At 45.8% G+C, this 69,794-nt stretch overlaps 2 protein-coding genes and 2 non-coding genes across 5 annotated transcripts; 3 read left to right on the top strand and 1 right to left on the bottom strand.

Moving 5' to 3' along the window:
* The first annotated feature begins 1,822 nt into the window (after nucleotides 1-1,822).
* On the top strand, nucleotides 1,823-6,122 carry RPSA (ribosomal protein SA). Of its 2 annotated transcripts, XM_059818505.1 has the most exons (7): nucleotides 1,823-1,861; nucleotides 2,142-2,309; nucleotides 2,836-2,954; nucleotides 4,223-4,468; nucleotides 5,348-5,476; nucleotides 5,715-5,883; nucleotides 5,979-6,122. In XM_059818505.1, the coding sequence occupies exons 2-7, from the start codon at nucleotides 2,177-2,179 to the stop codon at nucleotides 6,071-6,073; spliced, it is 891 nt and encodes a 296-aa protein (XP_059674488.1). In that variant the 5' UTR covers nucleotides 1,823-1,861; nucleotides 2,142-2,176; the 3' UTR covers nucleotides 6,074-6,122. The 2 variants fall into 2 exon arrangements, with proteins under 2 accessions (XP_059674488.1, XP_059674487.1); XM_059818504.1 differs by lacking the exon at nucleotides 1,823-1,861 and having other exon boundaries at nucleotides 2,148-2,309; nucleotides 2,836-2,966.
* On the top strand, nucleotides 3,567-3,726 carry LOC132317261 (small nucleolar RNA SNORA62/SNORA6 family). The gene has a single exon (XR_009484043.1). It is a non-coding gene; the product is annotated as a small nucleolar RNA SNORA62/SNORA6 family (small nucleolar RNA).
* Nucleotides 4,638-4,796, top strand: LOC132317267 (small nucleolar RNA SNORA62/SNORA6 family). The gene has a single exon (XR_009484049.1). It is a non-coding gene; the product is annotated as a small nucleolar RNA SNORA62/SNORA6 family (small nucleolar RNA).
* Nucleotides 6,123-20,392: 14,270 nt separating the features above from the next.
* TMC2 (transmembrane channel like 2) lies at nucleotides 20,393-54,597 on the bottom strand. Its single transcript, XM_059818965.1, has 20 exons — nucleotides 54,552-54,597; nucleotides 54,191-54,238; nucleotides 51,832-52,165; nucleotides 50,923-51,075; nucleotides 48,645-48,735; nucleotides 47,646-47,727; nucleotides 47,246-47,352; nucleotides 45,389-45,487; nucleotides 41,440-41,582; nucleotides 39,784-39,931; nucleotides 39,152-39,340; nucleotides 37,470-37,649; nucleotides 36,512-36,664; nucleotides 35,032-35,160; nucleotides 32,008-32,075; nucleotides 30,993-31,232; nucleotides 29,078-29,203; nucleotides 24,115-24,193; nucleotides 21,790-21,910; nucleotides 20,393-20,646 (listed from the first exon to the last, which is right to left on the bottom strand). The coding sequence occupies exons 1-20, from the start codon at nucleotides 54,595-54,597 to the stop codon at nucleotides 20,393-20,395; spliced, it is 2,790 nt and encodes a 929-aa protein (XP_059674948.1).
* Between the last annotated feature and the right edge of the window lie 15,197 nt (nucleotides 54,598-69,794).

The following is a 69,794-nucleotide window of genomic DNA, read 5'->3' as shown; positions in this document are numbered from 1 at the left end:
TGTGGAGCTCATGGTCTATCAGAAACGGCCCAAACTGTAACAAGAAATAAGTTAAGTATGAGAGATTCCAGAGGAGTCTGGAATGCTTACCAGCGGCACTCCTTTGATAACATCGTATTTACTGCAGTATTCATTACTGAACTTCCAATTGTTATGTTCAAATACACATTTAATACAGTTGTTTTTTGATGGTGCAGAAGAGCTCTCCAGACTGTCTTGCACACACTACGATAACACCACCACTTCCCTTCTTCCCCACCAAGCTAATACTCACATCGTACTCCTGTTAGGAGATATATGTTGAACATAGTCCCAACAGGTCAGTTTTTGCTATCCACAGTGCACTTAATCAAAGTGCAACAAAAGTCTATAATCTGTTAGGTACCTGTGTAATAGTTTATGTTCCTGCTGAGAGCTCACTATTTGCTGAGTTTCGTTTTACCTACTTTGTCACCACCACGTGGCAAATGTGTGAATTATTCTCTTAAAGAATATTCTAAAACTGATCTGGGAATCTTGCTAATTAAGATTGTCTAGCAAGCAGACAGAGAAGAACACCAGTGTGAGAGCCAGCTCCTGACTTGCAGGTTGAAGTTTTGTGGGAATGATGGAAAGCAGCTGACAGTAAATGCACAAACTGCTGCTCACCAAAACAGGACAAGGTAGGAAGCAAAGAATATACATGAAATGACATTGTAACCTAATCTGCTACTTAAATAACATTCTCCAGAGCAACCCAGTGCGCAGTCATTGCAAAGGGGCTATCAGGTGGTTCGATGCCCAACCACACTGCTATAGTTATAGTAGGTTAAAACAGATGAGAGAAAACTAAAGGAGCACTGTTATTAGGAAGATATGAACATGAATTATTACTTGCAGAAGGCACAATAGTGCCCGCACTGTCCAGAAATTTTTCCAGATCTGGATGATAGCAAGCATAACAAAGTAAGCATCACTACTTTTCTTTTTTCTAAGAAACTCTGCTCTCAGGCCTGTGTCTGCTCCCTGAATGTGACAGAGAATAGGAGAAAGATGATGGAGCATGTGAAGCCTGATCACTGCTGCTTCTTAAAAGCAAACAAACAAAAAAATCCCCCAAAGAGGAAATTATCACATTAATGTCCACTATAGAACAGAATGTGTAAGTTCAGTGCCTGTTCAACCTATTTCTACTGTAATTTGTAGTACCTCTAAGAGAGAGGGACAGCCTTGGCTGCACAAGCTCTCCCAGACCATGCCAGGCACTGCCAGCGAGCGGAGGAGGGACGGGACAGCGGGAGAGGTGTTGCGGCCTCCTGGAGGCCTCCTCCCGCTGCCAGCGGTTTGGAGGCTCTGTATACACCTCATCAAATAACCATCAACCCCGGAAAACGAGGGAGTAGGTTTCACTTTCAACAGGAAAACGGGATTCTAAGGTGTTACAATGAATCTTTGACTTTTCTTCACCTCAAGGGCTCAAAAGAAGCCTTCAGGTTGCCCAGAGCACAAGCCGCCGCACGCTGAAGAGGACGCTCCCATCTTACACGTTTCCTTCAGAACCGCTGCCGGAAGAGGGGCGGGAAAGAGCTCGGGAAGGGCGGAAACGCCCGGGCTTAAACCCTGCGTGGGGACCCCGAGCAGACACCGCTTTAACGCGGCCCCGGCGCAGCCCGTGGCCGGCGGTACGGCCAAGGCCCGGCCCCGGTAACGGCCGGTCCCGACCCCGCCCCCGGTCGCTAGGTGCCGCCTGCCTAAGCGACCGGCGAAGCCCCGCCCTCCCCGCGGCTCCCCATTGGCCCGGGAGACTATATATAGACGTCACGCGGGGGCGGCCCCCCTTTTCGTTCCGCGCCCGCTCAGGCCTCCACACGGCGTTGTCAGCGTGAGTGCGGGCCGCCCGCTCGGGGGCAGCGGTGGTGCGTGCGCCCCGCGGGCGCTGGCGGCGGGCCTCTGCGCGCACCTCCGCGGTGCCGGCTGCCGGACCTGGCCGAGCCGCGGGGAAGGCCAAGGCCTGCCGGATGCGGGGGGAGCGGAGGGGGGGAGGCGGCCGGCGCAGCCAAGATGGCGGCTGGGGCTCCAGGCGCGCGCGTTGGCCTGGGCCCTCGTGGGGCGGGGGGAGGTGGGAGTCCCCGCGTGGCTGAGCCGGGTGCTTGTGCCCGCAGGTTCCCTGTCGTCGCTTCCAAAGGGAAACCCCACAATGTCCGGAGGTCTCGATGTCCTGCAGATGAAGGAGGAGGATGTCCTCAAATTCCTCGCTGCCGGGACCCACCTGGGAGGCACCAACCTTGACTTCCAGATGGAGCAGTATATTTACAAAAGGAAAAGCGATGGTAAACCCGTAGGATGGGTGGCGCTGGGTGGGCAGCAGGGATTTTGTGGGCACAGCTGAGGAAAGCAGGGAAGTGCTAATGCTTGAGCTCTGTAGCAGTTTCTCCGTGGCCTGAAAGGCGCAGACGTCTGTAGTGATTGAATCGTGTTACTCGGAGAAGTAGGGGGAAATACGGATTTCAGAACTTGGTAAATCAATCACAGCTGCATTTCAGCACTTCTGCTAGTTCTTGACTATAGTAACAAAATGGTTTTAATGTCATTTCTGCTGCTTGTTTGCATTGTTCTTCAATCTGAGCTGCACCCTGTTAAAAGTTTGAAGCTTATACCAGGCCCTGGTTCATGTTGGTTGGTGCTGGAAGTGTGCTATATTAAAACCATATGGGAGGATTTTCCTTGGAATAGCTTTCTGCTAACTAGAATTCAGGAGTAACCACAGCCATATGACAAGTTTAATGGTAGAAGAGTGCTATCCTGTTTTGGGATCTTACATTTGCTGGTTGCTGTAAAGCCTTTTGTAACCAATAGGTATTTACATCATCAATCTGAAGAGGACCTGGGAAAAGCTCCTCCTGGCAGCCCGTGCCATTGTTGCCATTGAGAACCCAGCTGATGTGAGCGTCATTTCTTCTAGAAATACTGGACAGGTATGGATATTTGTTGGTCATGAGGCCTGCAGTCTTGGGAGCAGGACTCTCTTGCCATGCATCGTTGCCTGCTGGTGGCAGCTTGATGATAAAATGGAGTAACACGAATTTTGACTCTAGGAACGCTTTTTTGGAAGCATGTTTCTTGTGTTGCACTTGCAGGTTAGAAGAGGTCAGTTGAAACCCACCCCCCATTTCTGTAGTTTCAGGGCGTTTTGATAACTTGTTTTTCTTTCATATCCTCCTTTGGGTACTTCCTGTTGGATTTCTGGCCCCCCCCACCCCCCCAGTAATTCTGTGAGTCATTGGCACTGCTTTTTTCGGGACAATAAGCGCCTGATACAAAAGTTTTCAAAGAAGTAATTTGTCCAGTTATTGAGCAAGGTATAGTAACTAGTATATTTTTAATTTCGTCTCTAGATTTTTAGCAAAAACAATTTGTCATAAAAGGGGACACAACCTTTAAATAAAATTTAAGTAGCCACTGAAGTTTATCTGTGAGCTTCGTTTCTTTGGAGTAATGCAGGTGGTGCCACAAATATATATATAGGAAGATTATGAATGACATGGGGTGGATTTATGAAGGAAAAGCGTGGGTTCCTATGGACTTGACCTGCACACTGTTAAAGCTTGATGCTGAGGTCAGTTTCTGGCCGATGAGCTCTCAAGTGTCGGAAGTGTGCTACAGAAAACTGGATGGCAGGGTTTTTGCTAACGCCAGGAGAGGAGCTCCCTCTATGAATGGAGTTTGATAGTAGGCCCTGCCACATGCCCAAGAAGTTGAAAGCTGTTGCAAGTGAGTAAGAATTGCCAACTGTGATTTTAATGGACACAGCTACAGTTTGTGTATATTTACTACTGAGCTTTTCCTGTAGTTTCTGAAGTCATGCTACTGGATAATGAAAGGATGTACAAAAAACGAAAGGAAATTGGCTTTGCTATTTTCATAAGCTGCTTGTTTTATCGCCCCTTTCATGATTTGATTATAAGACTTTGGAGTAGAGCTTGCAACTGAGTTCAGGAAAAAAATCTTTTTCTCTGTATCCTGACTTCTTGTTTTGCTGGTTGTATATGATCTTTTTAACTCCTGGTGTTGATATAGCTATTTTAAAAAGCATTTTATTTAGAGCTGTTGGTGAACCCCGATTTCACAGGAATTGAAACAAATAGTTCCATTAAATTTCATGCGTCTTCACTGACAGCATACCTGGCTGACTTGATTGAAGTGCAGTTTTCCTGCTTCACCTTTGCTGTGGTCCGTTTTGCAGCGTGCTGTTCTGAAGTTTGCTGCTGCCACTGGGGCTACTCCTATTGCTGGACGTTTCACTCCTGGTACCTTCACAAATCAGATCCAAGCAGCTTTCCGTGAGCCACGGCTCCTGGTTGTTACGGACCCCCGGGCTGATCATCAGCCACTGACAGAGGCATCTTATGTCAACATCCCCACCATTGCGCTGTGCAACACCGACTCCCCGCTGCGTTATGTGGATATTGCTATTCCCTGCAACAATAAGGTAACGGCTTTGCTGTAGCATTTAAAGCTGCTTCCTCCAGAGCGTGCCTTAGCTTGCAAGATGGATACTTTCTGCAGCGGTGGGTTGGTTTGTATCTCACATGTCTCCCGGGGTGACAAGCAAATTAAGGCCTCTTGCAAGCTAGCAGGCAGGTGGGGAGGAGGAGATGAGTGCACACAGTTGGAGCTTGGAGCTGAGGCCAGTTTCTGGCCAAGGAACTCTCAAGTGTAGGACGTGTGCTATAGTAACCCGGCAGGACTTTTCACTGATGCCATGAGGGTCTTTGTGACCCAATGAGTGGAGTTTGATAGTCATTCTTGCCACAATTAAGAATATGAATGAAAGATAAAGTGAACTGATGAAGAAACTCCTCTGAAATGTTACATTGCCAGAAACCACCTGAAAGACAAAGTCTAGGGTCATGGGAAACTATCTTTGATCTCTATCTAGGTGTTGTCATTCACCAAAACTAATGTAAGCCAAATCTGAGCATGTGTGTAAGGTTTGCACATTTGGTCAAGTTTTCTATTTCTTCATTCTAGCATGTGTGATGAGCATAATCCCTGTCTTTTGGACAAGATTCATGTGGGGCAGTGAGCAGGAGAATTGCTTCAGGCTATGCTGTATACAGCAAATTCAGGTGCTGGTGGTTGAAGTGCGCTGCACTTTCTGCAGAGACCTGAAAATGTCACTGGGAACTTGAATAGTTGCCCTTTCCTGAGTCTAAGTACATAAGTCTGGGCGTTAGCAAGTAATGCCTTTCTCTTGCCAAGCAAGAGTCTTGGATTGAGTGCAAATAAGTCCTCTGCTTTTTTAAAGAAAAAAGGTTTTCAAAGGTTTAGCTTTAGAGGAAATCTTACATACTGTCTTCTGTTCCAGGGAGCCCATTCAGTGGGTCTGATGTGGTGGATGCTGGCTCGGGAGGTCCTGCGCATGCGTGGCACCATCTCCCGTGAGCACCCATGGGAAGTCATGCCTGACTTGTACTTCTACAGGGATCCCGAGGAGGTAGGAGACCTGTGGAAGGGAGTGTGGCTGTGTGAGATGTCCTGCTTGTGCTCCTGCCCCATGGTCCTCTGTGCCTGCTGTTGAGGACAGGTTTTGCCAATACAATAACTGCACTTTGCACTTAAGGTGGTGGTTAATGAGTCTTTGTCTGTTGTTGGTTGGTGCTTATTGTCTGGTATGTGATGGTGAGGGTGGTGAGGTGTTTCTGGGAGACTTAGGCTGCGCTCTTCCACTGCAGATTGAGAAGGAGGAGCAGGCTGCTGCCGAGAAAGCAGTTACGAAGGAGGAGTTCCAGACCGAGTGGACGGCCCCAGCTCCTGAATTCACTGCTCCTCCTCAGCCCGAGGTTGCAGATTGGTCTGAGGGAGTGCAGGTCCCGTCTGTGCCCATCCAGCAGTTCCCCACAGGTCAGTTTGGGGGATGGCTGTGGGAAGTGGGGTATGTATTGTGGTGGGTGGGAAGAGCTGGGGTGCACTAAGCGTTGTTGTCTTTGTAATTGCAGAGGACTGGAGCGCCCAGCCTGCCACCGAGGACTGGTCAGCAGCTCCCACAGCCCAGGCTACTGAGTGGGTTGGCACTGCCACGGAGTGGTCTTAACTTCAGTCCCGCTATACTGTGAGAGAAATAAAGACTGGTTTAATACACAGCGTGCCTCCTACTGCTTTTTTAAACTTGTTGGCAGGTGAAATACATGGGTAGCATGGGGCACAGTCCTTGGCCAAGGGTGGGGGGGTCTGTGAACTGCTCTTTCACCCTGCTCCCTGGAGGTGGGGGTTGTGGGTTCCGGCCCTGCCTGCGGCAGAGTGCCGGGCCGCCCGCCCTCCCTCCCCGGCGGGTTACAGCACCGGTGCCCGGGGCGCGGTTCCCATCTCCCGCCCTCCCTGGCTCCACGCCCCCTGGTGACGCGGCGGCTCGCTGTTGGCCAGCGGGAGGCCAATTGTAGGGCGGCTGTGCGTGTGCCGTCCGGAGGCGAGGGCGGACGTCACTGGGTGACGGCCGGGGCGGGGCTGGCTCTCCCGCCACGCCCTCCGCGGTGGGCGGGGGAATCTCGGCTCGCCCCAGACCGGGGCCCCGCCCCCCCGCCCGGGCTTTCACTGGTTTGCGGGGCGAGGCGGTCCCGGGTGTGGTGCTCCTGTGGCGAAACGCCAGTTCTAGTGGCCCCGTTACTGATCTCTTCCTCAAAAATACTGCAGTAATCCGCAAAAAAAAGTTAATTAATCTGCTTTAACTATTTTGAGGATTATATAATTTCTGTGATTAATAGTGACAATGGGAGGCAGACCCTTCACCATGAGAAATGGGGGTCTTGTTGGAGATGGAGAAGTGTTCAGACTGGATCCCTTTTTGCATGTTGCTGTGGTCTCACTATTCTTTTTCTAACTTCAGCCATGGCAATCAACCTGTAAAGAATGTATTAAATTGTTTTCCCTTAGCACATGTGCTTGTTTGCCTTTACTGTAAGATGCATTATCAGTAAAAAAACCTAAAATAAGCTATGTATATTATTGCACAATATCTATCCAAAGGAAGCTGATCTTTTTTCCTTTTGTCTTTATCTATTAGGTGCAAGGTAACTAAAGATATTGTTAATAATTAACAGCTTTTAGACGAGAGGCATGTGAGCACTTTACTCTTTTGCCCTGAAAGGGCCCTTCCCATTCTGTTTGTGTGCTATGTTTTTTGGATGTGTGTTTCTGGCACATGCCTCGAGTCCTCTACTTTCCAGCACCCAGCAGTGGGAGGCTCCTTCCTGCCGCCTGAGGTCTGTCACCGTGTGTCAGGGTGGGGTGAGAGCCTGTTTGCTTCGGCACTCTGGGTGAGTGCCGTAGCTGGACAAGGGACAGCCTGTACAGCAGCTGCTGATGCGCTTCCCAGCTCTGAGGGAATAACTTGTTGCCCTGGTCTTTCTTTTCACCCTACCACATTAAAAGTTTCCAAACTCAGAGCACAGGCTTACCCCTCTGTACTCCAAGGATTTCCTAAAGTATCACTTTGACTTTTATGATAAGTGTCTTTTTCAGGACCAAGGACTGCCAGTGAGAGGTGGATCCATGCAGCCTGGGAAGAGAGGGTCAGGAGCTGGATCTCTGCATGTGAATTCCGAGTTACCTTTTGGGATAACTGGGGCGGGGCGGGAGACCCCATTTGACGGGAGCTCTGCAGAGGGAATGAATAAGCAGCCCTTTAGAAAGGAGGCAGCCTTGGCTGCAGCAGCAGAGGGCACGTTGCAGGAAGGCTATGTTCCTCAGCATTGCTGAGGGCACAGGGGAGGCGAGGTCTCAGCACGGGAGGTGGAGGCAGCAGCAGAGATGCGGCAGGAAATCTTATATCTGCCAGAGCTTCCCCTGTGGCAAATCTTGTGTATATGATCTATTGAGGCAGTGCAGAGGGATAGGAAGAGGAGCTAGGGGATCCTAGAGACAGTAGCTTGTTTATTATTGCATTTTTTTCTGGCAAATGCAGTGTTGATGTTGAAAAAGGACAGCAGAGGACTTGTAACCATGTTCTTCTGGATTGATCTGATTTGACCCAAGATGGCTTAGGCCGAGGTCTCCATGTAGTGAAAACAATTTCTTTCCCTTGAGGGTCTGGCAGTGTTCCCTTTCTCCATGACCCTTCTCTTTGCCTTTGGTTTGGGTTGGTTGGACTGGGCTAGATATGCTTCTTAGGATAGCCTTTGTCTTCCACATTTGGCTGCTGAGCATCACAGAATCCCTCTGGAGAAATGACCTGTTGAGTCCTCTTTGTCAATATGCTACTGTCTGATCCATGAATCTCATGCATGAGAGACATGCTCTCTAATTTCCTCCCTAATTTATGTACCCCCGTTCACAGATGTTCCTTTTCCTCTCCAGTAATTTCTTTGCCCAAATAATCACATGATATTTTTAGTATCAGAGTATGTTGTAGGATTACATCAAGGCTTTTCTTTTACAGGAAGCAAAGGGCTTTATGCGCAGTTGAAGGAACTCAGCTCTGTTTGCTTAAATCCCGGCTGCAAAAGTGTTCTACTCTTTCCATCTGTAAGCTGTTTTGCTTTATGAAACAGTGAAAATCGTTGTAGGATGATTGATGCTGTATTTTAGGAGTATGGTGTACTTACTGGAAACCCATTTACTAAAATCAGTGTGCAACTTGTATGTAACTGTGTAAAGGATAGTGAATTGTGTGTGTGGCTGATGAGCTCACCTCACTGCTCTTCTTAGGAGGTTTCCTCCCCATCCAGGAGTTGCCAGCATGCAGCTGGAGTGAATCTTGTAATGTTAAATTATTTTTCTTTCTAAGGTTAATAGCATCCTGGTACAGAGAGACTTTACAAGAAGTAAAGCACATGGTAAATCCTCAATTGTCACAAACTTGTCACTTTCCAAAGCTGTGAATCCTGAACCTTCTCAGGACAGATGAACCCTGTTGTCTTGAATACGCGCATCCTAGCAGAGGAAGAACAGCTTTTCAGATTTGCCTTGTTATTACTGTGGGTCCAAGGAGTTGCTAGGTCATCTCCTCACTGCTCTGCAGCTTCCAAAGAGACATTGGCCAGCACTTCAGGCAAAATTTCTTTCCTCTAGCCAATGCTTGGCACTAGCAGCTCCCAGCCCTCACAGCCTGGAGTTTGTGAAAACCACAAAGCCTCTGAGTTTGTGAAAACATCATCTGCATTCAGTCTGTATGATAGGTAAAGGTAGAACAATGTGTTACAGCTGTATGTAGCAATGGAAATGAAGAACTTCCTTGATTATCAGCCCTGCAAAGAGGCAGGCTGTGATAAATGCCTTGGGCATGGTCTTGCTATGTACAATCTCACCCACAACTGTGATTTTCTGAATTTCTTGCTTCCTGGGATGCTGATTTCTGAAGCTGGTTTTATTTGCTCTTTTGATATTTGTATTTTTAAGTATACTCACTGCCATTTTTCTACTGTCCAAATTTGAAAGTGTGTCATTTTTATTTATACCTATTCCTGTATACATTCAGTAGTCACTGATGAATAAAACTACATAATGAAGATACTTTTTTGTTTTAGTTACCTCTGTAGTTGAAAGAACATATATTTTCTAGGCTTCTGCTTAAAACCTCAGTTTATAAAGTTCATAAAACCTGAGTTTAAATAGTGTGTGTCTCTTCTCATGTGAGAGAGTCCTAAATATTTCTGTCAGTGTTTGTTTCACTGGCTACAAGATTACTGTTTTTTCTAGTACTGCTCAAGCATGAATAAAATAAATCCTCTAAAGGACATTGGATGTGTCCTTTGAAATGATGGCTCTCTAGCCCTGCTTTGAAGGCCAGAGAAACCTGCTTTGGTACAAAGTCTGTGTGCTCATTTTAAATGCCATTGCACTACACCCAGAAGGGTTTCTTGGGTTGAGTCACGCAGCTTAACTCTCTTCATTTGGGTTATCGAGTCTTGCTGGAGACTCTTGGGCAGAACAAGGGGTACCACAGCACACCTGTGCATCTAGCACAGACCACCTTTACTGTGGGGGCTTGGGTTTTTAACCGCAGGCAGCTCAAAAGAGGGAACGGGGCATATTGTATGGGCCAGCATTAGATGCTGAGGGCTGAAAAACTTAACCTTTCAGTTGTTCAAAGGGACTATATATACACCTACCCACCCTAGACATAGCTTAGGGTTTGATTTAGGGTTATGCAAAGCAGGGAGCTCAGCATGGGAAGGAGTGTGGTGTGTTGCACAATTTAGAGCTGGTCTGCCATGAGGATAGTTGCGTAAAAGACTGGTACAAACTTTTGCCATAACCATGCACCCTGGTACTGCTCATTCCTGCGCTGTGGCTGGAAACCCAGCGGTGTGGCCATAAAACCTAGAAAGCTGCTGTGAAGCTCACATCTCTTAATTATCACTTGTAATGCTGAATTTGTTAGCATTGCCCAAGAAGCTGGTTGTGGTCCCAGAGGCTGTTTGCTACCTCACTTCTAGATAGCTGAGGGGGTGCCGAGAATGAAGGAGATCATCTGGATACTTGCTTTTTGGGTCTGTACTAGGTCAGGACAATCACAGCAGTCTTTCGCCGCTCTCAGACGCAGGCATGTTAACAAAAATGGCTTTTTGGGGGCAGGCAAACACCCGAGCATCGCTCCTGCCTGGCAGGTTTCAGGAGGATGATGGTGGTAGACTGCACAGCTGCAAAATGCGAGGGAGCGGATCATTTCCAAGACCCCGGTAGATGGGGCTGTTATTCCTGGTTTGGCCGCGTTTCAGCGGCTGCTGGCAGCCCGGCGGGAGAGCTGGACGGGGCGGGCACCGGGCGAGGGAGGGATGGTCAAAAGCTGCTTTGTAAGCACACCTGGGCCTTTTGGGATGACTCCCTGTGGTGAAAGAGATCGCCTGCCCCTCCTAAATAGCCCAGCTGCTATCCAGTGCTGTAGGAGAGACTTAACAGCATTGCAAATCCCCTGGCTGCGGGGACTAGCCGAGAAGTGTCTTTGGTGTCAGCCTTCGTCTCTTGCAGTTGGAGCAGAGCTGGTCCAGCCAGCGCTTACCCTGCCTCTTGCCTGGCTTTCTGACTTCGCTGTGGCAGGATGGTGCCCTCTCACAGGGATCATAATACACTTTTTGGGAAAATGCCCCAAACCCTACTGTTTTTCTGTACGTGTCTGAGTGTTAAACTTGTCTCCGTGCTCAGCTGGAAACCTTGATCTTGCTTTTAAATTTCCCTAAGGGACCAAGAGTGGGATGCTGCTGGCTTCCAGTGCACAGAAACACAGTGCTCCTAGTTGAAGATGCCTTGGAAACTTTCTAGCTTGTCCATCCTGCTTGGCTTATAGCTTCCAGCACTTCTGGAGTGACTTGTCTTCTCCCTAGTTCTCCCAAAGCTCACAGGTATACAATGCACTGCACCTGTTGGCTTTGCTGAAATAGGGAAAAATTAAGCAGCACATGTAGAGAGGGAATCAGAGTGTGTACCATTTTCCTTCACTTCTTATTTTGCTGTTAGAGGCTCTAACTTGAGAGGCAAAATAAAAAACCGAAACACCACCACTTCCCTCTCCACAGCATCTTTTCTGGAGGCTCCTTTAAGCCACATGGCTGCTCCCAGCTGGGTAAGGTTTTATGAGCCCCAGGTGCCAGGGGATGGAGCGTTTCCTCCCCTTTGCTCACAAGGACTGGTGTGGGGTAGGACTGAGCATGCTGTTGGCTATTCTTCTTGGTTTTGTGAGGCAAACCTACTTTGTCTGAATGCTGCAAGCAGCCGGTGGTTCTCCATCAGGTCCTTCAAAAGGGCTGGGAAGTCTAACAAGTAGTTTTTCTGATTTCAAGGGTTCAACCCTTTGAAAAGTTTTGAGATTAATTTTAAGTCTTAATTTTGTTTGCCTAAGCATGGCTTGGATTCCTCCTTGACTTCTAGGCTGCTCCTGCACTGTGTTATGTGTTTGCATTTTTGTTTCAAAATGAGGACTGGGATTTCTTGAACCATACCTTGAATATAGAAGCTGGAACTTCATTACAATGTCAAATCTGAGACTTGCAATATAAAATGCTGCACGTTATCAACATCACAAGTTATCAATGTTGTGTGGTGCCCAGGTGGGATGAGTGCTCTGTGGAGCCATCTTTTTGCAGTGGCAGGTTGGTCTGTGCTGGCTCTGCTCCCCGAGGACCTGGGAGATGGAGGTTGCTCTGTTCAGGTAAGTGTCAAGCCTTTGCATTTATTTAATTTTTATTTTAAATCTTGGGAGTCTGTTCTTCTACCGTTACAAGAATAGTGGATTGACCTTCCCTTCTAGTGTCCGTTTGGTAGGCACCCATGTCAGAGCAGCGCATCTGCCAGCTGGCTGCACCCTGGGAAAGGCTCAGTGTGCATGTGTGACCCCATGTGTGTCCTGGGATGTGAGCGCTGCTGTAAGACTGCTGTCTTCTGGGACTGTGGCTTTGTGATTAGCTGCTCTTGGGGCTCTTCTGCTAATAAGATAATTGCAACATAAAATATAGAAGAGGACAATGTAAGACAGAGGGGAATAGCCCAGGGACCAGGCAGAGAGCAGCCGTCTCTTTCCTTACTGAGGCTGGGGTGAGCTTAGGAGTCACAGTAGCTGCTCAAGCAAAGCGTTGCTGGTACCACAGGGACCCCTGCAGCAAGTGTGCGCTTGGTACATCTTTCTGGGTTAGGTGAGGTTTAATGGAGACTGCCTAGGATACCTCTTGGTGCTGCAGAGCCTCTGTGTCCCACCTCTCCGGTGCTGGCAGGGTGCATTTCTCACGGGGTAGGTTTGGGGTAAGTGGTTACTGCAAGGTGAGGAGAGCTGTCCCACCATCTTGGTGTCTGCGGACCCATTTTGGGACTCCCTGGCAATAGGGGCTCTGAGCTTCAGGCCGGTGCCTTGACTGACCAGAGAACAGAGCTGTCCCCCAAAACACTCTGAGGCTCCCTTCCCACCCACGGCCAGGTGGAGCAATAGCCTTGCAAGTACTTTTAAACAGATGTTACTTTCAGAGGCTCTGCCTTGCATCCCTTATTCTTCCCTCTGAACACAAGGCCGGACCGGACGTACCAGGAAAGGGGCACCGCGCCGTCTGCGGGCGGCTTGTGGCTGCCAATGCATCAGCGCCGGCTCCCCTTCGCCCAGGGAGGATAACAACCTGAAATGCAATTAGTAAATGAACCATGACTAAGAGGGATTGAATCAGCATGGGGTTGGGTTGTGCTCTTGGCTGGGAGGCGCATGATTTGGCGGTGGATGGGAGCGAGCTGGCGCCCATCCCTGGGCAGGCGGCGCTGGAGAGGTTGGTAGCTGTGGGGTAGGGTGGAAGGAGGAGGATCAGGTTGTGCCCGTGAGGTCTTGCTGTGTTTCTTGTTGGAGTGGCAATGAAGAGATGTGAGCTTTGCATGCTGCCCAGGCCAAAGTCCAACCCAAAAAATCCTATTCCAGCTACGTGCAGCCCTCCTATATTTTTAGATGGATTTTTGTTTTTTCTTCTGGACTTTGGGTTGGAGAAGGGCTGTGAGCAATGTATGTCTGGTTCGTCCCCAATGAAGTGATGGTTTTGGCTGTTTGGTGGATAACTGGTTCAAATACGCTACTTGTCTTTGGCTTCAGTGGCACCGTGGTAGCGTTGCGTACCCAGGTGGTGACTTGTCCTGTTTTAGGACAAGTAGATTAGCTCTTCAGAGCCAGCAAAAGGTCTTTAAAGCTACTTACCCTCCATGTTACTGGCATTGGGGGCGATGTAAGTGGCTGAAAGGGCATGTGCCTGACATTTGGCTTTCCCTGGAGATGGCTTACAGCAGATTCCCACTGCTTCTGTGTGAGGGGACCGGCTCTGTCCATGGGTCAATGCTCAGGGCAGGGCAAACACGGAGGTTTCCTCACTGCTGGCTCTCTGCTGCAGTGGCACAACCCTGTCCCATGCAGGGATGATGGCAGACGTGTAGAAAGTTGAGCAGGAGCTGCAAAGAGTTTTCCAGGCTGAACTGAGCTGCAGCCGCTTGTAAGGGAAATCTTGCCAGTGGCTCATTTGTGTATGCAGTGTCGAAACGCTTCTGCAGCCTTCTCCTCCAAAAAGTGCTGGGCTTCCTGGAGAGCAGAAGCTCGGTTTGTCGGGGCTTTCTGCAAAACTCCTGCAGCCCTGGCTTTGGGGCCGTTTCCCTGCCGCAGCAGCTGCTGAAGGAGCTGGAAGACCCACAAGCTGCAGCGGAGCTGCTGTGATAGCAGTGAAGCTCTGCCTCGTGTTCAGGCGGTGGTTGTACCGCAGTGCCCAAGCTGCTGTAGCAAAGTGCTCCGGCTGATGAAGAAGGCATGTTTTTATTATGGAGTTGGGTTTTTTTTTTTTTCCCCCCTCTCTACCTGTCCCTGAGTCCTCCTGGTACCTGATTAAGTAAATCTGATAATAACCTTCATATTTTGAAGATCCTAAACATCTGCATAGGCGCTGAATTATTTACTGCTGCTGCTATGCAAAAAAAAAGTTCCATATGTGTGAAATGTTTCTTAATTAGAAGAAGGTTTGGATCTGCAGGCTTTTGCAGAAGAAGCCTTGGTTCCCCTAAACAGCTTTGCTTTGAGGGAGGGAGAATGGAGAAAGGGGGAGGACACAGCTGCTTGGGATGTTTCTGCAGCTGCTGTTCCCCAGCAAAATGGGGTTACTAACTCATTTTTAATAATGTCGCACCTATTACTAACCTGATCTGCACACTCGATCACTGTGATGGTTTGCCCATCCTTGAGCAGTCCAGGTACCAGTGCTATGCTGCTGTGGTGGTTTTTATTTTATCTTCAACTGAGCTGAAGTTATTTTTTTCTCCCTCCCACATTGCCTGGAGAGAGATGGCTTTGGCAGCCTCCACAAGCACCGCTCGGTTCCCACCAGAGAAGCTGCCCTCGCCTCTGTTCCTGCTTTAATATCCCCCAGCTGTTTCCTTGCAAAAATTTTTCATTGCTTGTATGCAGCAGCAGTGGGTGCAGTGCGTACCCCTGTGCTGGCCCCGAGGGGCATGTGGGGCTGCTGAATTTCTAACCCATGTGCTTGCTACGCCCAGGGCCAAACCCTCCTGATTTCCCAGCTCTGAGCTGGGTTAAATGATGCTAAATCCTGCTCCAGTTCCCTTGGGCATGAGCCTCCGGAGAGCCCAGCTGGGCTCAGCCGTGGGGGCTCTCATGTCCAGCTGGCACTCTCCTGCCTGGGTCTGGTCCCTGGGAGGTGGGTGAGACCCTCTCCTCCCCTTGGCTGCTTTTGCCTGTCTGGCCTTTTCGTGGAGGTTTGATGTTGATACACACAAAGATTTTGCCTGCTGGGAAATGGCATCTGTCTGTCCATCCCTGGGTGGCTGTGGACTCTCGTCCCTCTGCCTGCATGCCACCATGGGAGGGTGCTTGGCGCACCAGCTGCAAAAGCATCCCCTCGCCTCAGTGCTTTCCAGTTTTGCCGTGCATTATGAAGGAGTGGTGCAGAAAATAATATAGATCCTGAAATATTTAAAAATCTGCTCATCTTTATCTCAGTGCCTGTGTGGATACACGCATATGCAGGCTGTCTTCTGGCATGTGGGAACTTAGTGGCCTCTGTTTGCTGAGTGCATGGAGGAGGCAGGTATGCCTGGGTAGCACCACGTGGTACCAATTTAAGATTTAGAGACAATATTCGCCACTGGTTTTGCCTGTCTATAGATGGCTGAATTGAAGGGCACCCAGGGATTTGGGTCCTGTGATTGGAAATGAATGATTGCAGCAAAGCCAAGCCTCCCTGCGTTAGCTTGCCGCAGCATAGCGTTGCGTTGGTGTAGTCCATTTAAAACATGATGCTGAATTCGGATTCAGCAATGATGACTGTGTTGTTGTGAGAAATGGTCTGGGACCTAGAAATCCTCAGTTTCCAGAGTTGCCTTTTTCCCTAGGGAAAAACTGGCTCAGCATATCTGAGCGATAAAGCCTTGGCTGCAGGTGAAACCAGCCTGCCACCTGCCAAAGGACAATCTACTGCCTCGGGGCTTAGGCAAGTGGCAAGAAAAGCGTGATGGAGAGAAAAAAATCCCCACGGCTGTCAGGCTGGAGAGCTGATAATGTTGCATGCAGCATGAATCAAAATGGGGGGGATCACTCTTTAAAGCCTTTCGGTGAGCACATAATTTCTTTTGTCAGGACTTCACTGCTTTGAAGAGATGTGGTTTAGAGATGCTGTGGGATTAGACTTCAAAGGTCCCTGTCTGACCCACTTCGGTGGCAGCAAAAGCACCTGATATATGGTCACGGAGAGGGGTCCGAGCATGCTGGGGTGCAGAGACGTGGGCAACCTGCTGCACCCACAGCCTGCCGGGGTCAAGTCCGGGTCTTGCAGGACATTAGATCGAGTCTTAGTCCATCTTCACCAGCGTTGAAGCCACTGTGGTGCTCCCGGCACTGGCAGAGCCTCTGCCTGGCCGGGTGTGCTGAGCACCATGGGATAAGCTGCAAAAATACTGGTCTCCATCACCGGGAATTTTCTCTGGGCATAAGGAACGGCTGCCAGTTGTCTTCCTCACCTGGATTTGTCAGTGAAGGTTTCTCAGGGTAGGTCTCAGCGGGTGCCTGCACCAGTGCGTCCCATGGTTCCTGTTCCTATGGTGGCTATCGCGGTGTGTGGAGCCTTTTTGTAGTCGAGTGATCTCTTTAGCTTAGATGTGCAGAGGACACCTCTCCTCAGCACCTTGAAAGAAACCAAAAATCCCTCCCCAAAACACTGGTTCATTAGCTGGTATGAGGAAACTCTTCTCCGCCTGCCATGAGCAGTGCTGTGCAATGTTTCTCTCCTTGGAAAGCTTCATATAGGCAACCTGAAGTATAAGCTCAAATGTTGCAAAGTTCTCTTTTCTAAGGAACTTATTCTCCTTGTGTAGTGAAAAGCTGATTCTTCTGTTTTGGAGAAGCCAAGGCCCCAGTACTACAGTACTGAATGCAAAATCGGTGTGTTCTTTCACGTACATGAGATATTTGGACCACTTTGCTGTCTTTATGAGCAAACCAGTTTAGCGGTGTCTACTATTTTCTGTTCGTTGTGAGTACAGAAAGCAGTTTGTCTCACACCACGGCTGAGCACAGTATGAAAGAAATGACTGAATGGCATTTTTGACCCTAAGAGAAGTGTGCAAGCTGGCATCCCTTTCACAGCTCGTGTTTAGCCACATGTGTCTTGCCAAATTGCCCTTTTTAATTTTATTTTTTATTTTCCTGATATTCCTGTTCATCAGTAATGCTGAGCAGATGCTTAATCTTTCCATGCTTTGTCTGGCCATGGAAACTAAAAACTGATGCCCGTGAGAGTTGCATGTTTAAAAACAAGCCTTCGGTGAGAAGAATAGTAAAAGAATTAAGCTTAGATATTTCCTTATTTTTTACCAAAACCTTTTGGATGCAGCTTTTGAGCTACTGGCAATAGAAGATGTGAAAAATTTACAATGCAGAAGGCTGTTCTGGTCATATATGAATGCAAACTGTGAGCTGTGTGAGATGTTACTGCGAGACTCCCACTACACACCACTGAGCTTTTTTCTTTTTATTTCCTTTCCCCTTGAAGTTAGCCTGAGCCCCAGAGGAAGCTTTGGATAGATATAGTCTTTCAACAAATGTCAGGGGAAGAGGAGGGGAAAAAAGAAATCAATGCTGAATTCTCAGACAAGTACTTATCGCTGTTCCCAACAATAGAAAAATGGGGATGAAACCAAACACTACTGAATACTCGAATGAGTTTGTGGAGTTTAACCTTCAGCTGCACGTGAGTAACTGGTAAATGAGCTCAAAACTCAGAAAGCCAAATAACCATTTTGGTCAATATGAGGACTGAGGGTTGGCATTTTTACACCCTTCACAACTGTTGTGCTCTAACAGAGGACCCCATTGTGAATTGGAGTTGGGGAAGAGAGTTGCCACTGGTCTGCAGAAGTTGTTGCCTAGCTGATACATCGCCCTCGTATCCTGAAGCCTCTGAGCTTGCAAAAGACATTGATCAATGGGTGAACCTAATGTATTATAATTAGAGATGAGCAAACTTTGAAAGATTAATTAGCTAATGGGCAGTTGTGTGCTCCAGAGACAAGAAACTGCTTTGTAATGCTCAGTATTATTGCAGGTCTCGGGGGGCCTGACTCAGAGAGCATTCAAATCTTGGAATAGTTACTCATCTGGTCTAAATCTGCCTTCGTTTCTCAGGTTTTCAAAACCTGTCTGGAGTTCTCTATGGCTTGTTCATAATGTTTCTTATTGCCCTTATATTCCTTGGGCAAACAAATAAATATTCTCTACTTTTCTTCCACGTGTGCGCACATATATGCATGTGAACGTTTCCAGCCCCTTTCTGTTTTCTAGCAGAGGTGAGTGAGATCTGAAGCCACATCTCACCTTTCTAAATTGTGTTTTAATGTGAGATGAGGAGCTAAGAGGAGGGAAATCCTATTCCTCGTTACGCAACCATTCCCTGAGATACCAGAGTCTGCAGGGCAGATGGGCTGAAATCAGGACACTGTGTCATTTCTGTGACGTCCTTCTGGATTAGCAGGCTGGCAGCACCTTCCCCCATCACTTTCTGACCAATATTTTCTACAGACACCTGCAGAGAAGGATGTGGGACAACAGCTTCTGTCTCCTGAAAAAGGCCTTCTCTTGTCTGACCTTTCTCCAGTTCAATGACCGGGCATCTCCACAGAGAGAGGTGGCAGGAGAGGCAACTGCAGCCGTGTTGCGCCAGCAACTCCTGCAGTAAAGAGGCAAGACAAGACCTTATTTGTGAGACCCAGCTCAGAGAAATGCCCTTCCAAGGCCAGGAAATAAATCTGATGAGCAGCTTCCCACATGGAGGCTCCCCGGGAGAATGAGCAACCCTGACCATCGCAGCGTGCCTGGGAACAGCCAAACCGACTTTGAGCTGCACACTGGGGACAGCTATTTCTTTCTACAAATAACCCATTGATTTATCTGTATTTAAAAGCAAAATGCAATTATTTCATTTTTGAAGAAATTCTGAATTCTCCTTTTGTTTGACTCTCACTTGTATCTCCTGGAAGTACTTCTCTAGGGCTCTGGTCTCTTTTATAAAGCACCGACATGAAAAAATGAGCTAGGTCTCTATCTACAAATAAGCACAGCACAATTGTTAAGCTCTTAATTCCTATGAGGAATCAGATTCCTAAATAATTCTGTTAGTTTGGACCTGAAAAACAGAATCCTTTTCCCAATCTGCCTCATGTCTGACCTAACTGGACTCCTTGCCCAGCTCCTCAAAGGTGGACCTTTCCCAGACTGAAGGCCAAATGCTCTGTCCTCTGTCAAGCCATAGAGGGGAAAGAAGTTGCTGAGTTTCCTGTCCTGAACATATCATATGACAAGATTTGTGGCATTTAGTGGAAAAATTCAAGGTGAGAACCTTTAGTCCCAAATATCCCAGCTGTAGTGGAATTGTTACTAGTTATATTTATGGATTTGTTTTTACTGAAGAACGTGAGTTTATTTTTTACAGAAATTTTTATGAAGACCAACACATATGTGAACACTAGATTTAAGCTGGCCGTGATGGGTTTGTGTCAACAACAGGAAGAAACTGTAGATGTAAAAGAGCAGGTCAACCCAGAGAAGTCCTGCCACAGAGTTCTGGGAAGTCCTGTAGATCTGGAAGATATGATCCTTAAATTGCACCAGAAATTTCTAACTGGTTATAATCAGAAATTAGGCCAAAGCACTTTTAGTCTCTCAGTTGTTACTAAATGGTGGTGTTACTAAATTAGGAGTCGTATCTGAGGATTGAAATAATGGTGCGAGCTACTGTCAACAGACTATGAAAAGAGGAGCAGAGCAGGAACCCAGAGAAAGCAGTGGTGAGATACACAGTGGGGTTGCAACAAAAAGGTGAAAGTTTGGAGGACGTAGACTGAAGGAAAGCTATCATGAAGGATGAAATGCAGCTGACAAAACCTGCTCCTGCGCTGGTCTAGTAGGAGTCTTCTACTCCTAGAGCGGCTGCCATGCAGCTGGACAGGGACACTCACTTTTTTAAAAGAATACATAATTCCTCAGGTAGAGGGACAGCAAAAAACTCCAACCCTTTGTTGAAATGACAGGTAAACCCACATTGCTTTTATTAACTGAAGAAGCCTTTGAAGGGACTGACAAGCACTCACACCGCAGAGCGAGCTTGCCTTGCTGCTGTTAGTGGCCAGAGGGCTGTGTCCAGTATGTAGTAGTTTATCAATGCCACGGCTGGTTTTCATCCTGACCGCTTCTCGTTTCCTTCATGATCAAAGTCAGCACAGCCATTGGGGATTACAACTCCAAAGTACTACTGAGCTTCTAAGCAAAGCTGTTTTAGATAGTCAGTGTTGGATAGACACAGAACATCACGAGTGGATGACCAACATAGAGTAATGATTTCCAACTAAAACTATGATAGTTCACGCAGCACCTCTATTTTAACATCAAACAGAAGAAATGTTGCGGAGCTTATTGAGCAGCACGTGAGTAGTGTGGCTGCACTCTCCCCCTCCCAGGGACTGGTCCAGGTGGGTGCCCCCTTGGCCTGGGCTGGCCAGAGTAAGGTGCCCAGACACCCAGTGTTGGTGGCTGTGTCACGAACACGTGCGGTGGCGGGGTGAATGCTGGTCCTCTCCCACCAGTCATGGTGCTGCCATCCAGGGCTGCTGCTCTGCCTTGTTTTCTGACAGGGCTGGTTCTATTAGGAGACTCTATTTTCTTGTCTAGAGAAAGATTATGAATGTTATTTTCTTGAGAGCGAACACTGCCTTTCTTCCTTTCCCCGATGGCTGCTGTTTCTTCTATGTGCAATAACCCAAGTGTTTGGGGATTTGTGTTTGAGCATCTGAGTGAAGAAACCATAAATAAGATCGTTAGCCCCTGGCCAACAGCCAGCATCTGTCTCTGCTGCCTGAGCCCTCTTTGCAGGTTCTTATTGATGTGTTTATAAGATATGATAGTGCTAACAGCCATACTGGTACACCTCTAGCCACGTGGTGGTCATGGGTAATTGCTGATTTTAATCTTTATTTTCAATGCACCCACACTGCTGCCAGCACTATTTGCATTTAAATGAGCGCCCTGGGTCTGTTCTGGGGGGAATCTGTATCAGGTTGGTCTGAACTTTCCAGCTTGTCTCAGCCTCTTCAAGAAACAGCCCATCTAAATGCTAGAGGGTTATGGTGGGACAAGTCTACTTTTCTCATCTGCATCAAGATAAAATCAAGATCTTTCACATGTGTTGCATTGTTTCTCACAAATGAGAGCAGGAGGCTCTGGCAGTCAGGAAATGGCTGGTTGAGACCGAGCCTGGAGAGTCTGTCTTCCTTGAGAGTGCCTGGATGCTGGTGCCAATGCCTCCTCCTGTATCTTTCCACCCAGCCATGGACCCCCTCAGCAGAGCTTACAGCATGCATTTATTTGCCCTAAGACCGACACAGTCCTGTAAAAAGCTTCTGTCTCATTCACAGTGATTTTTTCCAATGAAAACCTCAATTTGGAGAAAAGTCTATGCCTGGCTCAACTCATCAGCGCAGAAACAATGCTGGAGTTTCAGCATTGTGCCCAGAATAAATTGCTGGTTTCATGACCAGCGTGGTTAATAGCTGGGATATGAATCATAACTTTAGATTACAATTCCCATGCTGCGATAAGCCTGTGTGAGACATAATCCAGTCTAAAAGCTTCCCCTTCCTGGGTGTCCGTTGGCAAGTGGACTTCTGTTAGCAGACAAAATCTGTTCTAGTTATACTCATCCGATCCCTTGCAAATGTGTATTGCTCCTGTTTCTCAATCCTTCCCAGTCATCGTTTGGTGGCAAAAGGACCCTTTTGAGGAGGGTTGAGGGGAGGTTGCTTATTTTTTACCTTCTGCTTGTTTGGGGTGACTTTCACTCTTAGTGCTTGGTGTAAGTAAATCCTCCAGATCTTGCAGAATGGGGTTAGAACTGGCTTTGTTGTTTCTCTTGTTTTTCTCCTCTTCACGTTGCTGCATCAAAAAAAAACCATTGAGTTTAGTTTGAAACTGCAGATGTAATCCATGAAATGGTGGCCTGGTGTCATGGTTGGCCTGGCTAAGTGTTTGTTGGTCTGAATGTAACCTCTTTGACAAGTTCAAGGTGCTGAATCTTGGTCCAGTGACTGAGGGTTTTAGGAAAAGAAAGTGCATCCCAAGCAGGACCAAGATACTGGGAAGCGACAGCTCTGCTCCTGTTAGGGCAAAGCGCTTGCTGATAATGTGGTTTAGGTCTACCAGGCTGTCTGTGTGTTTCTGCAGCTGCCAACTTGCCCTCCCTGGGGTTTTTGTTTGTATTAAATGTGGACCTCTTGTGAGGGAGGGTGTCAGTGATAAATGTCGGAGGAAGAGGAGGAAGGCATGGCAGCATGGGGATAGGCGGTAGGGCTGGTTTTGGTTTTACTTGCATACATTTAGGTCTTCAAAAGATTTCCTTCTGGATGGCAGAGGGAGAAAAATACTTGGGGTCTGTTTCTGCTCAGGACAAACATGCTGGATGGGGAAGGGAGAGGCTGCCCTCTCTTACGCAGTGAGAAAGCTTGGATGGACTCCACTCCAGCTGGATCCTTCCTCCCAAAAGGGTGCTCTGCCAATGGAGGGCATTATGTGCTGGAGCCACAGAACGCAAGGTGGCTCGTGGCCTTGCTACAGCTGAGAGGTCCCAACCCACAGAGCGGCCTCCATCCATTTGGCAAACTGGGCAGACTTTGGGGGCAGCCATGGCAGATCTCTCTGAGCTCAGCAGGTCATTGCGCGGTGGTTTCTGGTGGGCTCCAACCGCTGACCACCCCTGCCATGACGAGGCAGCTCCCATCCCTCGCTCACTAAGCAGTGGGGCTGTGCTGATGCCCTCCTTTTCCCCCTGCCCTGCTCCGTACCCCTCCTCTTTGCCAGGCTTGGCTGCCTCAGCAAGCCTACAGGTGCCTGCGGGACAAAGATACATAAGGTGTGTGCAAAAGCAGGTGCTTGTCTGGAGATATTTCTGTTCCTTTGGGTAGAGCTGGGCCCTCCTTTGTGGCCCCTCCATAGGGGTTTGTGCTCCCTTAAACCCTGATCGCAACCAGTTTGTGCATTGTGAAACAGATTATAAGCCCATCAGTCCAAGTGTGCTATAGCACGTGTTCAACTCTTGTGATACTTGAGGATGCCCTACGCAACAAGACCCTTATTTTAAGCCATGAGCATGAGTGATCAGTTCTGAATTTGAGCATTCAGATGTGATTTATGGAGTCTCATTTCTCAGTGCTCACATCCTCACTTTTAATGTTGCACCAGTCTCTGCTTTATGCAATGTGCTGCTTGATGTGGCATTGCTTCATTGGCTTGGATCCTGCCCTGTACTAGGTAAAATGGCTGATACCAATCCTTCGATGGCATCATATCCTCTCCTGATGCAAGGCTCGATATTTTGGACACATCTATGTAGTACAAAACAGCATAGGGTTAGAGACCCACCAGGAAAGCTCTGGTGGAAACTGGTGCTGCCAGAGCAGCACAGGCCCTGGCAGCAGGACACCTTTGCTGTTTCTCGTTGAGGCTCGTTATCTGAGCAGAGCTGCGCTTTTGCAGGTATTCTGCAAAATTCATATTAGTTCAGGGGTCCCTGCATTATGGTCCTCTGTATGTTTCAACCTCTCCCAGTTCTGGATATCATGAGGTCCAAATCCTACCCTGCTAATTCGAGTCATTGCATCTGTCTGTATCTTGTTTTCCCATCTGCATGGCAGAGACAGTCATGAGCCTCCTTTGTAAAGTCCTTCAAGAATTAGTGGTAAAAAAATGTTATTACCATGTTATTATTTATAGCTCTTTGCTCTTCAGCTTGTACAAAATCTGGCTGTGGTTTTGATAGGCTTATCATTGTCCCTGGGAAATCTCAGGCTCCAAAACATTCCTTGAACTTTGAGGTAACTTATTTTTGTAGGTGGAAAGCGCAGTTTATTGGAAAACTCACTATAGTTTTAATGTATGAAATAGCAGCCTATTATGGGATGTGACCACTACTCTTTGCAGTTAGCCATTCAATGCTATCAGAGAGGGCTGAACAAGCATAAAATGTGTCTTCCTCTTGTGTAACTAAGGTGTTCAGAAGTGAAGAGCGATTTAAAAGCGTATGTTGCACATCAAACTTGAAGTGCATGGTATTTCAAAGATGGCTTTGCCAGATCAATACTTACCATTTGCATTTTCTTCTTCAGCTCTGCATTGGCGCGCTGGTACGCTTCAGCCACAGCGTTTAGGTAATAGATGGCAAGGCTACAAAAACAAATGTGTTGCTGTAGTCATAGGATCAGGAGAGAGAGAAAGTTTCACAAGGAGAGAACATTTAATTTTTGCCTACCTTCTAATACCTAGTTTTCCTACCAGCTGTCTCCAAACTGCCTTTAGAGGCTCAAGGCTTAGGAAAAATTCAGGCTGCCTTGTGGCATGGTCAGCTGAGATGGGCTGAGGCAGTCCAGTAGCTCAGTTGGGCCCAAACAGAAGAAAAATGACCAACCTGCCCTCCTTGGCTGGCCAGGGGCTTTCTCTGCTTCCTTGGCATCAGCCTTGGTGAAACCAGGTACCAGCCTTGAAAACCGACTTATAAACCAACTGATAAAACACATGGCTTTCTGCCATGGCTCAAAGGAAAACCCTGGCCTGGGAGACAAAAGAGGCACCAGGTTACACAGGGACCTTAGAAAAACCTAGGTAACCAGGAAAATGGTGGCAGAGCAGGGCCCTGAACCCTGTCCTGAAAAGCACATTGCTCAAGGCACAGTTCTGCTTCCCACTTGGCTGGGACCAGCTGCCTCCTGCATCCCAGGAAGGGGCCGTCAGGAGTGAGCAATTGAGGGAAAGCAGAAGCCAGGTCAGAGCAGAGCCACTGGCTTCTGGTTCGACCCCTTCTTCTGCAAAAAGGGCATGCCAAAGCCAGGGGAAAACCAAGCCAGGTTGGAGGGAACTGAAAGGCAAGTGGGATGGGAGAGGGCGTGTTGGCAACCAGCCTTTGGCATACGGGGAGGCGCGTGTTTTAAAACATGCCCAAGCGTCTGGTGCTGTCTCGCCACCATTGCCACTTGCCAGGCAGTAATATTTTGGTTGTCAAAAATGTCTCCTCCTGCTTTTGTAGAGTGCTTTTATTCTTCTAAATGATAAACATCATCTGCTCAGTGACTCCGAGCCGTTCCCAGGAAAAGCACCAGCCGTTCAGTTCACCACTATAGTTTTTTTTAAAGTAAAGCAGAAAATTCTCTTGAGGAAAAAAAAAGGAAAAAGGCAGTCTAAAAAAGTTTGCTGACAGGTCATAACCTGTTTGTGTTGCTGCGGCCCAAGTTCAGCATCCTCAAACCAGGTTCAAGGATTTTATCAGCGGAGTGCCTGACTCCAAGCCCAGCAAGGCACTGTGTACCGGCATATTCTTTTCCAGGTGGGAGAGCAGGAAGGGGGACTTACGATGGCCTTTCTTGAAGCTTTTTGCGGGGGTCTGTCTAGAGGAAACACATTTGCTTCCTTTTGCCTAATATTAACACAAAACTCAGTCTTGGTGATCTGGGCTCTCTGCCCCCCAAAAACCTCTTGGAAATCGTTATTTTTCTTGTTCTGTAAGGATGTGATAGTTTTATTTCCTCTATGTTATCAAACTCATTGCTTAGGAAATATTACATTGTAATCAGGGCTTTGGGGCTGCCCTGCCATTTTTGTTGTCACCAGCCAGCATGTAAGTTCCTGGAGCACCCCTGTTTTCATAAAGATAACTAGATCTGCCTATTAAAATCCATCTGAGATGCCATGCACCCTGTTTCTGAGCTGCCTTCTCAAGTTCATTGAGTAACTGAGCAAATCCATTTCCATTCCTTTTTCAGTCCTTTCTCACCCTCTGCGTTAGCGGCCAGCATCATCTCCAGCTACCACAGCTTCCTCCCCTGCTGACTCCTGTGTTTAACAGGGCGTTGATGGGAAGGGTGTGAACTCACCAGGTCCCTCTCCCAAACACTGTGGGATATAAACCCACTCTGCCTGCAGGCTAAGTCTGAGTTTCCTCTGTCCTTGGTTTATTGCAGGTTTGTTGCTCAAGGGAGGTTGAGTTTGTCCAGGATTGAACTGCCCTGAAGTGTCTTGGGAGGGAGAGGGGAAAGGGACAGTGCCACAGAAAGGGATTTGGGGGGATGTCTTTGCTGCAGTCCAAATCTGCAAGTAGTCGGGCAGATTTGGACTGGGCTGTTCAGGCCAAGCCTCAGCAATGCTGACGCAGCCTGGGTGATCCTCCAAGGTGCATGCCAGTGTCCTGGGCAGCTCCTACAGGTGTGCTGGATTTGCTATTGAATTCCTGATTCACACTGCTAGTGCCAGTTCCCAGAAAAGGCAGAGCAAAGCTGGTCCTGGCCTGACTGTGAGCAGCAGCATGAGGCGCTGTAAACTTTGCTGAAAAATCAAGTAAGCATTAGCAAATGGAGTTTATCCACTTTCGACAGGGTGCTTTAGATCTGGTTGCCTCTGAAATGAGCCTGGGGATGCACCCTGGTGCTTGAGCTGCTTAGCATGGATACGGTGTGGCCCTGGCACCCCTCTTCACTGATTTACTGCTCCCCCAGAGCTGGGGATAGAGTGTGGGTCACTGTCCTTCTCTAGCCTGCACAGTAGTTTTCAATCTTTTTCTCCTTGTTGATGTAGTAAGGTGCTTCTAGCTTCTGCCAGGAAGCTCTGCAAGCCATGGCTTGAAATCCTGCTTCCGACCCAAGTCGGACTAGGTTATGTGCCTGTGTGCACAATATTTCTGCTGCTTCTTGCTCTTTGTTTCCTTTTTCCCTTGTCCTCAGGCAGCTAGAAACAGGACAGTAAGTTTTGACACACATGTCACCCGCTGGACCCCATTATTGTTTGGGACCAGAAGCCAAGAACAGAAAAAAATAGAAGAGGCATTTTGGTTTGCACCTGGAGAAAGATAAGGGATTATCATGGCTAGAGAAAATGACTTAATTCAGTCCACAGAAGTGGAAAACACATTTTTTTGAGTGTCTGCCATCAAAGTCAACAGACTGTCTGTTTACAGTCCACCTGTCGCTCTTTGTAGAGGCTATTTTTTATTTAGGCGGCATTATAGGTTGCCTTGCCTGCTACTTTGAGACCTGCTGTCTCGCTGCTCGTCAGGACCAAATGAAGCTCCCTGGTTTTAATCTCTTGGCAAGCTGGATGTGGATCCGTGTAAGGACTAGCTCCAGCTTGACCCTGTCTACCTGTGCACCACAGCAGATGCAGCAGCAGAAGCTGAAGACTTTCAGGGAGAAGGCAGGAAACGGGGAACTTGCTAAATGTGATTCCCTTGACTGGAAAGTTTCTGAGAGGAGAAAAGGACCCAAGCCTTAGGAGACATCCTTGTACAGTAGCTATGGTTTTTGTCTGGGATTATCCCAGGAAAAGTTCGCGTGCACATAGCAAGCAGTGCCTCCGCAAGACACCTGATGCTCTCGGGGCATGCAAGAGCTACTGCCAAGGGGCTGTAGGTCTGACTTGTCCAGGCACTGTGGGGGCAACCACTTTTTTTAGGGCTGTGACTCTCTTGGGAGCTGAATGACTGGAAATCACAAGTATCTTGATACCCTCAAAGGCTGCACAGGCAGTGTATCTGGGAGGGAAACAAGGACGTTTTAGGTAAAGTGGACATAGGGTATCTCTCAGTTTGCGGAAGGGATTGAGGCAGAGACAAAACAGTCTTTCAAGGAGAGACGGACCAATGGAAGGCTGTGGTGTGGGAATAGCCCAGACTTGGAAGGGGTGATAAAAGGTGTCTCTTCAGCAGATAAACTGGATTTGTGCTGTTGCCTGTCCTGGCTGCCAGTGGAGGAAAGGGCAGGAGATTGTCACTGAACAAAACATTGTTTTCAAAGGTCTACTGCTCTCCCACCACCTTTTTGAGGGGTTGCATCAAAGCCTCAGAAACCTGACCTGCAACCCTTCTGTAAAGGTCATCCATTTAGTTCTGCAGTCTTCATCTCGTGCTTGCAGTAGCATCTGCTAGTGCCACTGTGAAGCCCGCAGGAATAGAGCTAGTAACTCAATAATATGCTTGGGCATACTAGGGATGTAGCGTGAGACTTTGTCTTCTGCGTGTATCTGATCTGATTCTAAGTGCAGGATCTGTCTGCACAAGTTACAGTACCTGATCACCTGTATTTACGTTAAAATGAGTAAGCAGTTTGAGGCGGGTAGAGGGATGACAGGCCATTTTCAGTTTAATTGGGATTTTTCTCAGGCTGTTTCTGTAGGAAAGTTTGTAATGTGGGAACTTGTGTTTGATTTTATTTTAATGGCATTATCTTCAGTGTAACCTATTCAGAATGAAGGATCACAGTGCCCAAGAGCGGCTGTACTGGATCGGCCCAGAGGCCCATCTCCAATGTGCGTGGATGCCCAAGGAAGAGTCAGAGCAGGCAAGCATATGTAATATGCTCCCCATCCCTCTCCCTGCCTCTCACTGCTTAGTCTGGAGTGTTCAGAGCTGTCTATAAAATTTGGCCACAGCTCTCCCACTCATTTTTATAGCTATGGAAACCTCGAGAACAATGCCAAAAATATCCAGGAAAAAAGAGAACTGCCCTGGTCCTAGTGCTGCTGAAGGTGCTAGGGATTTAAGTGTAGTTTCGAAGCTGAAATGATCAGACAGCAGTGAAACAAATTCCGGATGTATTATTTGGAAAAAGAAATAACTAAAAAACCCACAAAAACCCCAAACAACCCAAACAAAAACCACACCTCATCATATCTTTGGAATGTGTAATTTTTGAATGCCCTGGCTTGGCAGTGCTGTAAATACCACCAGCTGTGACAGAAATTGCTTCTCCAAAAGGCACCAAGCTCAGACTGTCCATTTATTTCCTACTGGCTACTGAAAATTTTTCATATGGAAGCTCTGACAGCTTTGATATCCACAAAGCCTCTGTCAGCAACACGTTTCATCTACAAAGTTGCGTTTAATTGGGTCAGGTAATTAAATTTGGGGAAATTGTGTGGGATGAAGGTGAGGGACGTAGGGAGCATGTCTCTGCCCTAATCTGGGCTGTTATCTCAGCAGAGGCTGTATTTAGACCTCACTAACATCCCAGCATTTTTTTTCAACCTCATCTCCCCAGCCAGGCATGTAATCTTGCAAGTAAAACTTACACCATGAGCAGAATTGCAGGTATGATCAGTCCTGGATTTGCCACATAGCTGAAGATCTTGGCAACAAAAAGTGGGAAATCGAGCTCGATGGTCTCTTGAATGACTTCATACATCCTTTTCTTTCCACTGGAAAGACAAACAGCGAGTTAAGTGTAGGTATTCGCTGGAGGGACAAAATAACTCCTAATCTCGCAATGCTAAGTAGCACGTTTCCTCTCTCTTTCAGTGAGCATCAGCTTGCTGTTGGCCACGAAGGATTTTTAAATGCCTTCATTTTAAATTATCTATTGGTCCACCCATTCCTCCCCATGCCTCATTGATTTTAAGAATAATCTTTGCTAGGCCAACTTGCTCCTGGAGTTAATACATTTATTTCCAAATGTGGCTCCTTTATGAGTTCTTTATGAGTATTTACCTCTCTGAAATGTGTAAAACCTACAGATTGCAGTAAACATAAATTTCTGATCAATATCTTGTTAAATAAGGCCTTTTAATGGTAGAGATGACTTTCCATATGCAAATTCTGGCTTTCTGAAATAATCAGCCAACTTGAAGAGCTGCTAAGTAATGACAAAAATAGCAAGCTGTGATTATTGCTCAAAAGGAAACTCAGTGAAAGAGTAATTTCAAACCGGATTGATAAAGCAGATGAGAGTATTCTGTATGAAAGGAGAACAAATCTGTAAAAGGCTGGATTGCGTAATTGACCTTCTTCTGTCCCCACCATCTCTGGGTCTGCGAATTCAACCCAACGAGTGCTATTCCTCATCTTTAGGCTTGTTGCCTCCTGGGATCTTGCAGGATTCTGCTCAGGAAGGTGTTGGACTCTGTCCTGATGATGAGAGTCAATAAAGACAAACTTGGCTAAATGGTATCCTAACTTCATCAACTGCCTTAAGCCCAGGAGAGCTGAGCTTTCAGTTAAGCTGAGAGGTGTGCCAAGGATCTGAATCAGGCTGAGTGGCTTTTGAAGGGTTGATTGGGAATTGAAATAGCTCTTTCACATTGCAGATTAGTCATCTCCAAATGATAGTGTGCGTGCAACAAGTTTCTTGTCAGATCTCCTGACATTGCTCGTTGACACCCGTCCTTGTTACAGAACTGAGGGAATTTTGGTCTCTTGCCTTCTCCCCCGAGTATTTTAGCTTTCTGTTGTCATACTCCGTTAGCAAGTGGATAACCTAAACCAGTGCATCTACAGGAACAATTTGTTCCAAGGTGGCTCCTTGCTGAGTCAGACTCAGCAGGCCTGGGAAATGGCGTTACTCAATCAAATTAGACTGTATTGGTATGTCAATCCAGTCCACTGAATGCTCTGTGCGGTGCTGATTCTGTCCTAATTAAAAAACAAAAAAGGCATTTTTTTTTAAAAAAGCTGCAACTCTTCATGCTCACGCCTATAAATTTACTGCTATTTTCCAACAAAATTCAACATGTAAAATACATCTTGTGCTGTGCGAATTCTTGGCTCTATGGAAGGTCTTAGAAGGAGGCTTTGGACCCGTTTTGCTCCCACAATGTTCCAGAGAGCCTTAGGGGTGCTCCCATTGCTTGCTTTTTTTTTTTTTACTGGGGGCTGCACCCTGCTGTCCCACCCCTGCTCTCCTCTGGTGCTTTCATTGGGGTGTGTGTTGGGGAAACACCAGGAATCATGTAGCAGAGGAGGCAGGGCAGCTGAGTTTGCAGAGCCTGCTGGAGAACAGCAGACAGGAGCCCCGAGCAGGTTCAGTGCTCCCCGCCGACTGTTCTCACCCCACAGCTGGGCACGGGCCGTCGCCTCACATTGCTAAGGATTTAACCAGTTGGAGAATGGAGGCACTTCACCATCTCTGCTAGAGTCCAAGTCTTCTAACTTCCTGAAAATAATCCCATGTATGACAGCAGAAAAATGGCCTTTTTGGTGTTTTGCTAGTACCTGAACGGTCCGCAGTCAAAGGAGGGAGGCAGGGACATGATGGTGTAAGCCACAGGCAGGAGGCTGAGGAACAGGATCAACAGCAAAAGTCCCATGTAAAAATTATTAGACTTGGATGCTTTGAAGACTCGTTCATGAGGGACATTGCTACTCATAACAGCCCAGCACTGAAAATACATGGAGGTTAATAAGCGCAGCACGTTTATACCCACGAGCCCTGGTGCGTAAAAGGATCCCATCCTGAAAGGGAAAGGAGAAGCACAGGTGTTAGTTTTTGACAGGCTGGCAGGTTTTTTATTTTCCAAAGAAGGAAAACAAGTGTTCATGTGGTGGCAAGTTTGCCCACAGATGAAGTCTGAGCGGGCTGGCTTGTACTACCCCTGTGCTCCTGGAGAGAAGCCACCTGCCTCCATGTTAGGGTATGGTAACCATGCATTGAGGAGCAGCCAGGTCTCAGACCCCTCAGTGGTTGCAAAGAAAGATTTTTCAGTTTGTGACAAAAATAGCTTGGAGATAGCTTGGAAAACGTCAGGTGAATGTAACCAGCAGGGAGAGAGCGCCTTAAATCTGCAGAGATGTTGTAGTAGGGGAATAGGCAGGAATTATCAATCTGGGGCAGTTTTGGGACATGTCCCTCCTGCCCAACCTGCTCTAGCTGCCTCTCTGCCCACCCTTGCATTGATGTGTAAGCTCACGGTGGCCCCCAAACGCTTTCTGATCTCTTTCCCCAGCACATGGACCCTCTTAATACATTTTTACCACTGGAAAAAAATGACCTTATAAAAGTGAGAGTGGGGCAGGTTTTGCATGACTGATCTCTATCTCAGTTACGCCACTGCTACTCCTCTTGGAAATTCAAAAATGCCATCTTACTCATCCATTTTTATAGTCAAGCACAGAAAGCCAAACAATCAGAGAAACCCAAACCCAAAGGTTATTCTAGCTGGCTTGGAAGCTTTCTAACTCCACTGGCAGGTTTTCTAAATAATGCAAAAAAAAAAAAAAAGTATCTTACCAAATCATTCCCTGGTTGAAGACCAAACCCAAAACGTTGCCGCTAATGTCAAACTCGGCATAGGACGGCTGCATGGGGAAAGAAATGAGAGTGTGTTATTGCTAGAGGTACCTGCTGTTGTTTGCTGCTGGGTATAAGGATGCTTATTTAAAGCTGGTATGAAGGGACTTCTGGGCAGGCTCCCGCTGCATGCGTACTGCTTGAATGACCAGCAGCAGTGTGGTGAAAGCAAAATTGGAGCTACCGCACTGTGGACTGCTGCTTCTCTCTTGGCTTCCTGAAAATTGGGAAGATATATGGAGGTGCTTAGAGTTGCTCTGTGTTTATTTCTTTCTGCTAATACAAAGCCAGCTGCAAGTAAAGGAGCCATGGCACAGAACTAGGTTTTACACCCCAGCTGGTGTATCTGGCTATGGACTTACAGTTCCACACTGGTAAAATATTGAATGTTTAAACGGTGATAATGATGAGCTGGAGGGCAAATGCTATGCCAGACATATCCATGTCCCCAGGTCTTGCAGCAGCAGGCTGCTGAAAAACAGAAACAGAGGGCAAAGGGAGAGAAATACGAGGGAATATATAACCCAATGGGTATCTGGTGGCATTTTGCTCTGTGCTAGCCAGTAGTTAAAATACTACTTTAAACAGATCAACCTGTCTGATGTGGGTGCTAATGGTGGTAAATCCAGAACAGGCTAGTCTAATCTACTGACAGTATTTGTTTTATAAATTATTATTCTGCTAGATTTGCCTATGATGAAGCTACTGTTTCTTCTACATATATCTGCTTTTCTGAGCACAAAACTCAGATGACTTTTGGCAGATTAAACTACGTGTAAAGTTTTTCTTTTACATTTTCTTGAAAAAAATATATTTTTTTTTTTTACTGCAATGAAGAAAACATGGTTCTAAGAAATTACGGGTGATGCCCTTATACATTTGCAATGTCCTGTGGAGTACGTCTGTTTTTCACACAATTTGCATATATATAATACTGTCAGCAGTTCATAAAGTTGAGGTTTAAGATGCCTGTCTTTTATGACAAAAACTCGAAAGGAGCCTAGTCAGTCGTGCTTAGCTGACTGCTCACAGCTTTGGGAAGGGATGGGTGCAAACATTGTTTTCTTTGTTCTTTTGATTCTGGGCCATTTCTACTACAAATCTTTAGCTAGAAGTTAATATTGGCTTCTTTTTCCCGTGAGAATAAAGACAACTTTCAGTGCCTGCTGTCCGCTGCCTAGAGTACTTCTGTGTGAGAAGGCTGGGTTAAACAGGAGACTTTTTCACTATATACATTAGAAAAACACCTATACAACTGTGCTGGTGCCCATGGCTAGGGCGGGTTAGATGGCTGTTCCAAACCATCTTTCACTCCTTTTTCATTCCTGGGTCAGGGGAAAAAACCCAACGGCTACTTGAGCACCAGTGGAGCAGTAAACATAGCACCACGAAGAACACGCAAATCTCCCAAAGATGTAGAAGAAAAAGAGGAGGGAAACCCACAGTGCTTTCTTCTTTCTGTAACTACCATGGGAGCTGCTCGGCATGAAAGAAGAGCTTTGCCTCTGCCAGATCTCAGAGTGCTGACCCTCTAGTGCTGCCCATGTTATGGGCTGCAAATTAACGCTACTACTTAGTCCAATAAATAAGGGCCTTGCTTTGCTCCTTATGAGCTCCCTGGGTTGGACTGCTTGTTTGCAAAAGTCGACCTGCCCGAGCATGTTAGTCTGGCCATCCCCTGACAGATGCTGAATGGGGTTTGTTTCTCAGTGCAAAATTGCCTCACAGCCTGCCTGGGCTGATGCTGAATGCCAGGGGAAATGAGAGAGGGAAGTGCAGAATAAGCCTTAAAGCAGCTCTTTTAAATTTCTCTGAGAGATGGAGGATGGATGTCCAGGAAACTTAATTTTTTTTATACATCAAGGAGTACCTGAAGTACAGAAGAGACTCCTAGCTATTTGTACAATTGAGATCTTAAGAATGAAGAAAACCCTGTGTGGTATTTCTAAAGGTTGTTTTGAGGAAAGCATCTAAAAAAAAATAATAAACAAAGACAGCTAACAAAGTGAGAGGAGGACATGGCCAGGAGGAGGAAACCAGAAGCTTCAACAAGACCATGATCTGTGAGGACGTGCAATTGGAGCAATTTCATTGAAGCTGCTTGGCTGCCATGGGGGTCCTCCGAGCTCTGAAATCCCTCGGCCGCCCTGGGAAACGTCCTCTTCCTTCCCCAGAAGAAATACAAAGAGCTCCACAAACAGAAAAATACCTGTTGTGGCCCAACTGCCCTTGCTTGACCAGGCCCCTGTAGACACCTGCAAAGCTCTCCTATTTGCTCTTCTCCAGACCCCTCCTGGCAAACCTCCCAGTATGACAGCTAGGCAGCTGGTGCACTGCTATAATTGTAATCTTGCAAGGTATTTCCATCTCTCTCTGAATCCATCTGTTCTTGTCACTTCTTATGTGAAACAATGGACATTTTTTTTTTTTTTTTTTCATTATTCTGTATTTGTGCAGCTCCAGTACTGGCTGCTTTGGTAATGTAGCCTTTATGAATACCAGAGAGTCCAGTGCTGTTGTCTGTTATGCATACACGAGAGGGGAAGGGAACTCCTCTTGCTCCACCACAGCAGAAGTAACACCAGCTTCCAGCATTGATCAGAAGACGGTGCTGTGAGTAAAGCATGCTACTGCCTGTGGGGTGGGCAGCGAACAGGAAGGTCTGGGGCTGTGAGAAAAGGTATAGAAGGGCCCAAAGATTTGAGGTTATAACAACTAAATGAACATCAAATTAATTTTTTTAACTCAACTTCGTGTTTTAAAGTCCTGAGGTGGGGGAGAGGCAGTTCTTTCTGGGATGGAACTGATCGATGCAGAGGAGTGATGCAGAGACTACCTACACCAATTAAATTATCAGGCAAGACCAGAGGACCACTGGAAGCATTCAAAACCAATCTGTTTGTAGCATTTGACCAAATGGACCTAAATTACTTCTATATTCTCAGCTGTAAGACATTGACTTACAAATCCAGCCTCTAGGTCCCAGCACCAACAGTAATTCACAAATCTGACGAAGCAAGCTCGGATGAAATCTCCCACCAGGATGGTTATGTAGGTCACCAGGATATCGGACACGGTGAGCCTTACGAACTCCTGCAATTTAAAACAAGGAAAGAACATTTAGCTCCTATTATTTCAGTAGTGCGTTCAGGACTATTTTTTATTAAGCCATTTGTCTTTATATGACAGTAACCTTCAGAAAAGCATGCCATGAGAAAACTCCCTGCCTGTTTTCAAACACTCAGCAGTGCCTAAGTTCTACCTCTGTGCTTGGGAACCACGAGCTCCGTTACAGCCATTAGCCCTGGTAGTTGCTGCTAGCATTATTGACTGCACTGCATGTTGTGGCAGCACATAAAATGGGAGCAGAGTGTTAATGCTGCAATAATGCTTGTTTAAAACATGCATACATACACCGAGGGTAATCTTGATTGTGCCTAGCTCTGCTGTGGCTCAGCTCCGTAACCTTCACGTGGACTCCTGAGGAAATTGCTCAGTTGTAATCAAGAGCTGCAAGGAAGTGTGGAGAGGAGAGATGTGCAAGACAAGAAGGGTAAAATTGCAGGCAGAAGTAAGACTTGTAGGACGGAGATAGCTGGATTCAAAAGGAAAAACACAAGAAAAGGTTTAAAAATCTGAGGGGAAAAACCAAGGATCTGGAGGATGACAGCTCAGCTGCAATGAGGATCAGCCCCTTCTGAGGAGCAACGGTGGCTGGGCTTTCCCCACTTGACTGAAAACCGCTTGGCTAGTGAAGACCAATTGGGTGCCCACAGTAATGCATAGCTTCCTATCTTGGTAAGACCTAGCTATGTATATCAGCCAATAAAGAACTGCTTTTACTTTTTAAGCTGTGCATAGTCCGGCTGCAGAACTTCTTGGTGCAAGGTGAAGCTTGCAGGGTTTGTGGGGTGAAACTCTGAGGACGTGAAGGTCACGCTGCATGCATTTCGGGGGGGTTAATTTTGCCTAATTCTGCTCTCTTCCCATGGCCCCACGATGCATTAACAGTTGGGACGTGTCAGGAGTTCCCTTGAGGCACGTCCTCTGGTTAAGTTTCACTCGTGCTCCAAAGCCGCTCTGCAATGTGAACTGAAGTCCAGCAATAAGTGGAGAAGACAGATTTGCTTCAAAGGTGCAGTCATGATCCGAACGCAAACCTGATGCAGGCATGGCTGCTGACTACCTGGCCTTTTGTGCTCTTCGCGGCAGGTGCCGCAGAGCTGTGTGTGCCCTGGGCGCTTCCAGCTGGGGATTTCCCCACCATGGCTTGAGAACTGTGGCCAAGGACTTACACTGTCTTGGTGCTGCTATGTGAGTCAGGAAAGGAGATATCATTTGCGAGGAAAACTTCAAGCCTGGAAATGCTAAAAACATCAACAGCAACAAGAAAAAAACCACCCCCAAACCAGCCCAGAGACTTACTACGTAACGAATTTCTTACAATGCCAACGGTCGTCTCCCAGCAGGGTCCCCTGGGCACGTCTGCGGGATCAAGGGGAGGTGGGATGGCGGTGCTGCCGTTCCCTGCAGATGAGTTGTGGTGGCCAAGCAGTGTCCAGTGTGTGATGTTCTTCACCACATCCTCTTCAGCCAGCTGCAACGAAGAAACCCCCCACCAGCTGAACACATCAGGAAGTAGGGGTCCCAGAGGACCCAAGGTGTTGGGTTACCCCCTCCTCCCTCTGCTTACGATGGAGTTGCAGTGCTGGCAGGAGCACAGAAACTCCTTCCCTTTTGCCAGGAGCAGGGGAGCAACAGCCCTTCCAGACTGAAAGCAGATAGGGGCACCATGAGTTTTGGGGAGCTAGCAGCCTGCTCCCCGCACGTGGAGGAGCCAGACCTCCTTCAAGACTATTGCGTGCGAGGGAGCCTCCACCCAGTCCTCCTTCCTCGCTTTCTTCATAATTCTTCAGGGCAGAGCAAACCGCCCCAATTCCTCCAATTCTTCTCAGCTTAAAACAGAGTCATTTTTTCTGTGGATCAGTTAGACGTTTATCCTTTCCTGCAGTTATCTGCCTGCAACACGCTACCAGGATAATGTTAAAGAGGGGAGGGCAGGGGAAGAGGATTATAAATTATATCCTCTGGGGTCTGTGTTAATAGAAATTGCAAATGGTGTCAGATGGAGAAAAAAATCTAATTACCCTAACATGCTGTGGTTACAGGACACAATAATCACTCCCTTTCCAGGGGTGTAAAGAGAAGCTGGAGACTTTCTGGAAACCCCTCTAGTCGGTGAGTCTCCCTGGCTCGCTGCAGCTGATGCTCGAGAGGATTGGGGACAGGGAAAGCGCCTGCTGCAAAGGGGGTGATCATCCCTGCTGGCTGCGGGGACGGGCTACGCTCACCCTTGGACCTGGGAAATGCTAACGAATGTGGCTTTTCAGCTCAGCTCTTACTTTTTCGTTGACGTCATCCATCAAGGCCAACAAAAACGTGTAGAGGTTCCCAAGGAAGAGTGCGAAGATCCGCCCCAGCTGCCATTTCAGCCCGATGCGGGGATGGTAATTTTCTAGTGCAGCGATGGTTTCAAACAGTGGAGGGCAAAACATGCCCAGCAAGGACATCACAATTTCAACCTGCCACATGAGGAAAACAAGATTACCGCTAATAGTAACAACAATGACTATCTTACTTTGAGCAGAGCAGGGGCTGCCAGCAACTGGTTGGAGATTTCTGAAGGATTTATAAAGGGGAAGGAGCCAAAGCGAGCTCAGCTTCTGGCTTTGCTTAGTGTGCAGGCAGCACAGCGTCAGACTTCAGGGCTGGGTTGCACGGCTTGCTTTTGCAGGAGCACTTTTGCTGTTATCTCAAAGGGATGAGCTCTGAAGTATTTGTTCCCTGTCAGCCCAGACTCATGAATATTTAGGTTCCTCAAGTCCTTCGTAGTACTGCTTGCGTGAGCTCTGAGGTTCTTATTTTAGTTTTGGAGGAAGCGCGAGACTTGGCTTGTGTGCATAAAGATAATTAGTCGATGCTAATGTTTATTTTCCACGTTCAGCACCTTTGCTTTTGCAATAGGCAATTACAGATTTGAATGGAAGCACATCAAGGACTCAGTTTTGCAGCTCAAGAAAATACATCCTGGTGGTATTTTTATTCCTTTACTTGGTGCGAGACACTAAGTTGTACTGTGGTCAATGAGGTCATTGGCAAATCAGCATTAGCTCAGGCGCGACTTGCAGGCTCTATCCTTCTTTACAGCCCTACAGTGCCCGTTGGCCTGGAGAGGACTGTGTCTATAGAGCTACTGGCAGGCTCTGACTCACAGGTCTCTTTTTGTGCTTTTCTTTCCAGGAGAGGGAACAGTACACAGAACTGTGTATATTCAGATCTCAAGTTATCACCAGGAAAGTCTCAGACATTAAACTTTTTTTAATAGGATTTGTTTCTTTGGGAAAAGTTCACTGAAATAAATCAAAGCATTTTGTGAGAAAGTGCTGTCTTGCTGATGTTTTCTGAGGGGATTATGAAAATGCATAGCTTTGAATTTAATTTGGCTTTGATATATAAATACATGATAATGAAGTATACATTGAAATTAAGCCTTTCCACAGGTTGAAACTTTTTTTTTAAGAGCTTCAAGATTTGAACTTCTCATTCCAAAGTCAGACACAGAAAAATTTTGACAACTGAAATTTTTCTGCAGGTTGTAAAATCTTATTCCCATTATTCAAGATGGACGATAAAGATCTGAGTTTAGCTTTGTGTCTGATCGTGGATATTTCTAACACCCACAGAGCTTTCTAGTACAATAGAATTTGTAAGCATTAATATGCAGCTTGAGGTAGATGCTTTAAAAAATGGTCAGTGATGTAAGTGCTGAAAGCCCATTGACTTTTATTGTGATTTATTGTAAGAGTATTTTCCCCTCTTTGCAGGAACTGTTGATTTACCCTAGAAACTCTCAGTGAGACCAATGTGCTTCCCGGCTAAAACAAGTACAAAGGTACTGAAGGGGACTTCTGGGCCCTGGTAGGGAATCCCTCTGCCTTGGATGCTGTCCTCAAGCTGTGGCAGCGATTATGCTGATTTCAAGGAAAATTATCACAGCAGAAAACTGGAAGCAAAGTTTCTTTACCTCGTTTCTTTCATACCACCCAACGTTTTGCATTTTGGAAAACGTCTGGGAGCGTTTCACCACGAAATAAATGAGGTAGCCGCTCCCACACAAGCAGCATATGATGAGGACGTTGGCCAAAACCCGCAGGAACCTCCTCAGGTGGATGTTCTCATCCTTGTTGCTTTCTTGCTCATCCACGATAGACTCCTGAAAAAACAGAGATGGTCACAGAATTGGAGCGTGTATCTCACAGCACAGAGCCTAAGGCAACATCAGATGGTTTTCTATCCTATGAAACGTAATCCCATGCTATTCTGGCTATATTGAATTTGGTAGTTTGTGTTATGCTCAAACAAAGCTTCATACAGGCATCCCAGTTTGACAGAAAGACACGTGGCAAACACCCTGCTGTGTCCCAGGGGAACATGATGGGGGAATTGTGCTCTGAAGTAAACTAGATTTTTTTCAAATCCTGAAAGGGTTGTTGGGGTGACCTGTGGCACGGGAGCCGGAGCTGCCGTGATTCAGCGCCATACCTGTTCGTACAGACAGATGCTATACAGAGGCCAAGATTTCCTCTTAAACCTCTGCCATGGTAGGTGCTGGGAGCATCCTCAGAAGCAGACCGAGAAATGCCAGGTTAGGGTTACCTTGAAGCTGGTGGTGATGGATGCAAACTTGTTGTCTGCTGTCTCTGGGTTGCCAATGAGGTAGTCCCAGCTGGTGAACATTTTCCAGCTGAAAATGAAGTTGTCATCGTCCCCATCTGCTGTACTTTCGTTGGCATTGCGTGCCATCCTGTGTAAGGACACGTGCAGGGGCAAGGTCAGGGAGTGTTTCACAGAGCCACCACGTGTCCTTCAGCTTTGCAAAGCAGCGCCGGTGGCTTGGGATTGCTGGTGGGTAAGGAAGGAGCAGGGTGACCAGTCTTGGGGTTTGGGTGTGACTGTCATGTGCCATGGGACTTTAGGTTTAAGGAGGACTGAACCATCAAACAGGGTCTTCAGGGCTATGCAGGTCTTGTATTAAAAACAGTAATGTAGAAAAAACCTAGCATAGGTGATTAAAGCAGGTTAAGGATTGCTTCCACCAGCTAGTGCATGAAGAAAGTCTATTTACAGTGCTTCTGGGTCCTAGGATACAATATGTGATTATGGCTACCTTTAGTTAAATTTAGTTAAAAATCACTGGTGCTGTCCAATACACCCACTGCAACACAAAGTTTTAGTGAGATTTCAGTAGCTGTACAATGCTGGAGCCGAAGAGCTTGCAGCAAACCATGCAGGGAGAGAAAAAGGATTATTCTTGTTAATCAGCATAGGAGCAGATATGGCTTCTGCTGTTCCCTCTCTATTATTTGATCCCTGAAATCCTTCTGTAACTCCCACTAGAGTTCCTAGCACCAATCCCTCAAGGAAGGCGAGACAACAGATGCTGCAATTTCATGGCAAATATACAGCAAATCCCCATGTCCTACTCCGGCCAAAGACTCAAGAGACTCTTTCTGCTGCATGGCAATAGGACCTGTTTCAGCAGCAATACAAATCCATGGGCTTATTCTTTCTTGCAAAGAAAGGAAAATCTTTGCATGGTGTCCTCTCCAGGCAGAGACAAGGGGGTTTATTTTTTTTTTTTTTTTTGGCTTTGCAGAGACCACCTCAGCAGTGAGAAGTGCCTCGGCTGCATCCCCGGTGCCCTGGGGATGCTGCGGGGGCCTCACTGGTGCTTGGGGACAGTGTACCAGGGGCACGGGGATTGGGGTCCTGCTTTAAAACTCCACTGATTAGTTTGGAGACACATCAAAAGCAGTTTGGTAGCGTTTGGCTCTTTTCTGTTCCCCTCACACCATCTGTGTGACTCACATTGGCTTTCAGGAATGGTTTTTTGCAATGAAAGAATAGGAAAAGGAGCCTTTGAAATTAACTGTAAGTAAAATCCTCCTTCATGTAAAAAAATCCACCTGTTTGACAGCCCTTTAGTAATGTTGGAGGAAGGGTTAAAGTGATCTAGAGAGGAGGAGGAGGAAGAGGACTGGAGAAGGAGGTGGGAGGGTTCAAAATAATGCACGTGAGCACAGGGCTGAGGCAGGGGACTGTCCAGGTCCACCCAGCCTGCCAGAGCCAGGGGTGGTGGATGCTGAGGCTGAGTGCATGAACACAGCAGGCACGCAGCCCCCTTCGCCCCACACTCCCCGAGCCATCTGGCCAAGGCTGGACCAAGCAGTGAGCCGTGCCCATGGAGGGGAGCCCAGCTGCGAGACACATCTGGGTGGATTTTGCAGAGAGCGCAATGCCAGCCGTACTTACGATTGTATAACAACCATCAGGCTGTAGCCAAATACGCTGATCCCAACCATGAAATATGCCATCGGTAGCCTGTATTTTAACCAGCCAATTGTCCTCTGGTTGTTGTAGTAGCCATAAAATAGCGCCGAGTATTTGATGTAGCCCTGGAAGAAAAGCAAAAGCAAACCTTTGTGTAAGCTGTGCAGCTTTTCTTCTGCAGGGAAGAGGTTTCTGGTGAAAACTGATGATTTAAAACAAGGAAAATCAACTTGGCAAAATTTTTTGTGTCTCATTCTTGGCTGTTTGCTGCCCTGTCACCTTTGAGAGCCATTGTCCTGAGAGCTTATCCTCCTAAGAGAGGGAAGAAGAGGGAGCACACATCAGAGGATACTGGCTCAAAACTAAAATGTAGTTTTTATCCATCACTGTTTCGTCCCTCCCAGAAAAACCTCCTTATTGCTCATTGTGGCTGTAGCTCACCTGCTTCTCTAAGCCAGTATCAAACACTCATCTTGTAGAAATGCTGTAGCAAAGGGGTTTCCCTCCATGATATGAAACTTTTCCTTTCAGCTGGGAGGCAGCTGATGCTCGGTACCCTGCAGATTTTGTTCCTTTAACTGCCTACCACCTGCAGAGCAAATATAACTAAAGACTAAAATCAAAGCATTACTTTCCAGTGGAAAGTAGAACTCAGACACAGTATTAACCATGTTGTCTCAAGTAGATCTGTTTTTTGATGTACAAACTGTTGGGCATTCAATGAGTGTGCAGATCTCCTAATCTGCATTAGCAATCGCTCCCTATTTTTCTATCATATCTCATCCAAGTTGATGCATATCATTGCATGTTGTACTTCTCTTTTTTTTGCCTGTTGTCTTTCAGTTCATAACTTAAGTATAGTTAATCAGTTTGGCCATGATAGTTGAGCAAGCTCCCCTCTGATCAAGCCTTTGGAAAGACCAAAATTGAGACATAACTTGAAGCTTGTATCAGAGGCTGTCTAATGGATCTTGTTTAGCGACATTGAATAATTTACATGGGACCTCTGGAGGTCATCAGGTCAAGCCCCCAGCTCAAAGCAGAGCCAATTTAAAAATTAAGTGCTGTGGCTCAGGGCCGTGTCCAGCTGAGTTTTGAAAATCTCCAAGGATGGAGATCCCACAACCTTTCTGGGCCTCTATTCTAGCATTTGACCACCTTCATTTAATCAATTAAGCTGCCCCAAAGTGCTAGGTTTTTCATTCCTAATCTAATACAAATCTTTTGTATCCCTGGGTGCCACATTGTGCAGGGCAAACACACGGCTAAAGCTCAGTGCCACAGGTACAGGACAGCTCTGCACGTGTTTCTGCCAGTGCTGCTGAGCCACTCAGGGAAGTGCAGCAAGCCCATGCCTGGCACACCACAGCACGGCTGCTTGGGGCTCCTAACGTGTTATGTATAACACGTGCTGGGGAGGTGTGATGAAAAAAGCCTCGTAAAATAGAAACATGATGTTCCTGGAAGGCGCTAGTGAAGTTTTTTTTTCTCAGGTTGTAATCCCAAACCTTTGTCTTTTTGATTCATCAAATGGTGGGGACTGAAAAATCAGTTTCTTTGCTCACATCATTCAGTATGTTCTTTAAAATCCATTTGTGAGACATGACATCTGGTCTCTAAGTGAGATTTATTCTTTTCTACTCCTCTAGAAATCCATGATGTGACCTCCTTGCTGCCAAAGCATACATTTCCCTGGCTCCCCTCTCTTGAAAGGTATTTTTCAGGATCACAGTATTGACTCTTCATTTTATGCCTGCTCTGAAATATGTTTCCCCATCGCACCTCTCCTGTGGAGCATGCTGGAATAAGCATCTATTAATTTTTAAAGGGCAAGCCTCTGTGAAGGGCTTCATTTGACACCTTCTGGCTGCAGAGGGTATAGGTGTACATCGTTGCCCCTTAGCTGGAGATTGCTTCTCAAGCTTGCGTGATTGCTCCCTGGTGTCAAGCAGAAAGGAAGTGGGTACGGGATGGGGACCTGTATGGCAGAGGGGTTCAGAAGATCAAGCCCTCGGTGCTAGGAGGGGAATGTAGAGATATGTACAAAGCCACAGGCAGGAGACTGGCAGGTCATGGTAGCCAGCCTTTCATGCAATGGTACAGCCTCATCCAAGAGCAAATTTCCTTTCTGATATGTGTATAATTTATGGTCTCCCAGATAAATCAGCAGTTGCAGTTCAGTAGCACTCCTGCAGGGTTTTTTTTTTTTGTTTGTTTTGGGGTTTTATTTTGGCTTTTTTTTCTGAATGAATGAGTTTAAATGCTGCTTCTTGTGTTTTTACAGTGTGCTGCTCAAATGAGCTTTTCATTCAGTGCAACGTTATTCAAATGTCACTAATTCACCACTGAATTTTGGATTATGGCAAGTGGGTGAAAGTGCTGGGAGAGCAAGAGCTAAAAGGATCCTCAGCAGAAAATGGGTGGTGAACAAAGGTCTGGCCCTGTCAGGTTCCTGGACGGACCAGTATTTGAACCTTATTAATAAATTCATTTAAATAATCTGGCTTACATTAAACTAGTTGTTGGGGGTTTTTTTTAGCTAAGGAAATTGTGATGGGGTTTATTACAGAAGGACCGAGTCCCACGCTTGTAATATGTGGGCCAGCGCCAACAAGCATTTAAAACATATTTCCAGAAGTAGCAGCTTTGAAAGTCAGATCCCAAGGTATTGGCCACAGCAGAATCTCTTCACCCCCTGCACACATATTTTTCTTTTTTGGGCCATCCCTTAAAAATACCTAATCCCTTTGCCTTAAATCTTCAAAGGCAAAGAGTAACTGGGAGGGGTGTGTGTGCGTGTGAGTTGGGGTTGCAGCCAAGCGCTCACGGGCAGCTGGAAAGGGGCTTTCGCTTTGGGTGCAAGTCCTAAACTTTGGTTCCAGCTTCAGGCTCATATAAATATTTCAGGGGAACAGGGATGGCAAGGACATGGGGAGCAATCCCCTTCCCAAGGCTATGAGCAAGTTCAGTGGTATGGCAAGGGGCTCCCTGCCTGCGAAGGGGGTCTGCAGCTTGAACACGCCTTCTGGCTGCCTGGTTCAGAGCAGCTCTCGCATTTCACCTGCGTGCTGCTGCCTTTCTAGTTGGAAGTAAAACGGCTCCTGTGCATACAAAATTTTTTGGGTTTTTTTCAGAATAAGATTCTACATTATGAATGTGAGGTGATGATACAGGTTTCTATAGGTTGTTCTACGTAGATTTAAAATACAGCAGAAATGTATTTATTGGGTGTTTTTTCCTCTGAAAAGGATCTGTTTTTTTGCCTGAGTTCACAAGGCAACTCTGTGAACATCGTTTAAGTGAGTTGCACCAAGCTCATCACTGGGCAGTTTACATAGTCACCTGCTTCTGCTAATGCTCATAGAAAAACCTAACTTTGGCTTCTCATGCTTCATGAATAAAAATACTGTGTACATAAAAGGATGTGGGGTTCCTAAATCTGCTTTAACTTCCTTTGGTGTGGAACTGTATAACTCCACTGGCCTTAGCAGATTTTACTTTGTCTTGTTGCACCTCATTGACCCCAGACAGACGCATTTCGGGTGGTGTTAGCCAACCATATTGGGATGTGGTATGTCCCCTTTGGAATAAAAGTGCATATGCTTTGTTCCTGCAAACCCAAGAAATATACGTCTGTGTGTGTGTGTGTACACACATACCCACACACCTGTGATATATGCCAGCCAGCACATTTGTATATGGAAGTGGTTCAAACACATATGCAGGTGCCCACATGTGCACATGATGTTTTGGCCAGAAATCTCTGGAGATCCACAAAGATTTCATAGCAGCAGGTGTCTTCATCTTCTGGAAGAAATAGGTGCATTGCTGGTTTGTCTTGGAACAAATTAATCCCTGTAGTGCCACTAACTTCTGAAGGGTTTTAGGAGGTATTCAACTGATTTCTTATGATCAACGCTCCTGTGCTTACCTCAAAATCCCAAAGAACTGAAAAATCCATAGCTGTTGCTTGTTCAGCCCTGGGTACAGTTTTCCTTGGCATGCTCCCGTATGGCATTCCCATCAGGACCTGGTGAACATTAATAACAGTGATGCATGTATAGTATAACACACTGTACGGTTTTGTGCAGGTTTTTTTCATAACTAGTCCCTTTTGGTTTGCTTTTGGTTGGTTTTCCTTTTTGTTGGTTTTCCTTTTTGTCGATTTTAATATATATTTTATTTCTTAGTTAGCAGAGCAGCAGTTTAAAATATTTAGAATTAATTTCACCCAAATAACCAGAGGACTTCTCTTTCCCTGGTAACAACCATTGCACAGGAAGTATTTTGCCAAGGAACTGTATCCCTCAATGAACAGCTCCAGTTTAAATATCTTTAGTTTAGCAAGAAGTTCTTTGCTTGAACTTCATGGGTCTAATGCAATAAAGGGATTAGCTTTATCTATTTATGCAGGACTCCTCCTTTGAGAGAAGTCAAGAGCACTGGGTCGAGCTTGCAGTATATTTTGTATTATGTAGTCTTGAATTGAAAAATGATCTCAAGGTGAGGTGAAAGGCAGCTAGGTTTGGGCAAAAAGCATATGACAAAATGATGCAAAGAACAGTTTTCATGGCACAGCCTCTCCTGATGGCACCACGCAGCAAGTCCAGCAGCTATTGAAGTCCAGACAGAGAACGTCAAGGGCTATGGAGAGTTAATAATAAATTTAAAAGCAGTCTCTGACTGGTGCCTATACCAAAATATCTCATTAGCATTCATAGCCTAGAAAGGTCCTAGCACATAATCTATCACTTATTTTTAGGGCTATCTAATTAATTTCAAAATCATTTATGATTAAATGTTTATTGCCCAGCTACTCTCCATATCGTAACAGCTCAGTAGGCAATGAGTAACAGTATGCATACTTTAAAGATGAAAGCTGTTTAGTCTTCTACCATATGCATAATTCCTAACAAAATATATTTGTATTGTTCAGTGCTAATGGTTATGTCTCTTCATCCTGGGAGGAAACATAGCTTTTACTTTCAGTAGTGTGAGCAACCACATTAAGGAGAACAAAAACACGGTCCTCAGGAGAGACTCCGTGCTGCATTTTTGCCCCATAAAAATCTGCATTGAACAGAACAGATGCCACTGTCTGCAGATTGGACAGCCTTTAAAGACTGCACTGAGTAATTTAGCCAGAGCTGTAATGGCTACATTAAAAAATTCTTCAATAAACGATCATATGAAGTTGGCTATGAGATCCTTTTCCTTCTCCAAGAACAGCAAGAAATAGAAAAACTAAAAATAAAACTCTTCCTTGTGAATCATCTGAATTAGAAGTACAGAAAAGGGATATTTCCCAAACAAATGTTAGTTGGCAAAGTGCTGGGAAATCGTTTGTTCCTTCCCTCCACGGCTCCTCCTGTGGTGCTGTGCTGTGGCTGCCTCTGTGGGGCCGGCCCTGAAGTGGGGGTGTCCTTAATCACTTTCAGAGCACAGTGCATTTCTTATGGCTCTTACAGACCTGAGCTTGTACCTAGGATTCATAGGTCATGTTTTTCACTTTAGTCAAAATATAAAACTAGCCTTAAATTAGGTATTTTTGCTCCTGTTTTAGCTGCTGGATGGGCAGGATCTTAGCATTTTAGGTCTCCTGATTTCAATCTGATTTTTGCTCCTGTGTCAATAACAGCCTTGTAAGTTGTTCTTTGTAAATAATCATCCTTACACATTTCATTTTTCTAAAGCACTGCCTGTTATAAGACACTTGTTTGTGCCACCAATCTCATGTTCATGTTAAGCAACAGGCAAGATATTACTGAATGGAGAATTAAGCACCTACCTCTGGAATTATAACCAGTCCAAATATTAAACCAAAAAGGACAAGATTTACTCCGTACATCCACCGCAGAAATATGAAGTAGGAAGCGACTGAGGAGCCAAAGTGACCTTGAACGAGAAGACACTTGGTGATTAGGAGTTTAGGAGGGTTAAACTGTTCTCAGCAGGACCTGGACACCTTTACCCTCAGGTGTCCCCCAGCGTGTCACCCAAGACCCTCCCGACAGTCCCCACAGCTGGTAGAGATGGCAAAGCCTGGTGCTGCCCGGGGTCCGTGTTTGGCACTGGTGCCCAGGGCGAGCAGAGACTGGGGACCAGGGACCTGGAGCATTGTTTGGATGAAGGCAAAGCTGTCTTACAAAATGTCTCACTGCCACCGCACAGCGCAAACTTCCACTTACTCTCCACTTCTTTTATCTTCATCTCCCAGGGTATGCACTGGGTTTTAAAATTGTCGAAGTCTCTCTTAAATTTCACCCATTTCTGAAACAAGACATCGCTGTGAGCAGAAAGGAGAGAAGAGGGAGGCTGCTTCATCTGCAGGGTTTTCTAATGTCAGGGTTTGGTAGCATTGCTAGGAGTGGGTGTAAAGTCCAAAGGAAAAACTCTGGTCTGGGTCTGAGCTTTTGGTCTTCAGAAACTACCATCAATCCAAAAGCCCCTCACCCCCAAGTGTTTGCATTCATTATCTGAATTTTAACCTTCCCAGGCTTTTGGAAAGCTATGGTTATGCTATGAATTTACCATATTGTATAGGGGTGGAAAATTCAGACCTAGGTCTGGGTTGAATGAATTGATGCAGAACCAACTCCATTTAAAACAAAATTTAATCTGATAAAATACTGAGCTTGAATCCTTCTTCGTTAGACCAGCAGCTAAACTCCCATTGATTTCAGCATCTCAGGCCTGGCTCCATTTTTCACTTCTCGATATGATCTCCATGACAACATGCAACTTGTTTACCAACTTCAGTCTTAAAACACAGTCATCATCCTCCTTGTTGTCTCATTAAGGGGGAAGATGAAATTTTACAGGGGTCCATGGGGCAGTGCAAGAGTTTGGCATGGCCTCTCTCCTCTTTAGGGGGGGTACCTTGTCTCACAGATCAAGGTTTTGGAGATTGCAACCAGAAAACCATATTTTATCGTTCTCCACCAAACCCTCCCTTGCTTCAGGGAAGGTGGCAGTGAGATTCAGGTAGGGGGGAAACTGCCCCTTGTTCTTTCTGTAATAATCACAGATTTGAAGCTGGCTAATATTTTTTTGAATGTGGGCAAGAAGTTTTATTCTGGTTTCATGGTGTCTCTTTTGCCAAATATGGGTTAATAAACTCTACCAAAAACAGACTGAATGCATAACCAGGTAACCAAGCTTTTCCCTGACATCATTGCAGCACTTACCTTTGCCATCATCATCTTATACGCATACAACTTTTTGCCTTTCCCTTTTCCCAGAGCTCCTTCAAACTTCTCTACAAAAGCTTGTGCCTCCCTAATTGGAAAATAAACAAGTGGGTTATTGAAACAGCAAAGGGGTCTTTAGCTTTTCACCTCTGTCTGCACTGGTGGGAAAGCAGCCATGCTGCCCTACCCGTGTGAAGGCAGGGATTTGGGCTCTCCGCGCCCCACGCTGTGTCTGGGGTGCCAGCTGCTATCTGCTGGTGGCATCGCTGTGCCCTGCAGAGCTTGCACACTCACCCAGGGCTAGTTAATGTGTCCGCAAAGCGCTCATGCTCATGCAATGGAGATGTGCCCTAAATCTTGCTCCCGGGTTTTCCCTGGGTGTAGACCAAAAGCATTCCTGTTCCTCTCCCTCCAGAGCTCTCCCACAGTGGCATGCCTGCTATAACTCCTCTTTGCTGGTGCACTGGTCAAGAAAAAAATAACATTTTCTAGTGAAACAAGCTCCAAGAGGGTGCAGAATTTCCCTCCGTGAACACCTCCCTGGATGACTATCAGAGACATACAATTGGCCTAACAGGATAATCTCAGTGCCAGAGAACTGAATGTACGCTGGTCAGGAGTAAAATCAAGCTGCAAATTGAAATTAGTTTTAGAATAAGTTTCTAAGGGAAATATGGAGAAAAGAACCTAGGTAGATGCTGTTAGAGTATGCTGAGTTTGTGAATGAGGTTATACTGTATATTAGTGTTGCTGATACAGCAGGAGAAGAGATTAAATTTAGAGAGTGGGGAGGTCCTTTTCAATCCTAAGCCTGTGGAGAAGACAGACTTCTACTTGGTAGAAATAGTTGGCTAGTTCAGCCTGTAATCTTGGGAAAATTACCTGCGACTTTATTTGCAAAGCTAAAGTGAGATTTCTAAGTCTTGGACATACTGTTTCGCTCTCCTTGTGTTTCACATTCCTCATCTGTGCAATGGGGCTAATCATTTCTTGTCTCTGGATTGAGTTTGTGCAGCCAAAATAACTAACAAATGTACAGCACTCTTGAGAGCCTTTCTGGAGACCCCCGCATGAGCAATACCACAATTTTGTTTACGTTCATTAGCGGGTGGTAATGATTGTCATGGTTCAGGGATAAGACGAAAGGATGGAGGTACAGGATCAAACATGATCCTAGGCAGAATTTTAGTCAGGATCCTACACCAAAGGGAAAATATGTCAGAAATAATACTGCTTTGCTTTTTTTTTTCTTTTCTTGCAGAACTTTGGACTTTGAGGGTCATAAGATTTTATTTGTAATGAGCTCAGGCTCATAGCATGCCTGCAAGGTAGAAAAGCTGCTTTAATACAGTTTCCCTGCATAGATCTTTACCCAGACTTTTAGAAATAATTGGCAGTGTTCAAGGCTCCTGATTTTAATGGAAAAAGGAGCAGGTCTTGGCCTTCAGGTTGTAAAAGAGAGAAGAAGAGACACACGGTGACTGCCAGCCTTCATAGCCCGGTCACTGCAGCTCTGAGCAGCCTCTTGGCAAACATGGAGTGGGCACATCACCACTCCCGTGGGGCTGTGCATGCCTTGCAACACTATTTTGAAAGCTCTCCTGGTAGAAAGGGGTTTTAGAAGATTTTTAACCAATAGAGCTGGGATTTGAATCATTGCCTCAACATGGGAATGGTTTGTTATGAGCTGTTCCCTGTTGACCTGTGGCTTTTGATTTCCCTGGTCAGCCCTGCCCCACAGCCCCCCACTGCCCTGCACTAAGGGGTCTCTGCAGCTGCCTGAGCTGTTGCCACCTTCAGTGCAGGCTGGGTGGAAATATTATCTTTGCTCCATAAACCTTTGCAAATAATGCAGTATTTTTTCCAAGCAGCACTGTCTCAGAAAGTGTGAAGTAACGTGGCACTTTGCCGCTCTGATTTCTGTCTAACAATGGGCATGAATAGGCAAACCAGGGCACAGAGTTTGCTTTAACAAGTAGCGTGACAGTAGGGACTCATTTGGTTTTAAATACAAGGGTAGAATGACCTGGCCGTGGGTATCAGTTGAACAGATTTGCACCTTGTCCGTTCTTTGGTTACAGAGGCTGAAAATCAAATTCCACATTTTAACTCTGATCGTTTAAACCCAGACAGGCTGGCCAGGCTCTGCCGGTCACATTTTCAGGGACCGGGGTGTTACAGTAGCAGCAGCGAATATGCAATTTCTAGGAAAGCCGAAGTGTGTCTGACTGTCAGCAAAGACCCCAGGGGTGTGGGTTCCCAGTGTGATGGGTACCTGAGCACTGACAGCTTCTTCACCATCCTCCAGGGCTTGTTCCTCATGGTGGAAATCAGTTTTTTCTTTTGCTCCACTTGCTCCATCAGCATCGCGAGCTCTTCCTCTGACAGAGACTCCTCGTCGGATGAGTTGGAAGAAGCAGAAGTAGTACTGGGAGAGACACAAAATAAAGGGCACAAAATAGAAAAACTTGCAGCAGTTAGAGGGAAGGTCTCGCTTGGGGTGGGCACAGTGCTGCTGGCCCCCGAGGATCCCACTCCGATGTGGGCACGGTGCTTCACCATCCCCTAGCTTGGTGGGATGCCAGCGTGGCCCCTTCGCGCTCATGGCAAGGCTGCTTCCAGGCAGGATAATGAAGAGGCGATTGCGGCCCACCATAACTCGCCTGGCATTGTGCTTTGGACCATGCTTCAGCTACAGAAGCATTGCCTAGGGCTACAGCTGGCTCTGGAGAAATGTTTTTCACACCATCAGACGGAAATGGAAGATATGGGGAGAAGCAGAGGGTTGGGACAAGCAAGATTTGGAAAAGGAAGAGACTTAAAAACATGAGAGATTGATTTCAACCTGAATGTTTCCATAGACCAACCAAAAAAATGTGCCCAGGTCCAAGTCGCTCAAGCTGTCTTGTTTGAGAGTGCTTTTCTACCCCCAGCTGTAGGTGCCAGGACTCCACTACATGCATGGATCTGATCCTGGCTGAGGAACAATAATGACAGAAGACCTTGGAAACACTTTGGTTGTGTGGCATTTTACACTACTGTTTTCCACTGTTGTATATCTTTTGGGAGAGCAGTAACTTATTTGCAGTTTATTGGTTTTGCAGTTCTGACCCATACGCCACTGGCATGTCGATAACGCTGCCAGTCTGACACAAGGCATCGTACTCAGGGGTTGTTTAATTACCTGTTTTTCCTGTCTGTCTTCTGTTTGCTCTCCCCCTCCTTTCCTTTCTTGTTTGTTTTCCTTTCTTTGTTTTCTGACTCCTTTTGATCTTTGGTAGGAGCCTTTTTGCCTCTCTCTCTCTGCCGGCTTCCTTCCTCTCCTGCCTTTTTTCCATCACTGTTTTTTCTTTGGTAGTTTTTTCTCCTAGAAGCTCTGTTTTGTTGGCTATGACTGTCTTCCTTTTTGCTCTCATCTTCTTCTTTGTCTTTCTCTTGCTTTTTGCTTTCAAGTCTGCTTGCTCTGCTGGTTTCCCTGAGGGGCTGTTTCTTAGGTGTCTTGTTCTTTACTTCATCTTCTGCAAGGGATAAAAATCAAGTATTTTAGGAAACACTTAGCTTTCCATGCTGGCAAAATAAGGATTCATCAGGAAAGCGCAGGCAGCCAGGATGCCTGATGCAAACCCTAGCAAAGTCAATGAGCAGATGCCCGTTGACCTCGGTGGGCTTTGCATTATGTCCCGCCCAAGAACGACGTTCAACTCTTTGGTTATGCAACTCCCATTTAAGACAGTATGACTCATTTTAGCACATCAGTGACTGATATGTCACCATAAGCAAATTGGCAATTAATTACAAATGCAAAAGCCCGTCCGTCAGAGAGCACAGACAGATATCTTCCCGACCTGTAAACACAGCAGAGCAACGGAAACAGAAATTGCAGCCAGTTAAACAATATGTAGTGTGCTTGTTGGTGCAATGTCCTTGAAAGATGTTTACTTTTCAAGGCTGGGGATGGAGGTCTTCTATTTATATAGAGAAAAGGTACAGCTTAGGCAGCACCAGGTCTTGTTTCTCCGAGTTTTCTTTTCTATAGGAAGGTCTGTATGCAGAGAAGAAAAAAACGAGATAGTCTCTGATGCACATTTCATTCCTACTGGCATTGCAAGCTAAAAAACTCATTTGTCCAGAAGTCAGAAGTGCTTCCAGTTTGAAGGATTGAAATGGAGCACGACTTAATTGCAGACGGTTATGGAAAGGCGAAAAACCCATTCAAAAAACCTCAAGCCCCTCCATCCCTTTTGCCACCAAGTCCATTAAAATCAATAGTAAGTTTTCCAGATTCTTTTGGCTTCTAATTTTCCAAAATTTCTTACTGATGAAAATAGAGTGTTAAAAAAAAAAAAAAAAAAAGAAATCTGTAATTTTGGCATTTTCCCCAGGGTTGGAGAAATTGTAATGGAAGAAGGAAATTGTGCTGGAGTGGGATCCAGAGTGAAAAATGAGCAGCCAAAACAGCAAGGAAAATAGAAGCAAAAACAATTTGAGTATTTGCATTTTTTTTTTGGTGAAAGTTAGAAATTAATAACAAGCAAATAGTTTTTGCTTGCTAGTGGTAAAAAATTAGTAGGTGGTGGTTGTCACACATGTCACTGGGAATGAGAAGGAGCTTTCAACTTATTTCTCAAGAATCATTAGGTAGATTTCAGTTACTATGTAATCGTGCATCTCAGATGAATTTCAGTTAGTGGTCTAGGTCAAAGGACCACCTACCCTCTTGGGGAAAATGTTCATTTTGGGCAGCCAACTATCAGTTTTAATTTGCAACCTATCAAATATTAGGTTAAATATGGAGCATTCATTTGTTTCTTTTATCTTATTTACTTGTTTGCCTGTATGGGAAAGGTGGATATGATTAAAACAGTGACTCCTAGTCTTTTCCTAATTACTTTCTCATATTTTATGGATCGTGCAGACACGGTTGTGAAACATTTTTGCAGAAGCGTCTATATTCACATCACCTATCCAGTGCTGTTATGATCTTACCGTTTAGCTATCTCTCTATTTAGTGTTACAATCCTACCCCTTAGCTATTTCTCTTTATTTACTATACACACAGGGTTAAAGCTGTTTTTAATCCTGTCACTGGCTCTTCCTGATTCTCCTAACAGTCATCAGTCTGCCTCCCATCCATTTTCATTTTTATCTTCTCATGGTCATGATTATTCAAGACAGCAGTGTGTTACGGTCTAAGCAAGCATTACAGGGAGGGCAAGCAGGACTTTGGTGCGGTGCAAAGCAGTCCCAGCCTTGCATAGGGTGGTGCTTTACTGCGATGCCTGGTTTATTAGGGATGACTGCCAAGGGATGTGGGCTCTGACAGCCTCTTACTCCAGGAACATGGATGAAAGGGGACAGACTGCTTAAGAATGGTGGTTTACATATCACTATTGTAAGTCAAACCTCAAGGGAAAAATCTGCTTGCTTACAAGTAGCTCATGAAACGGTTCCTGTTGTAGAGCAAGTCACAAGCCAGAGAGAAAAAGAAAAGGTATCACCTCCTGTATTTCAAACAAGACCACATTTTTTAATCTCTACATTACCTTCACTCTCTGTGTCACTTCCGACTTGTCCATCAATCTCTATTCCGGCTGCAAGACAAAGAACAAAGAGTAATTGCATTTGTTGCTGGGATTTACACACGCGATGCTTTACACAGCTAGTCCTTAAGTGCCAGCTGAGCTTGGCAGAACGTCCCTTATTGATTATACATTATATTCTTTTCCTACAGTGACACTCTTAATATTTACTTTAGTTTGGCAAATTGACAATAGTTCCCTGCATGAGCAAACTGAAATTGCATGATCTTTGAGAGCCGCAAAATGATGTGCTTGGAAAGTCATGAGACATTTTCTCAAGTATTTGGCAGCATCCAAACTGAAATGATCTCATAGGGATACCAACCATCTTCCATGATGACCTGTAAAGCACATTTCTTTTTCTTCCCCATAACAGCCTCCCGTCTTTTGCACAGACACAGTAGCTGCTATGCTGCGCACGCACACCCCAGTCATATACAGGTTACTCTCTCTTCTAGTGCCCATGTGCTTGTCTCCTTGGCACTGCAGACAGACGGGCACATCCAGCCGCTGGTGACCTCCTGCTTGCGAGCCATGTGGGCAGGGGAGGGCAGGGAGGGGTGGGAGAGGCAGGGAAGACCCAGACTCTGCCTCAGCCCACCCAAACACTTTCCCTTTGGTTCCCTTCTCCCTGTGAAAAAGCACCTGTCGGCATTACATTGCATTTCATTATTTAAACATGAAGGAAAGCCCTTTGGTGGATACTTGGTGGTGTCGTATGAAACACAGACACAAGTCACGTCTGGTTCTGACATAATCATGTGGCTGGAGGCTTTGAAAGGATCAATTTTCTTAATGCCATATTCTTTACTGACCTGCGTCAATCTGTGTAACCCTGTGTTAGTCATTCTCCTGCAGCTTATTAAAAGTCTCAGTGTGGTGCCCCTCAGGGCACGGCTGTGGGTCACCTTTTCTTCTCCGTGTGTGCCCTTTGTAGGGGCTCATGAGCTAATAGATGCAGCAAGGAGTCAGGAGTCAGGACACCAGGATCTCTCTCTCTTTTGCTCCTCTATTCTGTGTGACCTTTACATACTCATTGCACTTGCTGGTAAAATAGGATAGATTTTCCTTCTAGGTTCTCTGAGGCTTAATTAATTAATGCGAGACCCTCATTTGGAAGGTCTTTTAGTACTGCAAAGTATTGTATTGCATGCTGCAGCTTGCAGTCTTTCGACGGGCCAAGGATAGGTTTGTCTGAGCAATCTCCGGTGTAAAACCTGCAGCATCTGCCCCAGCTGTAGCCTTCTCGGTGAGCTGGTGCATCCCCAGCGCAGGGTTTACCTGCAGGCATGCAGACTGCGCAGGAACAGTTTCCGAAGAGGAACGTTTACCCTCACGCCATCCATGAAGTCTGCTGCAGACCCCCGGCTTGCATGGCCATCCCTTGGGGGACCTGGCGTGGTGAGAGTACACAAAGACTTTTTCCCAAGTGTTGGCAGGGACAGGGTTAATTCCTCCCCAAAGAGAGGAATGTCGTGGAGATCAACTTGAGGCTGCTGCCACTAGCAACTCTTGCAGATGACTCCTGCTCTGGGTCGGGTGCAGCACCTCTGAACTGGAGATTTTCTGCTTCTTTTTGATCGCTGAATTTTGGTCCAAAGGCACCTTTCAAGTATTTTAAGACCAATCCCATGGATTTTTTTGATCTGCCTTTGACTTTAGCTCAGCTCACCCGAGCTAAATACATAACGTATGGTATATGCCCATACATTATTAACAACTCTAACCCTACAAGTTCATTACACAGGGCATTTCCGCTGTGTGTTCCCCCCACCAGTGTGTCTGACTGGGGCTGAAGACCGTGGTAGCAGTTTTTGAAGGTCTTCCCGGTGAACAAGTTTCACCTATAACTCTATGTGTAGACGTGGTAGGTTGAAAAGTTGTTCCAAATGTGATCACTAAGTCATTGCATTAATACTGCTCCAGGCAAAACGGAGCAATTCGCAGTTGCTGGAGGCTACTGGAACGGATTTTCTGCAGGTTACTTAATTTGCCTCAGGCCTCAGCCCTAAGCATCTCTTTCCCAAACAGAGGATCTAGGGACTTCATCTTCCATGTTAAATGAAAGTCAGGTTTCTGGAGAATCAGGTGGTAAGAGTCAAAAGGGGTGTGGATGCCCATCACACCCCCACAATACTATGCTCGGTGCTGGCACTTGCTTCTACCTCAGGACACCATTCTTCTCCACCAAGGCATACTCAGATGCTGTTTGCATGCTCAGGGTATGCTCGTGTGAGTGTCTCATTGCCAGAGGCATGCAAAACACTTCAGGAAGGTGCGAGTTGAGTGTCCTGGGTTTCTACCCTGCCACATGGTCAGAAATTCACCCATCATTTGCACTGGAGCTGGGGCAGCCGCAGGCTCCAGACCTGCTTGTGCCACTTGGCATACCCCTAGGCACTGAGTGATCTTGAAAAGTGATGGGGACTGCAGATTCATTTTGCTGCAGTTTGCTGCATCTTTGAGGCCTGTGTACCCCCTTCCTGAGAAATACTCTGCCTCCCAGAATGGCAGCTCGTGGGGTGCCAACGTACCAAAATGTGCGGCTGGGTAATACCTCTGCCTCCTGCTCTGAGACAAAACTCCCGTCCCTTGATTTTATAATCTGCACTCCAGTTCACGGAGGTGGTGGCAAGGTTGTGATGGTTGTTCATGCAGGCACAGGGCCCTGGGGCACAACAAACTTGGAGAAAATCTGTGGTCCCCACGTGGCACCCCTCACTGCATGGTGGGGTGAGATCACCCCGCACCGTAGGAGGGGGTGATAGCTGAGACGTCCCGGTATGCGGGAACAGTGGCAGTAGTGTACAGTGCTTGTGAGGCAATGTATTGGTATAGCTGTTTAGTGGCTGAAGGTGTTTTCAGTAAGCTCTGTTTGGATGTTGCTTCTCCCCCATACCTACACTGTCAAAATTAGTAAGATTGACCCTGACAAAACTGCACTTTTACAGGCTGGGTGGCAGCATTTTACCCCTGCATGGGTAGGGAACATTGTCTTTCATGCTGCCAGCTTCATTGGACTCCATCCCATGGAGAGGAGGGAGGTGCATAATGGATGGCAATTATTTTCTGATGAAGAGGGTTATTAAGGTGTATGCCCAAGTGCTTACCCTTAAGGAGAAACCCCTGCATTACCTTTCAGAGTTGGCCTATTATACAATAAACCTCTTTGTGTATGATCTGCTGCTTTCTTTGCATTAGACCCTCAAGATCAGCACAAACAAAATAACCCACCCCAGCTGATGCCGGCTTCCTCCCCTGGAAGGGAGGGTCCACCTGCGGCCAATGTGCAGCCACACAAGGAAGATGAGAAACCTCGTGGTCTTTGTCCTTTGTGGCACATATCCTCAGGGGCAGGGGCAGAGCCACCGTCACTTTTGAGGTGGGCCAGGCAGTGCCAGAGGGTGCGATGCAGAAGACAGGCTGGGCAGGTGAGCCCGGGGAGCCTCCACGAGCTCCAGGGATTCACTGCAACAAAGTGGTGTCATGCAAGCTGAGACCAAGAAAAAGTGCAGCATGGTTAGGCCAAGCCACAGACTTGCCAGCCTTGTTTGCCTGTTGTGATTTTGGTAAGTGCTTAGAGATCTGTAATTTCCCCCCAGAATGAGGCTGGTGGAGATCTCTCTGTACCTCTGGGATGTTTATGCCTGTGTATACTGTGCTTGTAGTGCATTTCAGGTGGGCTGGAGACTGAAGACTGTTGGTCAAAAAGAGAAATTTTAAAGAAAAAAACATGTAGCTGTTTCTGTGCAACATTGAAATATTAACGGAAAAAACTTTAGGCGGGATATTCTATAAAATGCTGCATTTTAAGTAAGAAAAGATACTGCATTTCATGTCCTTTTGACACCCATCTTTCTTTGAAGGTAGAAGGTGCTTAGTTAAAAGAAACATGTACAAAAAATTTGCGACAACCCCCAAGGATGTCAGGCCTGGGAGAGCAGCGAGACATCCCGTGTGCTGTGAGAGAGGTCGCACACAAGCACTTCCCATGTCTGTGTGTGTGCATCAAACAGATGACAGGTCCCAAAATAGCTCTGTGTAGGGTTGACCTGAGCTTGCATAGCTCTACAGTGGGGAAATGCTGCCATTCTTCAGCGCCGAGCACGCTGCCGTCCTCAGCTTATGAGCCTGATTTTCCTAAGAGGATAAATTGTCTTGCAGGGTTTATGATTTCTTAGGATTATGGATCGGGGAGGGGAGGAGGATTAATGGATTAGTCTTTTACCTTTGAGTTATTCCACACAAGGTATGAATAAGTAATGCATGATCACGAATCCAGCTATTACTTATGTAAATGTCAGACTTTGTATGCAGAGTGCGAGCAATTTGTGGAGTTGTAGCGCTAATTTTTTGTCCTATACTATTTAGCTTGTTTCTCCTCACCTTGGTGACTAACGCTATATAATTTGACAGTTTTGAGTTTTAACATGCGTGGACATTGGACTTCTCACACACCTCCAAGTGTTAAATAAAAAGCAGTTGTGTTATGGAGAGACGGTAACTGAATCCTGGCAGCACACACAACATGCTTCTAAATGCTTAATGAGCTAGTGTTTCTCCCTTTCTTGCTTTCTGATTAACATAGGTCTTTAGCTAATTAATCCATGGATTACATTTATTCAATATTCATCTCATCTATAAGTAATCTTTACTTGAGAAGGTTTTTCAATAATAACAATAATACCTGATCCGTGTGTGGATATTTTGATGAGGGCCTAAAACTTGCAAATTGCCGGAGCCAACTCTAATGATATATCTGAGATAGATATTTAGAAATTAGAGATCACTTCCCAACATTGACTTGGTTCTGTCTGACTGTTAAAGAAAACAACAATGTTTTTAAAAAAATTTTTTTCTCAGGCATGCTTCATAGAACTGGATTCAGCTCAGCTGTGATCCAATCTGGCTTTTGACCAAAATGTGGGGTTTACTTTGCAAAAAAAATTTCTGACTAAGCCATGGAAATCCAGCATGGGCTACATTTTAACCTGAGCATATAGGTATGTAGAGGTCATCCTTGCCCTCATGTAATCTCTGCAATGCTGTAGTGTTTCTCTGTACTTTGGTATAAGGGTCTGGAGTGACCTCTGGCAGAGCAGCATGGAAACACTCAGAAAGTAAGGACTCGTCAGCAGTGTTCACTGCAAACATGTGGGTAGACAGTCTCATTAATTTAACAAATCTGGCAAAGAAATTTCTCAGCTTTTTGCAGTCTCTGAAAATAATCCTCTGGCTCCTATACAGAACAATGGGTCTGGACTATGGCTGGAGGCAGTAAAATGGTGCCAAATACATGTCCTATGCTGTTTATGCAGTATGGGCATTAGTTAACTTGTAAGGACGACGAAGTCCCACTGGAAGAAATTGTGTGAGACTATTCTCATGTTCAGGATGCTCAACCCAGTGCCTTGCCAGCTCGTGCTTTGCCCGTGGAAATAACCTTTCTCTGAATAATCCCAACCCAGGGTGGGGAGCACGAGGTCCTTGGAGGCAGAGCCATCGCTTTTTTAATTTCTACCTTGTTGTTATTTCATAGTGTTCTCTCTTTGGCTTTCCCTCACCTCATGCCTCAAGGCACAGCTGGGAGTTTCCCGGGAAGGAGCGCAACAATCTCTGTACATGCTGTTAGTCTGTGTTTTCACTGAAGAACAATTACTGCCAGAGGGCTGCTAATTCAGGTGTCCTGTCAGGAAGAATTAAACCAAAAAAGGGGGAGGATGTGCACTGGCAGGTCCTGGAGCTGTGCCGGCTTCGAGAGATATCTTTGAACGTAAGATCAATCATAGGATACAGCCCCTCAGTCTTCCATTACTTCTTATCATGTAGAAGCTGGTAATATATATATATATATTTTTTTTTTTTTTAAATGATGCTTATATAGCCTAGCTGTCTGAGAATAGAGTGCTCCTTTAGCAGCAGCCTTATGGGAAACACTGACGTTATTAAGACCCCAGACTAGGGCAAAACACAAGCCTGTGTCTGCCAGCTCACTGCCATCTTCACGGACTCCACGTCTCAGCCTAAGCACATGCTGAGAGCCGTCCTGGATCCACGCGAGCCTGTCAGTGCTCTCCAAACATGGCATGTAGGTGTTTGTCAGCGGTGCTGGTCGGATGGTGTATGTTGCTCTTGTATCATCCCTCCCCATCGCTGGTCTTGACAGGCTTTGAAGGCAGGAGGCTCTTGTTCATCCGAAAAGTGGTGTGCACCACAGCCCTGTGGTCATGGCACTGCATGAGTATCTAAGCAGCGTAGGGAAAACCATTTTGATTTCTAACCAGAGGCAGAAACCTCCACCCATCTCCCACACTATTTGTAGGGAACAGACTCTGCATGACATTTTTTTCCACCCATCACTCCCTATCTGAAGAGTTAATGAATGAAGTCCAAAAATGAAGGTTGTGAAGTTTCCGAGGACAAGAGGAGAAAATAGGGGAGAACATATGTGGAAAACCAAGAGGAGAGAAGGTTTTTTGCACAAATTCCAGAGTAGTAGAGGAACATTTTCTTGGGGAGGAACATTTTTGGTGGGCTCCATTCCTACCTTACAGACCTGCTTGGCCTTGGTCTGGAGGAGAAATTCCAGAATGGTCCCCTCAGCTTTGTAGGAGGTGCCCAAAAGGCCAGCAATGGAGGGCACAGTATGAGAAGATCAGGAGAACGTCGTTCGCTGAGTTGAGCCTTTTTTACTGCCTGATGTCCAGCCCCTCCAGACACAGAGGGGATGCTGCTGCTGGATTTCCCCTCTTTCGTTCTGGGTCTGAGAGGATTTCTGTGGGGAAAATTTCTTTCACTGTTGTCTAGAATCTCTTTGCCTGAAAACCAAGATTTTTTTTAATATAGAAAGACAGAGGGAAAGCTGCCTGACAATCCAATCATGGCAGGAGGATCCTGCATGCTTTTAACCTCTTCCTAAAATGCACAAAGCTCCCAGAGGAGCTCTGCCTGCATCTGCACAAGCCGGACCCTCCACTGCTGCAAGCTCTTAAAGCTTTAGTGACTTGCACAAGGCTCTGACAAGTTACACTAGCCATGGGTTTGTGCCAAATAACCCTAAAGCTTCTGCTAGATCACACAGGCTCAGTGATGCACAGGACTTTGAGGGATCTTCCCGTAAAGCAGTTGCAGAGTCAGAAGGTGCCTGTGAAGGTCCCTGTCTGTGTCAGAAGACAAGAGGCGAGACGGTGACTGGAGTCAGAACCTAGGATCTCTGTATAAAATGATCTCAAGGCCCTATACACAGTTGATTTCTATTGGAAAAAAACAAAACATGCCCCTGTGCCATTGTTAGAAATGTAAAGTCATATTAATGAAATGCTTTGCATTATTTTTTTCTTAGGCTTTCCGGGTAGGCTTTTTAAAAAAATAAAATGCAGCATAAAACCAGCAGCATGATAGTGCACAAAACTCACATAAGCGTGAGAGCGAGCTAAGACAGAACAGAAGCAATTTGTTTGGGGAAGAGAAATACAATGATTAGGCATCTTAAGGGATTCTTTCATAAATTTAAGTTGTGCCACAGTAACCTGACTGAGTTGTGCCACAGTTACTCCCTGAGTGATGAACAGATACTACTCACAAGAGTTGTACCTCCCTTCTGCTCCTAAGAAGGTAGCATTGTTTGCCCATAATATGTTCCTAGTGTACTCCTAGCTAGCTGAGATCTGTCCCAGGTCAGGAGTGATGTACCCTTGGCCCCGGATGGCTTCTCCACAGGCAGGGAAGAGATGTGGTGAGGTCGCAGGGGAAGGGAAAGCGTTTCAGGGGGATGGCATCTTTCATATGCAAGATGGGCTCAAGAAACAGGAGGGGAGGAGAAGCGGATGGCTACCATGCTTTCATGGCAGGGGGATCAAAGGGGTTGTTGGTGCTCCATGCAGCAGAGGTGCAATTGGACCTCCCTCTTGTGGCAGCCACTTTGCATAGCAAATTTACCATCTCTTCTGGCAGAGGCAGCACATGTGATAAAGGGATGGGGGCTTGCACTGGAGGAAAACTGGTATTTTTTTTTTTCCCTCACGCTGTGTCTGCTTTCTCTCTCATTACTGAGTCAGCAGAGATTTCATTAGTATCTGATTCAGAAAGAAATCCAGCGTGGCAGACCAGAGGTGGTACTGATTTAAAATATTACATTTAACAAAAGTCCTTTTTATGCTTGCCATAACCCCCATGGGTGTTTCTAGAAAGCTCCCTGGGTCAGCTGTTGTTAGTTCTTTTTCAAGAGCCAAGTATGATTTTGCCTTCTGCCTGAATCTTTTCAAGGCTCTAATTCTCAGATGCACCACCGCAAGGCACTCTGCAGGGGGCATGCCTGTGTTAGTAGATTCTCTTCAAGCTTGTAGGAGGTGGGAGTGCTTTTGGGAAAACTGGGGAAAATTCCGGTTGAGGATGGCAATGGAAACGTTTTCCAAAAGTATCATGGGAGAGGACTAACCAGAGCAGATTTATGGTTTCTGTGATTGCATCTGGATTCAAACCTTTCAGGTTTTCAGCCTCTAGAAAATGTCAGGGTGCAGCTCCTCGGCCCCAAAGCCCTCCCCTCCTCTGCCCCTCTGGGTGCTAAGATGGCAATTGCTGGATGGGAGATAGATGCCGAGGGGAGATGGATGCTAAACATTTCCTAGCAAGCTAATCGGCCGACAGCCAAAGGATTTCACACTTGAGCCTCATCTGAACGGTGACCAAAGGCAGCATGCCAGCTCCGGCTGTATCCAGCACCCCAGCCTCCCCAGGGTGCTCCAGGGGCTGGCACCAGAAGAAATAACCAGTGCTGGCATGGGCTCAGTACTCAGGGATAATTTCCTTAGGGTGCAGAGCGAAGAGAGTCCATGAGGAATTTTTGCCTCCTCTTTTCTCTCCTCTCTGGTTGCTGCCACCTTTCCCATTTTTTCTTTTCTACCCTCCCGCGAGCTGGTGATGTGTCCATGTATGGGGATTCTGGCTCGCCCCTTCTGTTGCGTTAAATCAAGAGAAAACATGGTGTGTATTAAAACCTGAAATCTTTATCTTCTACTCTCTTAGGTAGAATTTGAGCTACAGCCTCAGAAAGGAAAACAGAAGTGAAGAAAGCGAAAGAGCATTTTGTGGGCTTAAACATTCATTATATCCTAAATTACTTGCGTACTGACATGCCAGGCCTTTTGTAATATTAGCTTCATATTGTGTAATTCCTTAATAGAAGACTTTCTATATTCTGTCTCTTTTTTTAAGGACTATTACTAAACATCTTGCTATTGAAAGCTATGTTTTCCTTCTGTTTCTAATTTGTGTCCCCTGTGTTTAACAGAATAGAGGTGGAGTTGGAATTCCCACTTGGTAACAAAAACAGATTTGAAAAATATCTTAGGAGTATTAGCCTGAGGAGTTTTACAATCACTTATCACAAATATCTTTAGGAAAAGCCCCAAACTACTGGGAGAGGGGCTGGAAGGAAATTAACTCGTTATTTCCCAACAGGGTGAGATTATAAGGCATTCATCACAGCTGAGCTCTACAAGTCAAGCAGTCTGCGTTGAAGGGCTGATACTACAATCTGAGGTCAGTAATTCAACATAATAATAGAAAAGTATTTAGATATGGAGCTAAAGTTATGCAAGTGTGTAGGGATTTATTTTCAAGCAGCTAAGTAATCCAACTGACTTCAGTCATGGCATGTAAATGCTTTATGTTAGGCATGGTTTCAGAAACTTGGTGAGCCTAGGTCTCTTATGATACCCAAGACACAAAATGTTACCCTGCTGGTTTCTGGTGCAGCTCTGCTGGTGCTAGAAAGATCTGTTTTAGAGGTACCCGGAGTCCTTGTTGGTCTGAGGAAAAACTTCTGGGCTGTCTCTCTAAATTGTTTTAATTTGTTTTCATGATGTTTCTTTCCTTAAATGTACTACCAATGCACTTTATTATCAAATCTCAAGGCAACAGGCCAGTGTGTCTTGAGAAAATCTTGTTAGATTGTCATTCATAGCAAAACATTCCCCAAGTTCAGTGGAAACCTTTGCCTTTTTGTTTCATGAACAAATTAAATACCTAATAAGTGGCAAAGGAAGAAAATCCCCAACAAGTTACATGCTTTTTGAGGTGTCAGTTATTTCCATGCTTATTATTGAAAATGGCTGTGTATTATTAAATACTGACTGAGAAAAATGTAATGATAGATAAAGGCCTATCCTTTACCAGTCCAGGGTGTGTTGCTGATATAATTGGCTTACAAAAAGTTATTGCTTTTATCTGGGCTTTATTTACAGTCACTGAGTATCTTCTGGTGCATTTATTCCCTTTAGATGATTTGTGAGAAAGCTCCCTTTGTTTAGACATGTAAGAAGAGGGTCATTTGTTACTATTGTTAATTTGTGTGTGTACATGTATACACCTATATATATGTGGCTATATATGTGTGAATACGCATATGTGTATATATATCATCTTTTGTTCAAAGTATCACAGGTTCAGTAAGTTCTGGTAGGGCTGGGTGCTCTGAAACTTCATGTCCAGCATTAAGTGTATAATCTAAAACATATCTGCATGCCTTTTCTACTGTATGACCAGGACAGTAGCATGTTCGTATTCTTTCGTGCTTATAAATATTTATGTTGACATCATCTTTTGGAGGATTCAGTTTTTGAGTTGAGTAAATCCAGTGTTAAAACAAAAACTGATCCGATATGGATGAGGTTTTCAGTATTGCAATGAAACTGGATTTTTTTGTGAAACTTTGAAACAAAAATTGAATGCAGGTGTGTGCAAGCAACCTTTTCCATCATCTTGGGCTAAGTTACCACCTGGAACAAATCATGATCTTCCAGCAATTGAAGCAGGCTGGGGTTAGGCTGGCAAAACTTCTGTTTCTGGCAAATACCTAAGAAATTTTGTAATGTTCACTGGGAAAATTAGCATTAATGTTATTGATGAGCCTCTGCTGTTAAACTTGACTCATGTGATAATGTAACAAGAGTGAAATTTAGCCTGATGTTTTAAATTTTATCAAGTACATAGGCACTGGCCCAGTTCTTCGGCTGCTTCTTTGACTGGAGACTTTTAATACAGGAACTTCATTTGTTAAATCACTGTTGAGTGATTTTTGAGATCAGGTGAAGTACATTGCCATGAAGAGCCAAATGCAAAAGATAGATATGTTATCTAAGGAAAGCAAAATACTATTGATAAAAATATCAACCTTCTATATAGAATGCAGAATGGACTTTGGGTTTTGTTGTTGCTTTTTCCTCTAACTGCATTGGCCTGTTCCTGGGACAATTTGTTAGCAAGTGCTCATTTACAGTGTCACTACACAATCACACTTCTGGCTTAATAATGTGCCTTATGGTTTGTAGCTGCTCATTATGGCTGCAGGACTCTCATCAAAACCAATATTAACTTGCTTCAGCCATTGAAGAGAGAAACAGCAATCTGTTTGTATTTATTAAGACCAAATGGACAAAGTCCTAAGCAACCTAGTCTGAACTCGGCTTGGACCCCATTTTGAGCAGGGGGTTGCACTAGAGACATCCTGCGGTGGCCCTTCAGCCTGAACGATCTTATGGTTACTGAAAAATATGCACTTGTGAGCTAATGGGAACTGTTCTGTAGGGCATGAAGGAGGGGCTGTTTAGACTATTTAATCTAGACTATATAGTCTAAGCCTTTAGTTTGGGCTGGAGTTCTGAATCCCTCCTTTTCTTTGCAAAAAGGATGTTGTGTTCTCTCTATGTGACAGAGAGAAACGCTGATTTCACCTGCTGTTTCCAACCTGAACCCTGTCCCTGTCTCCCTCAGTACCAGACCGTTTATTTTCTTTGGCTTTATGGAATTTTAAAGAGCTTTCTCTGAACTTCATGCCTTTATGAATACGAAAGAGGTTTGAAAGGCCTTCTTTTGACCTGCTAAACTCGGTGTCCCTCTGGGGTTTGCTTAAGATTCAAGCTTTTGTGTTGTTAAGTTATGCTAAAATATTTTCCAGTGTGTGGTATTTTAAGTTACTAGAATAATCCTGCTCATCTATTTTGTATTTCTATAGGGAAATATAAGCAAATTTTGCCCCGGGAGAAATCTATTTTTATTCTTCTTTTGCTGTAGGGAAACTAAGTCTGAAGGGTATTAAACTATGAGCTCAATAAGATCAATGAAGGTCTTCAACTTTGGTCTTCTCATTCCCAGATTTTTGTTTTACCCATGTTTATGTGCAGTTTTTACTTCCCACCTTTGGTTTCATGAACCTGTCTTTCTGTAAAGATTTACACACTGTGGCATACTTGAGGCTATCAGCAACACATTGCCTTTACGTAGCATTTCACCAGTTACATTATCTATTCTTTTTGATGCCACGGGTTGAATGAGAACATATTCCTCCTGCTAGAGATTTCTAAGCAGGACTGAATTAATGTTTTTATTAAATTGCAGTCTCTTAACCCAGAAATTCCTAACGCCACTATTAAGATACTTCCCTGCTGCATAGACCAGGGTGAGAATGCAAACTGGGTAGAGCGAAAACTTCTTTTGGAAACAGCAATATTAACAGTCTCTGACCATAGCCAGAGAGGTATCTGGAGAAGCAAATGGAGGCATTGTCTCATGCCAGGGCCAGGAGCGGCACTGTCTGTTCCTACCTCTGCTCCCAACGCCTTTTTGGGGGCCAGCATCTTCAGTGACAACAGTGCTGACCAAAAGTAGATATTTTGGAAGAGCGAGCTAAAAATGCAAGTGCCTCAGGCATGTTGTAGGTCTTGGCTGTATCCAGGGTGGATCGAGTGCAGAGGGAGATGAGCAACTGCCAATGGATCCCTCGTTGTCTTTGGGCAGATGAGGTATCTGAAGATCGCTGCAGCTCAAACAGTGATCCAGGAGGGCAAGCTACTGCCTTCTTGACCAAGACTAGCTCTTGAAAGAGGACTCATGAGGATGTGCCTGGCAGTTTAAGCACAGACCCCAGCCTGTCCCTGGCATGGGACCTGCCCAGGGACTTTGCAAGCCCTTGTGCCCCTGCGGTCTGAGTGTGCACCTTACAGCCCCAGGCAGCAGCCTCAGAGAAGGTCCAAAGCTCCTCCACGAGCTGCTGTGGAGGTAGGCAGGGACGTGGATGGGGACACAGCTGGTGGCAGGTTCACTGATGCAAAGCCTGTGCTTAGGCTTGCAGTGCTGACACCACCAGAGCAAGGAGGGCTGGTAAAGAGGAATCCCCTTCTTCTGGGGAAAAAAAACCTTGACATTGTGAGCTTGTTTTTAAATGCATTGCAACAAAAACAAACACACTTGAAATTTTTGTTCTGAAGATCTTTTTTTCCCTTTCTAAAGTAGGCAGTATTTCAGTGGCTGGGACACTTGCCTGTGGTTTGGGAAACCCAGGCTGAGGGACCTGCTCTGAATCGTGTAGATCTGGAGCTTACAGACACTTCTACCTCTCCTAGGCAAACGGCCTAACCTCTCATCTGAGAGTTTCGGTCCCTCGGTCGTGTGTTGTGGCTGCTCTGTTTCTGCTAAGTGAATGTGATTTGAATTAGGCACAGACCCTTACGGCTGGGATGGGGGGAGTTGCCCAATGTAGACAGACATGAGCCAGAGTGACTGGAGTGTGTCACCCACTTCTGCAGTTAGCAAGAGGTAAGAAACTTGTATAGCATCAGTTTTATTGCAATTTCTAGTACCTCTGTAAGGAGAAGAGATTTTTTTTTGTTGGAAGAATTTCCTACCTGTTCTAAAAGTCTGCGTCTCAAAGGTTGGGCTCAGGGATGAGGAGAGAACGTGGATGCTGGCAAAATCAAGGACCTACTGGGAGCTGAGCATAGGGATTTAATGGCTTAGCTATGTTGTATTAATCACTTATTCCTCTGTTGCCTCCATTTCTACATTGAATTCAAAGTGTCCTTTAAGTGGATTCGCTTAAAGAATATGTACACCTAATGTTTCAGCAGACAGCAAGGTGATGTGAGTTGGTTTTACTTCGTTCTTTTTTTTATAAATACATGCTGACTTATACACCGGTTTTTAGGTTCAGGAAAGCGCCTCTGAAATGGATGGAGCCCTGTTGATTTACGCTGCCTAAAGATTCAGTCCACCATTTTGCCAAGCCTGTGCAAAACGGTGCTTTGTGCTTGTGCTTCTCTGTGCTCCCAGGAGATCACAGGTGACATTCCCACTATCCATTGGGCTCCAGTTCATGTTGCAGGGGAAGCTGGAGCTGCAAGGCATAAGCAAATGAAAACAAGTGCATTTTTATAGTATATCTTTTAAAGACAAGAAATGCAATTGCGGTTTGTGAAACTGTGTGAAATCATGGAGGAAAATAATATCGAGTCTGAGGGCTTTTGGAGAGTCTTCAGAGCAGTGCGGCCAGCTGAGGCACCAGATAACTGGTGATGTTGGTTGTGAAACACGGAGCTGTTGCTTTTAGACCATTGGACCTAATTTTGCTTAGTCTAGGAAGCTACACGGAGAAGGGAAATTAAGTTTTCTGAGGGATTTCAGGATGTGAAAAATTACTTGGTTTAGCCTATGTTTGAGTCTAAATGCAAAAATTATGAAATCTTCCAGTGATGGGAAATCTATTAGGGCAATCATTGCAGATTGACCGTAACATTTCAGATTTGGTCTGGTTTTGGTTTCATTTTGGGGTTCCCCCCACCCCCTCTCTTTTCCTCAAAATGAATCTTTGGCTAACAGAACTATAAGAGTAGTTTGAATGCAGGTATACTAATATTTTTCTGCAAATGGAATTGTGACTTGAAAACTACTAAAAAGGACTATCTGAAAGGTATGTTTTGCTTCTTATAGCAAAACCTTTATCAAATATAGTATCAAATATAACTTTAGGGCTGATTGAACTGCATTGATTGGCATCTGCTGGCAGTGTCAGCATTTGAGAAGTGCATGGGATCGTGATATATGGAAAAGCCCTTGAGAAGGGAATGGCTTCTGGTACAAATGGAGTGCACCAGGCTGTCATTCAGAAAGTATGGCTGAGAGATGGCTTAGGAATCTGCTCCTTGCTTACTTTCAGCAAGAAGCCATTGCTGCCTTTCTGAGAGCCCTTACCATGCGATGGCTGTAAACTGCCTGAGGAGAGAGTCCAAAACTCTTGCTTTCATCACTCATTCCCTCTCTTGGGCACCATAGGAAGCACCCAAGAGGTGGCAGCTTTCTTGACCACCTCTTTGTGGCAGTGGATTTTGTGAGTATTTTGAATGCACTTAAGAATAGAGTCAGCCAGGTTAACTTTACCTGTGGTCACCACGTATAGGTGTGCATCATCTCTTGGAGCACACTGGGATGCAGAAACCCTTCACCTCTCAGCTGAGAGGCACCTGGCGCTAAGGATGTGGCTAGAGCTGGCATGTACTGCCTATGCGTGAGTGCAGGATCTGCACATCCTGGGGCATGGTTGAGCATTCGACTGCAAAACCATCCACAGGAACCCAGAGATCTTGGTGGTCCATCAGGAAGAGGACACACCTGAAGCTGGGTCTCTCCAGCCCCACCTGGCAGCACCTCTCTGCCTGTTCACAGAGATGGAGGAGTGGCATTTAACTGAGGCAAAGCAGCTTTGCTAAAAGCCACTTTTGGAATTGTAGTGAGAGTG

The sequence above is a fragment of the Gavia stellata genome, chromosome 6 (genome assembly GCF_030936135.1).
Source record: "Gavia stellata isolate bGavSte3 chromosome 6, bGavSte3.hap2, whole genome shotgun sequence".
NCBI classification, from domain to species: Eukaryota; Metazoa; Chordata; class Aves; order Gaviiformes; family Gaviidae; genus Gavia; species Gavia stellata.
Note: the sequence above shows the minus strand (reverse complement) of the source record. Positions and strands in the feature narration are given on the sequence as shown.

What these genes read in the sequence shown, in the direction of transcription:
- TMC2 (XM_059818965.1), bottom strand. Translation starts at nt 54,597, where the DNA reads ATGGGGAAGAAAAAGAAATGTGCTTTACAGGTCATCATGGAAGATG. An exon ending in AAGAAGCTGTCAGTGCTCAG is followed by an intron (nt 48,736 to 50,922) that starts GTACCCATCACA and finishes TTTTCCAATTAG; the next exon opens with GGAGGCACAAGCTTTTGTAG. An exon ending in CCATCACCACCAGCTTCAAG is followed by an intron (nt 39,341 to 39,783) that starts GTAACCCTAACC and finishes CTGTTTTTTCAG; the next exon opens with GAGTCTATCGTGGATGAGCA.
- RPSA (XM_059818504.1), top strand. Translation starts at nt 2,177, where the DNA reads ATGTCCGGAGGTCTCGATGTCCTGCAGATGAAGGAGGAGGATGTCCTC. An exon ending in TCTACAGGGATCCCGAGGAG is followed by an intron (nt 5,477 to 5,714) that starts GTAGGAGACCTG and finishes CTTCCACTGCAG; the next exon opens with ATTGAGAAGGAGGAGCAGGC. An exon ending in CATCCAGCAGTTCCCCACAG is followed by an intron (nt 5,884 to 5,978) that starts GTCAGTTTGGGG and finishes TTGTAATTGCAG; the next exon opens with AGGACTGGAGCGCCCAGCCT.